Source organism: Littorina saxatilis, linkage group LG3 (assembly GCF_037325665.1).
Source record: "Littorina saxatilis isolate snail1 linkage group LG3, US_GU_Lsax_2.0, whole genome shotgun sequence".
NCBI lineage: Eukaryota > Metazoa > Mollusca > Gastropoda > Littorinimorpha > Littorinidae > Littorina > Littorina saxatilis.
The window spans coordinates 1,818,951-1,891,039 of record NC_090247.1 but is presented as its reverse complement, the minus strand read 5'-3'; the positions used below and the strand labels follow the sequence as shown (position 1 = coordinate 1,891,039).

General features: G+C 42.8%; 1 protein-coding gene and 2 long non-coding RNA genes across 3 annotated transcripts in view; 2 read left to right on the top strand and 1 right to left on the bottom strand.

The window, feature by feature from the left end:
* LOC138961375 (putative neutral sphingomyelinase) overlaps nt 1–15,012 on the top strand; it is a 17,107-nt gene extending 2,095 nt beyond the window's left edge. Inside the window, exons 3-8 of the mRNA XM_070332989.1 lie at nt 1; nt 6,699–6,882; nt 8,281–8,484; nt 9,262–9,394; nt 11,339–11,458; nt 12,705–15,012. The exon at nt 1 is cut by the window's left edge and continues 76 nt beyond it. Of these exons, the coding sequence (XP_070189090.1) occupies nt 1; nt 6,699–6,882; nt 8,281–8,484; nt 9,262–9,394; nt 11,339–11,458; nt 12,705–13,054 (992 nt within the window). The 3' untranslated portion in view covers nt 13,055–15,012. The remainder of the gene's footprint in view (nt 2–6,698; nt 6,883–8,280; nt 8,485–9,261; nt 9,395–11,338; nt 11,459–12,704) is intronic.
* A 22,984-nt stretch (nt 15,013–37,996) lies between these two features.
* On the top strand, nt 37,997–41,820 carry LOC138961376 (uncharacterized). Its single transcript, XR_011454166.1, has 3 exons — nt 37,997–38,569; nt 38,937–39,085; nt 41,055–41,820. It is a non-coding gene; the product is annotated as an uncharacterized lncRNA (long non-coding RNA).
* Nucleotides 41,821–42,832: 1,012 nt separating this feature from the next.
* On the bottom strand, nt 42,833–48,028 carry LOC138961374 (uncharacterized). Its single transcript, XR_011454165.1, has 4 exons — nt 47,616–48,028; nt 47,139–47,281; nt 45,859–45,961; nt 42,833–45,340 (listed from the first exon to the last, which is right to left on the bottom strand). It is a non-coding gene; the product is annotated as an uncharacterized lncRNA (long non-coding RNA).
* Nucleotides 48,029–72,089: the final 24,061 nt, after the last annotated feature.

Here is a 72,089-nt window from a genome sequence, read left to right as displayed (position 1 = left end):
GGTAAGAACTTGCAAACAATATGATAAGGCAATACAACAAAAAGTTTCTTATTTCCAGGGTTCATACGCTCCTTGAATCTCCTTGAATCTCCTTGAATTTTCAACCCCCCTTTTCAAGGACCTTGAATCTCCTTGAATTTGGAGAAAATGGTCATTCTTGTGTTTAACCTCCTTGAACCTCCTTGAATTCTGAAGTGCAGGCAAAAAAAAAAAAAAGTTAATATTAAAGTTTTTCAGCAATTTATATCGATTGTGTGCGTGTTGTGTGCAAGTCGTGTGTCGTCTGCCATCGTGCGAAGGGAAGTTGAAACCGATTACTTCCCCTTCATCCGGGTAGCTTTTAGCGCCATTTCTGAAGAAGCAGTGTGTCGATTCATTGTGACAGCGTTTCAAGCCATCGCCGGTCGAAAATCGTAGTCATGCCGGGTGGAAAGTGCTTTTAAAAAATTTTTAATTTAAAAAAGTAAATAAATGTTTTTGTTTTACTTTACGTTTCTGGTTTGAGCTTTGAATGCATGGTTGATGAAAGTTTTTCCACGTGTACACCTATGCAATTTGACCTCCTTGAACTCCTTGAATACTCCTTGAAAACTCCTTGAATACTCCTTGAATTTCACTGTCAGGTGTCTGTATGAACCCTGTATTTCCGATTCCCTGACTGACCCTATTTTTTCCTCCCATCCCTGGACCTTGTTTTTTTTTAACTCCGACATCCAGAGGACACAGTTCGCGCAATTTCCTGCTAATAAATAGCCACATACGCCTGTGTAAATAAAAAAGAAAACCTTCAACCACCCCCCTCCCCCTCCCCTCCCACACCCCCAGGGTTCCACATCACGCAGAATTAAGGGTATAATACCCTTTGCCCCTCCAAATCACGTACGAGATCCTCTCTGAAGAGGTATAAATACGTAACTGTTTTCTTCCAAATAGGTTAAAAAAAACGTACAAGTCAAACGCTGAAAGGGTATAGCCTTTGCTAGTTTACAAGCAACAGCACGCAGGCCGCCTGCTCTACTGAGACCACTAAAGTACACGCCGTGTTCGTGCCACTCCTCTGTCGACACTGGCATGCCGTGAAGCAGAGGTTGCCTCCCTTGTCCTCAAACTGCGCGATATCTTTAAACTGATCATCTCGATGGCACTGTTCGCTTTAGCCTATTCGCCTGCTCAAACAAATGCCTCGCAAAACGAAAGAACAAAAAAATGACATTTCATGGATACACCGATTGTCACTCATACCCTGTGAACAATCTGGAAAGGGTATAAAAACCCTTTACTTTTTTCCTGAAAGCAGACACGTTGGACGCTGAGAGTGGAATGATAAGATGGCGGCGTATGCGCGCGCATACGGATGTCGGACTGTTGATAGTCTGGCATTATGGGATGGATCACTTTCTTTTTTAGAGTGGTCTCCCTTGGTTACCAAGGGGACGCGTACAGCGTTACCAGCACTGAACTAGAGTTAATTGCTATTTGTGAGTTGGGTAAGTATATTAATTAAATGAAAATTTATTCTTAAAATTTTGAAATACACACCAATATGATAATAAGTTAATACATACCAACATGATAATAAGTGGTAACAAAATTATAACACTTGCAGGGAGAGCTATTTAAAACTTAATTAGCAGTTGCAAACAGCACTTTTAGCCTCAGAAATGATGTGTCTTATTGTGTGTTAGCAAAAAATGGATTGATTGGTAGGTTGATGTTGTTAGCCAGCCTCAGGGACACGGACGTTACCAAACTTGTTTTATGTTTGTGAGCAACATATTTTTGAACAGAGTACAGTGGAACCTCCTTTTTAAGACTCCCTCCTTTTTAAGACTCCCTCCTTTTTAAGACTCCCTCCTTTTTAAGGCTCCCTCCTTTTTAAGGCTCCCTCCTTTTTAAGACTCCCTCCTTTTTAAGACTCCCTCCTTTTTAAGACTCCCTCCTTTTTAAGACTCCCTCCTTTTTAAGGCTCCCTCCTTTTTAAGGCTCCCTCCTTTTTAAGACTCCCTCCTTTTTAAGACTCCCTCCTTTTTAAGACTCCCTCCTTTTTAAGGCCTTATTTTCTCAGATTTATGGAGGTCTTAGAAGCGGGGTTCCACTGTATGAGAAGAAAGCAAAATGTGATTGCAGAGCTAGGACATCGGCCGTTCCATCAGCCTTAAAGCAAAATGTGATTGCAGAGCTAGGACATCGGCCGTTCCATCAGCCTTAAAGCAAAATGTGATTGCAGAGCTAGGACATCGGCCGTTCCATCAGCCTTAAAGCAAAATGTGATTGCAGAGCTAGGACATAGGCCATTCCATCAGCCTAAAAGCAAAATGTGATTGCAGAGCTAGGACATAGGCCGTTCCATCAGCCTAAAAGCAAAATGTTATTGCAGAGCTAGGACATAGGCCGTTCCATCAGCCTTAAAGCAAAATGTGATTGCAGAGCTAGGACATCGGCCGTTCCATCAGCCTAAAAGCAAAATGTGATTGCAGAGCTAGGACATCGGCCGTTCCATCAGCCTTAAAGCAAAATGTGATTGCAGAGCTAGGACATAGGCCGTTCCATCAGCCTAAAAGCAAAATGTGATTGCAGAGCTAGGACATCGGCTGTTCCATCAGCCTTAAAGCAAAATGTGATTGCAGAGCTAGGACATCGGCCGTTCCATCAGCCTAAAAGCAAAATGTGATTGCAGAGCTAGGACATCGGCCGTTCCATCAGCCTTAAAGCAAAATGTGATTGCAGAGCTAGGACATCGGCCGTTCCATCAGCCTTAAAGCAAAATGTGATTGCAGAGCTAGGACATCGGCCGTTCCATCAGCCTTAAAGCAAAATGTGATTGCAGAGCTAGGACATCGGCCGTTCCATCAGCCTTAAAGCAAAATGTGATTGCAGAGCTAGGACATCGGCCGTTCCATCAGCCTAAAAGCAAAATGTGATTGCAGAGCTAGGACATCGGCCATTCCATCAGCCTTAAAGCAAAATGTGATTGCAGAGCTAGGACATAGGCCATTCCATCAGCCTTAAAGCAAAATGTGATTGCAGAGCTAGGACATCGGCCGTTCCATCAGCCTTACAGCAAAATGTGATTGCAGAGCTAGGACATCGGCCGTTCCATCAGCCTTAAAGCAAAATGTGATTGCAGAGCTAGGACATAGGCCGTTCCATCAGCCTAAAAGCAAAATGTGATTGCAGAGCTAGGACATCGGCTGTTCCATCAGCCTTAAAGCAAAATGTGATTGCAGAGCTAGGACATAGGCCTTTCCATCAGCCCAAAAGCAAAATGTGATTGCAGAGCTAGGACATCGGCCGTTCCATCAGCCTTAAAGCAAAATGTGATTGCAGAGCTAGGACATCGGCCGTTCCATCAGCCTTAAAGCAAAATGTGATTGCAGAGCTAGGACATCGGCCGTTCCATCAGCCTTAAAGCAAAATGTGATTGCAGAGCTAGGACATCGGCCGTTCCATCAGCCTTAAAGCAAAATGTGATTGCAGAGCTAGGACATCGGCCGTTCCATCAGCCTTAAAGCAAAATGTGATTGCAGAGCTAGGAGTAGGACATCGGCCATTTCATCAGCCTTAAAGCAAAATGTGATTGCAGAGCTAGGACATAGGCCGTTCCATCAGCCTTAAAGCAAAATGTGATTGCAGAGCTAGGACATCGGCCGTTCCATCAGCCTTACAGCAAAATGTGATTGCAGAGCTAGGACATCGGCCGTTCCATCAGCCTTACAGCAAAATGTGATTGCAGAGCTAGGACATAGGCCGTTCCATCAGCCTTAAAGCAAAATGTGATTGCAGAGCTAGGACATCGGCCGTTCCATCAGCCTTAAAGCAAAATGTGATTGCAGAGCTAGGACATCGGCCGTTCCATCAGCCTAAAAGCAAAATGTGATTGCAGAGCTAGGACATCGGCCGTTCCATCAGCCTTAAAGCAAAATGTGATTGCAGAGCTAGGACATCGGCCGTTCCATCAGCCTAAAAACAAAATGTGATTGCAGAGCTAGGACATAGGCCATTCCATCAGCCTTAAACAGACCTGTTTACCAGTACGATTTGGGCGTATTTTGTACGCCAAATTATTATCAGTACGCAAATACGCGACACACGCACAAAATACGCATAAGAAAAAGTCTAGAATAAGTTTTCCGGTGTTGGTGTGCTGATTACGGGATGGTACAACCGATACCGGTTTCGGTCGAAGAGAGATAACCATGACAGCGAGTCTTCAGCTGTGGAAACCTTGTTCAGTTGTTGGCACGTGCGATCGTCTGGACAATCGTGGGAAAATGAAGCGGTAAAATGTGCCAGTTTCGGATGACTGTACCAAGTCTAAACAGCAGAAGCACCAGATTTTCTTGGAGAAATATAAGAAAGAGCCAGGAATTGTGGAGTCTACTATGGGAAAAAGTCATGCACACTGCAAGTATTGTAAATCAGATTTCTCCGTTGCCCATGCTGGGAAATATGACATCGAACGACACTGTAGTTCCAAAACTCACATGGACAAGGTTGCTGCAAAGAAATCCGCTGAAAGCTGCCAAGGAATTATGAAGTTCATTCCCGCAAAGCAAATCCTGCCAGAAGAAAAGGCTGTTAGTCCGTGCTGAAGCAATGTTTTCTGAGATGATTGTAAAAACAAATGAACTTAATTGCCACTGTCAACCGCAGATGTTATTTCACAAACTTCATCTTTTCATTATCAATCTGCTTGGAAGACACTGGTTATAATGTTATAAACTGACAGGTAAATAAAATTGTTTTATCTCTGTTGTATCGGAAGGAGTTAAATTCTAAAGATGTTCAAGAGACATGCTACGACGCAACTTTTTTGAAAAATACACTCAACTTTTTGAAAAAGTACTCTTGCCTCAGGTTTAGGGTAAACAGGTCTGCTTAAAGCAAAATGTGATTGCAGAGCTAGGACATCGGCCATTCCATCAGCCTTAAAGCAAAATGTGATTGCAGAGCTAGCACATAGGCCATTCCATCAGCCTTAAAGCAAAATGTGATTGCAGAGCTAGGACATAGGCCATTCCATCAGCCTTAAAGCAAAATGTGATTGCAGAGCTAGGACATCGGCCGTTCCATCAGCCTTAAAGCAAAATGTGATTGCAGAGCTAGGACATCGGCCGTTCCATCAGCCTTAAAGCAAAATGTGATTGCAGAGCTAGGACATAGGCCGTTCCATCAGCCTAAAAGCAAAATGTGATTGCAGAGCTAGGACATAGGCCATTCCATCAGCCTTAAAGCAAAATGTGATTGCAGAGCTAGGACATCGGCCGTTCCATCAGCCTTAAAGCAAAATGTGATTGCAGAGCTAGGACATCGGCCGTTCCATCAGCCTTAAAGCAAAATGTGATTGCAGAGCTAGGAGTAGGACATCGGCCATTTCATCAGCCTTAAAGCAAAATGTGATTGCAGAGCTAGGACATAGGCCGTTCCATCAGCCTAAAAGCAAAATGTGATTGCAGAGCTAGGACATAGGCCATTCCATCAGCCTTAAAGCAAAATGTGATTGCAGAGCTAGGACATCGGCCGTTTCATCAGCCTTAAAGCAAAATGTGATTGCAGAGCTAGGAGTAGGACATCGGCCATTTCATCAGCCTTAAAGCAAAATGTGATTGCAGAGCTAGGACATAGGCCGTTCCATCAGCCTAAAAGCAAAATGTGATTGCAGAGCTAGGACATAGGCCATTCCATCAGCCTAAAAGCAAAATGTGATTGCAGAGCTAGGACATAGGCCATTCCATCAGCCTTAAAGCAAAATGTGATTGCAGAGCTAGGACATCGGCCGTTCCATCAGCCTTAAAGCAAAATGTGATTGCAGAGCTAGGACATCGGCCGTTCCATCAGCCTTAAAGCAAAATGTGATTGCAGAGCTAGGACATAGGCCGTTCCATCAGCCTAAAAGCAAAATGTGATTGCAGAGCTAGGACATCGGCCGTTCCATCAGCCTAAAAGCAAAATGTGATTGCAGAGCTAGGAGTAGGACATAGGCCATTCCATCAGCCTAAAAGCAAAATGTGATTGCAGAGCTAGGACATAGGCCGTTCCATCAGCCTAAAAGCAAAATGTGATTGCAGAGCTAGGACATCGGCCGTTCCATCAGCCTAAAAGCAAAATGTGATTGCAGAGCTAGGACATAGGCCATTCCATCAGCCTAAAAGCAAAATGTGATTGCAGAGCTAGGACATAGGCCATTCCATCAGCCTTAAAGCAAAATGTGATTGCAGAGCTAGGACATAGGCCGTTCCATCAGCCTAAAAGCAAAATGTGATTGCAGAGCTAGGACATAGGCCATTCCATCAGCCTTAAAGCAAAATGTGATTGCAGAGCTGTGTCAAATCATGATGCTCGTCTGGTTTTAGGTTAGGTTTTTTAAGATATACTTAAAACAACATTTTTGAGACCTTTTCTTACACATTTATTTACACAATTTTATTCATGTTTTTATTACTTAGTTAGTGGAAGAATCTTTTGTAATGTATGTTTAATGGTGTATGCTTTTAATTAAGCGTTGTTAACTATGAATGTAGATGTAAATGCTTGTATAACTGTGTTTTAATTTTAAATGTGTCAAGCGCAAAGAGCATAATTGTAAAGTTATGATGTTGCGCTATATAAATGCTCATTTATTATATTATTATTATTATTATTTAACCTTAAGAAGTTGAAGGGACATTAACTTTGCTGTGCTATTTTTTCTGCAACAGCGGAGCCATTGGAAGCGGGGTGTGTGTGTTTTCCAAGCTGCCAATACTGGAGACGTTCTTCCACCGCTTTCATCTGAACGGCCAAGCCTACAAAATCCAGCACGGGGACTGGTTTGGCGGCAAGGGGGTGGGGATGTGCAAACTGGAATATCAGGGGTTTAAAATAAACCTGTATGCTACACATGTGAGTTGTGATGAGCTGTTTGGTTAGTTTTTCAATAATGTGCGATTAAATTTTGACTTTTGTTATGTTGCGAGATTTGTTTCTTTTGAGTATCACATTTATTTAGTCTGATGTGACTTGCATTACTTTGTTTTGTACATTATACTGTTGATCACAAACAAATATGATAATAAATGAGCTGGGGGGGGGGTGGGGGGGCAGTTTATAAGTACAAAACCGTCAACTACAGAAAGATGAGGTTGTGTAAGTGTTTTGTTGTTTGTGTATCTTTCATCATGACAGTTTGAACTATGAAACAGGTATAGAGCTATTTGAGATATTTTATGTTTGCATGCTTAAAAGTCTGTACATTTGAAGATGATGTACTTTATACACTCCTGTCCATTACATATTTTCACATCATTTATGTTTGCATGCTAGCTTACAAGTTTGGGATTAAAGTGTCACAACTACAGTGGAGTCCAGCTATAACGAACCTGGGTATAACGAAATCCCTCTTTTAACGAACTGCCATTGATTTCCCGGCAGACAGCCTTCTATTTCTTACTTGTTACTTTCCGGCTACATCGAACCTTTTGAACTCATTTACATAACGAACCCCTCTTTTAACAAACACGTTTTCATCGCCCCAGAGCCGTTTTGTCTCAAAAAGTCACAAGGCTACAACGAACTGATGTCAATAATTGTCTCCAAAGACAAAAATACACAAACACAAGTGCACATCGCGTGATGAGCGAACTCTGAACAAACTAACAGCGGGAGGTGCACAGATCGAACCAAAACCGAAAGTTGTGGTGACGTCATGACATTTTGCGATGTACGTCAGCGAAGCTCGTGCACATGTGGTCTGTCTTGCTAAAAACAATGGCTGACGAACATGGTTTCAAAATCTGGAACTGTTTTTTTGTTTTCTCCGATCCGTGACCGAGTGACGCGATATAGAACCACGCGTTCATTTGAATCAATACTCTCCTCAGGCAGTGAAGTCTCCTAAATTGCTCAACACTGTGGACAGTCCGGAGTGCAGTTATGTCCCGTGAATGAGCGAGTCAAAGTTTTATCGTGAAAACTGACGCTTTTCGTGCACCTCCCGCTGTTAGTTTGCTAGAGCTCTCTATGGATTATATTATGAAGCTGTTGAAAACATGCAGAGATTGTACTCTCCAAGGAAAGATCGATGGGACGATCATTTGAAGGTGAGTGGGAAAACTTGTCTTGAGGCCATTTAGGGTTGAAAACTCTACAGCGAATTACTGATATAACGAACTAAAATGTATCTCCCTTGAGATTCGTTGTACCCGGACTCCACTGTATTGCATCATCCAACAGGGGAAACATCATATAACTTGAATCAACCACTTATATTCACTACCATGCAAATTCCTCTTTCTGTTGCAGATCCATGCAGAGTATGACCGGGCCAACGATGAATACTTACCCCATCGCGTGTCCCAGGCGTTCGAAATGAGTCAATTCATCCGCCTGACAGCGTCCGAGTGTGACGTCATCATTGCTGCTGGTGATTTCAACATGGAATCTTCAGACGTTGGCTATAAGCTTCTGCTGACCAACACTCCTTTACATGATGCTTGGGAGAAGAAGGTGAATTTTGAGTGTGTTGGGCTCAGTGAGGAGTCAAATAGAGAAAGCCATACTGTACAACCCCTCTATTAACTCATTGTCTCCCAGGTACGGATATATCTGTACCCTCTCATATGGCTCTATCTGACCAGGTATGGATATATCCGCTCAGACTGCTAGCTTCAGTCGCTTACTGTAACGTCGATCGAACGCCTGCATTCCAGCGTGTTGATACACAGTTACTACAATACTGAGTGACCTGCTGCAGCACAGCTGGTCTCGGCTATAAAAAAAACTTGGTCAATATAGGTGGGGTTGAAAGTGTTAAGAGTTGATTTTTGAGTGATTGCATGATGCGTGGGAGAAGATTTAAGTGATCTTTTAGTGTAGCTGTGTTTGTGATTCAGTGAAGAGGGAAGGAGGGAAAGTCACACCACATAACCTCTTTTTGGACCCCCCTTATCACTGTAGTTTTCCAGTTTTCCGTTTGTAACATCCGTACATTTACCTCCATTTTCTGTTTGTAACATCCGTACATTTACCTCCATTTTCTGTTTCCGGGGAGGGGGGGGGGGGGGGGTTGGGTAGGCAGAATTGTTCAGGATTGTTTGTGCAGACATTTCGTCAATGTTTAAATGCTGCATGTACTGATGTAGATATTTGTGTCTGTATCAGCATGTGTGTGTTTGTATGATTGTGTCACGTCGGTGTCTCTGTGTGTCTCTGTGTGAATGGACACATGCATATGCATGTCCAATCAAGCATTTTTATCATACGTAAACGCTTCTCTTTTTGCAGGTTAATTCAGTAGAATCGAACAAAGTGGGAGCAACATGTGAATGTCCATGGAACATGTTCCGAGACAAGTCACTGGCAACGATCTGTCCTGATGGAAAGCGAATCGACTATATTTTGTTTGGAGGGCAACCTGGTGAGCATTTACTTTTCCCTATGGATTCACCAGTTACAATTGTATGTGAGCATTTACTTTTCCCTATGGATTCACCAGTTACAATTGTATGTGAGCATCACTAGATGCTACAATGGAAACACCTTTAAAAAATAATTTTTAAAAATGAGTACTTCTTCTCCAGCGTTCCAGAAATTCTGGTGACGTTTGAGCTCGTTTGCCCATTTGAGTTCCCCAAACTATACTCTGAGAGCATAGTCAGCTTCACTCTGCTTTCGTTGGGTAGGCATGCTGGGTATTTTCGTGTTTCCATAACCCACCGAACTCCGACATGGATTACAGGATCTTTTCCGTGCGCACTTGGTCTTGTGCTTGCGTGTACACACGAAGGGGGTTAAGTCACTAGCAGGTCTGCACATAAGTTGACCTGGGAGATCGGAAAAATCTCCACTCTTAACCTACCAGGCAGCAGCGACCGGGATTTGAACTCACGATCTCCCGATTAGGAGGCCGACGTCTAACCACTGCCCCACTTCGCCCGTCAAGAAAATGAATACAAATTTAAGACTTTCCACCTTTAAGATCCTTCTTTTTCCGATGTTCTGTTCATTACCTCTGTAATTTCACCTTCTTTTTTTGTAAGACTCTGTCACTCTTATTTGACTTTGATTTCCACAGATGTTAAGAGGTCTCTTAAAGAGGGTATTACTGTAGTGTGAAAACTAGTTGTGGGTACACTAGATTTTCCACTTATCCTTGTTTAAATTTACGTGATACCAGGTTCATGATCTAAGAAAATTTAAAAACAACATTGTTTTGTTATTGATTGCAAAATGTTGGTACACATGGGCAGACCCAAACGATTACGATGATAAAAACTGAAATCTTTGAAACATGTGTAGGTCATCCTGAACTCAGGTCAAAAATGAGTTACTTCCCTTCGGGTCTCATTCTATCCCTGACAGGATGCCTTGGTTTTCCTTCTCTGGAGAGGAAATCGATTTTTTACAAGCAGATTCACAATCGTCGATAATGATTTTTCATGGTGTTGTGTAATTTTTAAATTACAAAGGAATTGATATGTAAGACAGTTTCAAGCGAGCTATCTTTCGCGGATGTATATATATTCTGTGCAAACAACTCTAAAGTGTCACGTGATAATCAACTTTGGCTTCGGTGTGTGCCGGTACAGACGATTTTTTTCTGTAACCAGTTGAGAGTGATGCAACCATAATATATCACAGTCTCCTTCTGACAGCAGTCTCAAAATTTCGACTTGTTTTGACTTTAGAACGATGTCTTTATCATAACTGTGAAGAACAGAACGGAGATCACTGTCGAAGTCGGCCAATCTGCAATCATTTTCGTCTCGCGAACAGTGATCTCAAATTTAGATCAGTGCTCGCAAAAAACATATGGGAGATAACTCTGTATTCTCGTTTTGATAGATTCGCGCAATAATTTAGCATGCTTTCAGAGAGAAACTGGCGATAGCCGTGGACCGATGATTATCAGAATGATGTGTAGGTATGCTGTACAAAATGTGTCAAAATTGTTTGATACAAAGACAACTCCAGCTGGAGCGCACCTTAACACAATCATTACATACCTGCAGGAAGAATCAGGAACAAATAATGTGAAATCTGAGCATAGTTTAGAGAGCTTGTGTCCCTAAAAATAAAATCTGGGATTTTTCCATTTGTGCTCAACCTCACATGGTCTGAATAACTAGTAGTACTTAACGCTTAAGGTACATACTACTACTGGTAATAATGATAATAAGGGTATTTTTATGCTGCAAATCTTATAATAGTTCTAATCACATCCCATACAGAAGAAAAATAACAAACAAAATTGACAATGACATTAGTTATAATAAATGAGGAGTGAAGAAGACTGTGATGATGATTTTCAATTTCTTTCATATTTCTTGCTGTTAATATTCTTTTATCTTCTCTATTTCAGGTACGAATGTGAGTGTGGAGAGGTGTAACATCGCGTTGGGCAAGGTACCGGATCAAGACTTCCCCTTTTCTGACCATGAAGGTGTGGCTGCCGAACTCAAGATCTCAAAAGCAGCAGCAGGTATATCTGTCGCTCTGTGAAATTGTTGTTATTCTGTCCTTTTACAACTGGTACCTTGAAACAAGCCAAACAAATCCTTGTACAAATCAGGTGTGTGTGTGTGTGTGTGTGTGTGTGTGTGTGTGTGTGTGTGTGTGTTTATAACAAGCATATTTGTGTAGAGTTTGTAGACACAGGGTCAGCAGAAAATATTCTATATTGAAAAAAGTCATTAAAGTGACCTCACATTGTTTTGTGAAAATGTAGAAGTAACAAGTGACTGCTTATTCGACAGTCAGCTACTGAAAGCAATCTTGTAAGTGCAGTGTTGTTTACAATCATACCTGGGTCGTGTCAGCTGACAGCTGCCTTAGACTTCCGGCAGCCTTTGCTTAAAGCTGGCTTGAAAATGTACAAATAAATGTTGATAGCAGTACATGCATAAAAGTAACTTTGCATCTTTTGAATTGGTATTGGTGTTAACATTTTACCGAATGTTCAGGATAAGGTATTATTGGTTTAGGGGAGATAATAGAACATATTGCAAAGCTCCCTTGTGTTATATGTTGTACGAGTTTATCTCCCTTACCTGCTCAGCGACATATGATCAGGGTACACCAGACTAGAGCCATGCGTGTCCTGAATGAGGCGCACACGCCAAAAGTATAGGTGCCACCCAAACAGGAGAGGACAAACCGCGGGGTCCCATTGGTTGAAGTCACAACGAATCTTAATTTAATTAGAAAAAAAACACAGTAAACACCAAGTTCCAAAGACTTTCGGGCCACGCCCTTCTTCAGTGAAATGAATGTAAGCAAACAATGACGTAAAATTCTTGATTAAAAAAGAAAAAAATCGTCATATAAAACGTCACAGCCAAACGTCATAAGTTTCGTTCTCTCTCTCTATCTCTATCTCTATCTCTCTCTCTCTCTCTCTCTCTCTCTCTCTATCTCTCTCTCTCTCTCTCTCTCTCTCTCTCTCTCTCTCTCTCTCTCTCTCTCTCTCAAGTTTCGTTCTCTCTCTCTATCTCTAATCTTAATTTATCGAATCCAACACTGCGGTCGGTTGGTAGAATTCAACACTGCGGTCGGTTGGTAGAATCCAACACCGCGGTCGGTTGGTAGAATCCAACACCGCGGTCGGTTGGTAACTAATTCCTGTGCACCTCAGTCCAAGAGTCCTCAAACCCTAAAACCACACTTTTTGTCCTGTCTCCTTCCCACTTGTATTGCTATGTGACATCCTTCATGACTTTACTTCACAGGTAGAGCCAGCTCGTCGCACAACCGACAGGAGGACAACGGCGTGTATCTGCAAGCAGCGTGTGACATCATACACAAGGGTGTGGCGCACACACAGGGCAGCATGGGGCGCTTTCAGCTGCAGGCGGTTGGCCTGGCGGTCGTACTTTACTGGCTTTGCTACACAAACATTGCAGGCTCGAACCCTCAACCCATTCCACTCATCATGGCGTTTGTCAAATTGGTGCTGGTGGTGGTGATTGCGGCACTGGTGTGGTTGTCTGTGGTGGTGAAGCGAGGGGAGATGCAAGGGTTGTTGGCTACTAAACTGGATTTGGTCAGGCTGATAGAGGAAAAGAAGAAAATGCAGTAGCTAGGGTGTTGATTTTGTTATATGAAGTCTTATATCGCGCGCCAGACTCGGACTCAAGGCGCAGGGATCTATTTATGCCGTGTGAGATGGAATTTTTTACACAATACATCACGCATTCACATCGACCAGCAGATCGCAGCCATTTCGGCGCATATCCTACTTTTCACGGCCTATTATTCCAAGTCACACGGGTATTTTGGTGGACATTTTTTATCTATGCCAATACAATTTTTGCCAGGAAAGACCCTTTTGTCAATCGTGGGATCTTTAACGTGCACACCCCAATGTAGTGTACACGGAGGGACCTCGGTTTTTTGTCTCATCCGAAAGACTAGCACTTGAACCCACCACATAGGTTAGGAAAGGGGGAAGAAAATTGCTAACGCCCTGACCCAGGGTCGAACTCGCAACCTCTCGCTTCCGAGCGCAAGTGCGTTACCACTCGGCCACCCAATTGTGTTTGTGCTCTTTTCTTCTACTTTCTCTTCTTTCATTTCATGATGAATTCCAGTCACTCTTCATGTCAATATCCAAGAGGCTGATAGAGGGAAAAAAAAAGATGCAGTATCTGTAATTATGATGTATTGCATAGTCTATAGTTATTGTTCTTCTTTTAATGAGGACCTCTCTTCTCCATTCAGTCTCCTTAACTTTCCAACTGGCTGATAAAAAAAATGAACAAAATACAAAACCTGCGGTTGCGGAGAATTGCATATCCTCTTTTTCATTCATTATTGTTTTCCCCCTTCTCCACTCGTCATTCTTCATGGCAAAATCCAGCAAATTGATAGTGGGAAAGAAATAAAATAACGTAATATCAGCAGACATGTTTGTATGTCTTTTTCTTCATTTTCTTCTTCTTCTTTCCTTCTTTCTGTCGATCATTCTATCTTTGCCTTATTTTTTCTTTCTTTCTTCCCTGTCTTACATTCCACTGTCAGGCGTATGCCAAGGAGGGCTGCTATGGATTAGGCTTATTATAGAGGGAGTCGCATTTATCTCATGTCAAGACAATGGGACGTGAGCTTGGATTTTTGTTTTTGGTGTGTGTTTTTTGGTGACTGTTATTTATTTGCTTGTAAATTTGCGCTGCTTATATTGTTTGTTGTGCTTTCTTTCTTCTTTTTTTGCTTTGTTTTGTTTGTGTGTGTGTGTGTGTGTGTTTGTGTGTGTGTGTTTGTGTGTGTGTGTGTGTGTGTGTGTTTTAATGTTGTTTTGATCTAATCCTGAATGTAAGTCAATGTGAACATCAACAATCAACATGAAGAAGTGAAATTCTGACAATCAATTGTGGTTTCGATCCTTTTCAATGTGGTCATTGGATTCTTGTCGCATTTGTCTCCAGTTTTAAGAGCCTAAGGTAGGAAATTGTCAGCGAAAAAGAATTCCTTATTTGCATCATATCTGTTTCGACTGTCTGTGAATCAGGAACAAAGCATTGGTTCTTCCATTTTGGCAACATTGTTGAGAAATCTATACTTCTTTCACATTTCCTGTGTAATTTTAATTTGTTGATCTGCTGGGATCTACGAAACAAAGGGACATAAGCCCTTTTTCCCGCACCACGCCAAATACAAACTGCCCGAGCTCCCATATGCAGATCCCTGAAGTACCCGCTATACACACTATGCTATACACACTATGCTATACACACTATGCTACCAATGATGCATATCTAGCCGTTTCCGTCTACTGGCTTCCATCAATGTTTGAGCAATATTAATTTTGGAAAACTCGCAGTATGCATATAGTTTCTTTGCTACAATGTTTTCAAGATTTAGAATTAATAGAGTTATACTGCCCATACCATAAATGAGTTAGTGCTCTAAATATAGCCAACGTGTGCTTTGGATTTGGTGATATTGTTGAACATGTAGGCCATATTTACAGCGCTTACCTCCCTTGGTTTTGTAGGTCTTTTCATGAGTGATCTGCCTTAAGCTGTAATGATTCTCTTATTGATGTGATGTTTTGGATTCTGTATTTTATTCATATATGTATAGGTTACAACACGAGTGGTTTTTTATATGGCTTGTATTTCAGTCAAGACCCAGCGGATGAATATCATCGGGAGACACGAGCCTCTGGCGAGTGGCTCTCGATTGATATTCCCGCTGGGTCTTGACTGAAATACAAGCCATATAAAAAACCACGAGTGTTGTAATCTGTATATCCCATTCTACCATCAAACACAAAGTGTAGACTACTAGCGGCACTGTTGCGATCTGTGCAGGGTAAAACTGTTGCCAGCGAGACTTAGCCCTTTTGCAACCTTAAACTAAGTGACCGTCGCTGAAAAAATAAAACGAATGAGTGCATCGATAAGTACGCGGTAACACTACTTTCAGACCATTTAAAAGCTTTAAGTAAAGGTTCATAAGTTGCAAGAAAGTAATGAAGTCGAATAGAAATTAATTTAGTTGAAGCGCACAATTCTTTTGTTTTGCGTTTCAGGTCGGCAGAACGGGCGAAACGGGTTTGGGACCCATTTGGCTTACTCGATTCAGAATCGATTCCACGTTGTTTTTCTCGAACGTGTGTAATTAGGCTTATTGACAGAGAAGCAAATTTTAGGGAACAAATATGTAGGTTTAGATTTAACCATTTGCTCCCTATTTGAAATGTATCTACGTGATAAACTTTTGCGAGTGTGTTTGCATGGATGAACTTAAACTGGTATGGGAGTGAGGAAAACGCGACCGACACGTCTGTCACCGCCGATTGATTGCATTTTGAAGGAATATGACTGGATTACGGAAAAATATGTGGACTTACTGCAGAGCCAGACAAAAGAGTAGACTTGCTCGCAAAACACGTGAAACAGCCGATGTTTGATAGCTGAAGGCGCACACCAAAACACACTTCCGACAGATTCTCAAAAGTCGTCTGCTAACGATGCAAGGGGAGGGTACTCGTGTTTTTGTTTTGGTTCGCTAGCATCTGGTTATCTTGTAAGTTGAATGTTCGTTTTTTTCGACCTGCATTGCTTTCATAATGAAAGAAACTTTTGCTTATTGCATCTCATACATCAGATCAGTTCTGAGATTCATTTTTGCGTGCAACTGATATGGTTTTCTGAGCCGTGCAATACGATTTTAGAACTTCATACAAATGTGTCACATTGTTCGGCGCGAGGTCAAAGGTCGGGAGGAAAGTAGTCCTTTGCCCAAATCGGAATCTGCACTATCATATATTTTTTGGAGTCCATGATGTATTTATTGAGCTATAAAAATACAACATATATACCCATACTGAAGTAACAGAGACAAAGAAGGGAGGTCATGGGATATATATATATATATCCTTTTCAATGTGAAACGGCTGAATTTTCTGTGAAATCAAGGTTATGAGGGTTTCTTTTCTGTCTGTTGTTGTTTCAATGATGAATATTTTCGTCGCGATATAACCTTCGTGGTTGAAAACGACGTTAAACACCAAATAAAGAAAGAAAGAAAGATGAATATTTCTGTGAAATCAGGTGGATGAGTATGTATCCTTTCTGTTGTTGTTTCAATGATGAATATTTCTGTGAAATCAGATACAAACTATAATGTTAACATTTCTGTAACTGTGTTAGTGATTATAATATGTTTTCTTAACTTGTCTCATTAACTTGGTTAGATACGTTTTCTGAACTGGAATTTGTGATGTGCATAAATACACTGCTGTATTGAACAAAGTATCTGTTTAATGTTCCCAGTGTGTTAATCATTTTGCTATAATCATGATGCAAAACACTCATAGATGTTATTATTTGTTTCTGTGTGGTTTTTATAACCATTATTTTACAAATATATATATTCTAGGGTTGTTGGGTTTTTTCATATTGCCAGCGTTAACTTGTGTTAGAATGTCTGCAAACATCTAGTGATAGTATTGTACAAATAAGGGGAAATGCAATGGTTCACATTCAGTGGAGTCAGGGCTTGTGTGCAAAATGTTCAATAGTAAAGAAGGTGATGGGAAACTCGCCACAAATGTTCAAAATGCCTGCACAGAGTATTTTTTGGTTGAATTAATTATGACAGATTTATAAAGCTGTCCCATGAAATTAATTCACCCCCAAAATGTCACTGTGTGCTGCCAGGCCGTAGAGTGTGGGTATGTGTGCAGCTTGAAGGATGCTCTTTCCCCATTCATGTAAAAGCTACCCATTCATGTAAAAGCTACCCAGTTAATGAAAAAGCTACCCTTTCTTCTTTTCTTCTTCTTCTGCGTTCGTGGGCTGAAACTCCCACGTACACTCGTGTTTTTTGCATGAGTGGAATTTTACGTGTATGACCGTTTTTTACCCCGCCATTTAGGCAGCTGTTTTCGGAGGAAGCATGCTGGGTATTTTCGTGTTTCTATAACCCACCGAACTCTGACATGGATTACAGGATCTTTTTCATGCGCACTTGGTCTTGTGCTTGCGTGTACACACGGGGGTGTTCGGACACCGAGGAGAGTCTGCACACAAAGTTGACTCTGAGAAATAAATCTCTCGCCGAACGTGGGGACGAACTCACGCTGACAGCGGCCAACTGGATACAAATCCAGCGCGCTACCGACTGAGCTACATCCCCGCCCCAAAAGCTACTCAATTAATGAAAAAGCTACCCAATTAATGTAAAAGCTACCCAATTAATGTAAAAGCTACCCAATCAATGTAAAAGCTACCCAATGAATGTGAAAGCTACCCAATTAATGGAAAAGCTACCCAATTAATGTAAAAGCTACCCAATCAATGTAAAAGCTACCCAATTAATGTAAAAGCTACCCAATTAATGTAAAAGCTACCCAATTAATGTAAAAGCTACCCAATTCATGTAAAAGCTACCCAATTCATGTAAAAGCTACCCAATTCATGTAAAAGCTACCCAATGAATGTGAAAGCTACCCAATTCATGTAAAAGCTACCCAATTCATGTAAAAACTACCCAATTAATGTAAAAGCTACCCAATTCATGTAAAAGCTACCCAATTAATGTAAAAGCAACCCAATTCATGTAAAAGCTACCCAATTAATGTAAAAGCTACCCAATTAATGGAAAAGCTACCCAATTAATGTAAAAGCTACCCAATTAATGGAAAAGCTACCCAATTAATGGAAAAGCTACCCAATTAATGTAAAAGCTACCCAATTAATGGAAAAGCTACCCAATTAATGTGAAAGCTACCCAATTAATGTAAAAGCTACCCAATTAATGTAAAAGCTACCCAATTACAATGGAAAAGCTACCCAATTAATGTAAAAGCTACACAATGAATGTGAAAGCTACCCAATTAATGTGAAAGCTACCCAATTCATGTAAAAGCTACCCAATGAATGTGAAAGCTACCCAATTAATGCGAATGCTACCCAGTTAATGAAAAAGCTACCCAATTCATGTAAAAGCTACCCAATTCATGTAAAAGCTACCCAATTAATGTAAAAGCTACCCAATTAATGGAAAAGCTACCCAATTAATGGAAAAGCTACCCAATTCATGTAAAAGCTACCCAATGAATGTGAAAGCTACCCAATCAATGTAAAAGCTACCCAATTAATGTAAAAGCTACCCAATTAAAAGCTACCCAATTAATGTAAAAGCTACCCAATCAATGTAAAAGCTACCCAATCAATGTAAAAGCTACCCAATTAATGTGAAAGCTACCCAATGAATGTGAAAGCTACCCAATTAATGTAAAAGCTACCCAATCAATGTAAAAGCTACCCAATTAATGTGAAAGCTACCCAATGAATGTGAAAGCTACCCAATTAATGTAAAAGCTACCCAATCCATGTAAAAGCTACCCAATTAATGTAAAAGCTACCCAATCAATGTAAAAGCTACCCAATCAATGTAAAAGCTACCCAATTAATGTAAAAGCTACCCAATTAATGTAAAAGCTACCCAATTAATGTAAAAGCTACCCAATTAATGGAAAAGCTACCCAATCAATGTAAAAGCTACCCAATTAATGTAAAAGCTACCCAATTCATGTAAAAGCTACCCAATTAATGTAAAAGCTACCCAATTAATGGAAAAGCTACCCAATTCATGTAAAAGCTACCCAATGAATGTGAAAGCTACCCAATTCATGTAAAAGCTACCCAATCAATGTAAAAGCTACCCAATTCATGTAAAAGCTACCCAATTCATGTAAAAGCTACCCAATCAATGTGAAAGCTACCCACAGGGTTCATACAGGTCATGGAAAATCTGGAAAGACATGGAATTTGATTTTTAATTTTCCAGGCCTGGAAAGTCATGGAATTTCAATTCAAGTCATGGAAAGTCATGGAATTTAACAAAAATATAAAAAAATAAAAAATTAACCTTTAGCACGCCAGCGACGATTTTCGTTGCCCAGCCATCTTCCCCCCCCCCCCCCCCCCCTCTTTGCCAGCCAGCAGCGATTTGCGTCGCCAACCTAAGGCTTGTTCGTATGACCAACTTCTCGTTCGTATTTGCATACAAGAATAACGGTATTTTTAACGGCACTTGACCCAAAGCGAGGCTCACTTCCTTCCGTTATCTCGCCGTGTCGTCTGCGCTGCATTTGAGTCGGTTTCGTCGAAGTTTTCTGCTTTTGTTTTTGCATCGATAAAGTACTTTAGCGCTTCGACAAGCAAGATGGAGGATGATGAGTTTGAAACTTTCTTTCGAGTTGTTTCTTGACAACAAAAAGTATGCGGAATTGGAACGAATTACCAAGGAAGATCTTCGCAATGAACTGTGTATTGCGGTGAAAAAAATGACAGTTCGTCAAGTCACAATGACGGTTACGAAACGGAATTTACGAAAGTGCAGATGGATACAAACAGTGGCTGGTCCAGTTTAGTGAAATGACAGGACCAGCAAACATTACCGATAATCTGACTGCGTAGCAAATGCTTGACTTGCTTGTCGAAGAGACACTGCGTAGAAACTGACTCAAATTCAGTGCAAAGCAAGCCAGTGTCAAAACTGGCAGTGACAAGACGTAAAAAGTTTGCCTGTTCAGAAATGGCGACCTGTGGATCTAGTCATGGAAAATGTTATTGAGGCTCATGGAAAGTCATGGAAAAGTCATGGAATTTTGTTTCTAAAAACCAAAGGGGACCCTGTACCCAATAATGTGAAAGCTACCCAATTAATGCGAAAGCCTGCGTTTGGGGTTGCATGTATTCAACTGTTACAACATTTAGTACATTTAAAACCAGGCAGTTTCGTAAATTAATGGTAATTTGAGAAAGAGAGAGAGAGAGAGAGAGAGAGAGAGAGAGAGAGAGAGAGAGAGGAGAGAGAGAGAGGGTAAATGTAAATAAAAATGTTGTAAAACAATTGTCCATGATCTGTTTACTGTCCATTGAGTGTGAAGCTGAGAGAAAGAGTGAGACTGAAGGAAAACAATAATAACTTAATAAGAATTAAAATGATAATAAAAATAATAAAAATTTAAATTTATAAAAAAACTTCCCATTAAAAAAAAAAAAACGCACGCACATGTGTGATTAACAATGTCTGATCTCCTAAAAAGATAAAGAAAGAAAAAAAAAAAAACTGTTACAACAGAGCAACCAGTTCAGGTGATCGTTGGTAGGTTAGGCACTTCATCACCATTTTTGACTCACATGCGAAGCAAAAGTGAGTCTATGTACTCACCCGAGTCGTCCGTCCGTCCGTCCGTCCGTCCGTCCGGAAAACTTTAACGTTGAATATTTCTTGGACACTATTCAGTCTATCAGTACCAAATTTGGCAAGATGGTGTATGATGACAAGGCCCCAAAAAACATACATAGGATCTTGACCTTGCTTCAAGGTCAAGGTCGCAGGGGCCATAAATGTTGACTAAAAAACAGCTATTTTTCCCATTTTCTCTGAAGTTTTTGAGATTCAATACCTCACCTATATATGATATGTAGGGCAAAGTAAGCCCCATCTTTTGATACCAGTTTGGTTTACCTTGCTTCAAGGTCAAGGTCACAGGAGCTCTTCAAAGTTGGATTGTATACATATTTTGAAGTGACCTTGACCCTGAACTATGGAAGATAACTGTTTCAAACTTAAAAATTATGTGGGGCACATGTTATGCTTTCATCATGAGACACATTTGGTCACATATGATCAAGGTCAAGGTCACTTTGACCCTTATGAAATGTGACCAAAATAAGGTAGTGAACCACTAAAAGTGACCATATCTCATGGTAGAAAGAGCCAATAAGCACCATTGTACTTCCTATGTCTTGAATTAACAGCTTTGTGTTGCATGACCTTGGATGACCTTGACCTTGATGTATTTTGGTAGGAAAAATGTGTAAAGCAGTTCTTAGTGTATGATGTCATTGCTATGTAAAGGTCAAGGTCAAGCATGTGAGTCGTATGGGCTTTGCCCTTCTTGTTGTTGGTAGTTTAAATGATGCAATACTTGAAGTAAATCTCTCTTTGTTTGTATCTGTGTGTGCATGTTTCGTGGTTTATAACTAAGAAAATGGACCAGCTGGGTTTATGATACTGCTGTGGAACATTTCATCAGTTCTATTTGGTCTGTGATAAAATGTATGTGCTGATAAAATGGGGAATTGCAATAGTTTGTTGTTCGGTCTTCTTATTTGCAGTAATATCTCTCTCACGTAACGTTTTTCTGTTTGTTTCCGTGTGTCTGTCTGCCTGTCTCTCTCCCCCCCCCTCCCCCACACACACAGACACATACCCATTTAAAGCTTGCATGGATGCGCTGTGATGCTTTTTACAGCAAAACTGAAAGGTAGACTCTTTTTAAAATTCTATCAAACCTTTGCATCTATAAAATTATGGTCAGATTCTTTTCCTTTGATTAAAAATAATGCAGAAAGGATCCAAAAACACTAGGCGCACATGCAATAATTGATTTATACATAAAACTGCTGCTGAACACACATTAGTAAATTATACATCGAAAATGAGCCAGTAAATAGACAGGCACGGTGCACCCACACATCCACATTTTACACCTTCCCGAAATAACTGCGTAATTTCGAAAACGCATGTATCAAGAAAAGCTTTTAGAGCACACTCAATATTTGCGAACGTTTTTAGGGGCACCATGCCAAGACAAAAGATAAAACCACAGGGGATCATTATAAGTGACGGATTTAGTTCATGAATGTGTTCAGAGTGAGAAATTTAAACATACATTATGAAATGTCTCTCTACCCCCACACCCCCCGGGTGCCTTTTCTCTTTATATCCCCCTCCCTCTCTTGGAAATAGATGCATGCAGGTGAAACTACTCAAAACTGGGCCACTCAAGAGCGCTAAAGGAAAGATAATAATAGGGGGAAATTGCTAAATTGGATTTACACTTTTCAGTTTTCTCAAACGAACAAACAAAAATACCGAGAAGCTTATTTAAATTTACATGCTGCTTCAACTTCCAGCCAATCACACTCGCGTGTACTCAAAATTTAACAACAACCTCTTTCGTACCACTCGATTCTATCATCCAAACGAATTTGTGCAAACTCGAACTTCTCCAGTTGCAGACGACAGTTGGCTTGCCGACACAGGTTTAGCCGTTTGTTGATGAAAACGCTGAAAAAGAAGAGAAGCAAACTTGAAACTGCAAGCAATCTCTGAAAATAACAAAGTTTTGGATCCGAAGGTGTGGTCTGTGGAAAACTGTTGTCGTAGTAACGTCAAGGTAGGTTGTTTGAACAAGCGATGAAGGGGCACATAACTGGAACAAGCGATGAAGGGGCACATAACTGGGCTTTCCCGTGCACTCTGTAAAGGTTTTTGTGCCGGCAATTTTGTTTGTTTGTAAAACTTCGGTTAGGTTTAGGGCCTGTATATTCTTGCTGTAATGTCAGTCTACTATAACAACCAGCATGTAACTCAATATTTGACAGTGGCGAGAATATATTCAGCTGCGAAAGCGAGAAAGTCTACTAATTTAAAGTGACAACCAGTTTGCTATTTTGAATGAGACTGCAAGACTCGGTTCTGCTCTACGTTTTGCAATGAATTTCGGAAAGGTATCTGATATGATAAAATAAAAACAATAACAATTTTTAAAAAAACACGGAAGAACTCTGTCTCCACTCTTTTTCGGAATGAATACAAACTCGTTAAAGGTCCCCGCGACATTCCTTTCTGCACCCCCCCCCCCCTCCCCACCAGATGTTTACGTTTACAATTCTGCCCCGTTTCTTATAGCTATTTGTTTCTCTGCAGCATTGATGTGAGGGCAACTGACGCACAGTTTCTGTGTTTATCTCCTTCCTTGCTTCTTTCATTGTTGGGATGTGGCGTGTGCAATTATGGTCAGCAGTTGTGGGCGTTTAACACGATAAAGAAGCATTAATCCCTCCCTCGATTTTGAACTCAGATTTCTTGGATTACCTTTTTTTACGAGTCAGTGCCTGCCGTCGGAAGACGAATTGATGCTGACAGTTATTTTGTCTTCTGTGTCTATTGTTCCAGCTTTTGTGAGAAAGTTAAAGCAAGCTCCTCCTACCCTCCCCACCCCCACCCCCATCCCATCCCCCTCTTCCTCAGTCAAAACGGCTTAGAGAGATTATACATGCCAGGGCCGAAGAGTCCTGCCAATTCAGTGGGGCGGGAGGGGTACAGCTGTATATTGAGAACTGAGTATGAAGCCTTTACCTTCTTTCGTGTGCAACCCACAATGAAACCCATCAACGATCCGTCTGTAGGTGTAATGTGCATTAATGGCATCTTTCCACCTGGGCACTTAACACAATTCATCTTCGCGGCCTGGCTACTGTCTATACGGAGCGGGGTTTTTGTTGTTGAATGATAGTCACCAATTACTGAGGTGAATCAAAAACGATCTATGCATGCCCGAATTTCAATATTGCCGCGGAACTGTTAACCCTTGTGCGTGTGTGTGTGTGTGTCAGTGCCCAGTGTGTCACGTGTGTGTGTGTGTGTGTGTCACGTGTGTGGGTGGGTGTGTGTGTGTGTGAGAGAGAAAATAGAGGGAGAGAGACAGACAGACAGACAGACAAACAGACAGAGCGAGAGAGAGAGAGAGATGTTTTAACAATTCAGTACTGACATTCAAACGAACCGGCAGTACTCACGCAGGCACGCACCCGCACTCACACACAAACACACGTCTCCCTCTCTTTTTTGCTCTCTCTTCTGGCAACAGTAGAACGTCGCCGATAATGTGACACCTTACCTCAAATTCGTTTAACAAGAGAGAGAGAGAGTGAGAGAGAAAGAGAGAGCGGAGAGAGAGAGAGAGAGATAGAAAAAGAGTGAGAGAAAGAGAGAGAGAAGACAGACAGACTGACAAACACTGAGACAAGACCAGGCAGCCCAACGTGAAAAGTAGAAATTTGAAAAACACATTTATTTTCTTCCTTAAAATTTGTCACACTGATGTTTTATAAGTGCCAATGCATGAAATAAAGAAATGCTTAATGGAAAAGACGTGTAGTTGAAGGGTTTCAGATACAGTCTTCTCAAAGATTGGGGATGCAAGAAATCGTGATGTAAAAAACTAAACAAAAACACACAAACAAAAACACACACACACACACAAACAGAAAAACATACACACAAAAACAAACAAGACTGGTTAATTTATGGAACACTCAATCATTGACAAAACGCAACTTTTACTATAGTTTCAATGTAGTGGCCTTTACAGTGGACGAACAGACACATCTTAATCATCATCAGAAAATGTGAACATTGCTCAGTTATACGTTGCTTCTTCGGTCTCCAGATTGTTCCTCGAATCCGGACGGACGCGGGTCAACTGTATGTGCAGACCCAGAGACGGTAGCCATGTCCTACCCTCGTGTCACCACAGTGGCACGTAAAAGACCTCGGTCATTCTGCCAAAAGTGCAGATTGCTGATACCACCTAAATACGCATACACTTGTGTATCTCATCAAAAGCCATAAAACTCGAATTGTCATATAACCCATATCTAGTCCTTTAAGAGGCGAAATATTTAGCCTGTAGGACATGAAGCATTCTCTATTTGAATGTTTAAGTTCTATTATGACCAATAGTTAGGCTATATCGAGACAGTTAGAGGTAGTATGCAATGTGGGTATCAATCCTTGCAGTTGTGCAAAAAAGAAGAAAAAGGGATGGGGGGAGGGGGTGGATGTGTGGATGGGTGTGTACGTGTGGTTGGCTCCATGCAGTCCGCTGACACCTGTAACTGAAGTCGACACGGGGAAACTCTACCTGTCACACGTTCGAATCAAACCCGAAAGTGAGTAATATCGCAGTGCGGTGCATTCCCTAACCAGTTAACCAACATTTCGCAGATTTCAACGAACAGAAGGTATTGTATTCAACACGTGATAACACCACCTTTTTTCATTTCCCCGCAGTAGGGTGCATTCCCTAACCAGTTAATAATAACAATAATAATAACTGGACATTTTTAAATGCCTAACCTATGGCTCCAGGCCCTTTACAAAAAAAACATTATACAGAGTAGAACAATTACTACTGGTGTATATGCCGTGGCGTAGCAGCTTGTGCAATGCCGGCCGGAGCCTTCATAGTGCTCCTGGCAGGTGTAACCACGCCGGACAGGTCTGAGGTGAATGGGGCCAGACAAAGTATACACCCTGGCCCTCCAGGTTGGGGGTTGTGCAAAGGGCTAACAACTCATCCATGGAAAAAAAAAGTACTCGTTACAGAAACGTCAACAAGAGATACAAGGAACATTTCGGCCCTTGGAGAAAAGACAGCTGGAGAGATTGGCCCAGGATCGGAGTGCCTGGCGAGCTCTTGTTGGCGGCCTATGCCCCGGACGGGGTCAAAGGCATAAGTAAGTAAGTAAAGAACAATTAAATGTACAACCTACATAAAAAAATTAACCATACGGACAAAAATCTCCACATGTACTGTTCACACAATATTAATATATGCTATACACACTATACCCAGCGAACAGTTTCAACAATCATGCCAACTTTGTGGGAGAGGAGTACGTGCACAAATGGAATGGAAAAGACATTATAGTTTAACCAACATTTCGCAGATTTCAACAAACAGAAGGTATTGCATTCAACACGTGGTAACACCGTCTTTGTTCATTTCCCCGCAGTACGGTGTATTCCCCAACCAGTTAACCAACATTTCGCAGATTTCAACGAACAGAAGGTAATGCATTCAACAAGTGATAAGACCGTCTTTGCTAATGCCCCTTTTATCTTCGTACCTTTTGACACCTGTTTAACTCTGCACTACTTTTCTGGGTGAACTTAAGCTTTTCAAGTTATTGAATTAAGATCAATTAAACGTTAATTGAAAGAGAACTGAAAAGACACCAATTAACGGATATTTACTTCCGGAACATGATGCCAGTTTTAACAATTGTTGACCAACTTTTCTAACCTTGCAAAAGAAAATAGTTTTGTTTTGTCTAAATTGATTGCGAATTACTTTGTTGGAAGGAATGTGTCCCTGAACCGGATTTTCTTCGAATAATCACACACCAAAACAACAAGAAAAACAATAACAAAATGCCTCGAACCACCCCCATCCCCCCACCCCCACCCCCACCCCGACCCCCCCCCACCCCCCAAAAAAATTAGAAAACAAATTACATGTACTAATTCTCAAAATGCCACATTAATCTGTAATAGTTTGTATAGGATAACCAGGTCGTCGCTAAGAAATCACGTTTTGTTGCACCACAAGAGATAAGTACCATCGTTAATTTCAAGAGGCATCAATTTACACGAATTAACCGCTAACACTTCCGGTGCACGATCCCAGTTCGTAACAACTGCTGACTTACCTGTCTTTCCTTGAACAAAAAATGAAATTATGTAAATTGAGTGCGATTCACTTTGTTGTCAGGAATGTGCAAGTGATTATTGGATGCGACAAGTTGGACGGATCGTCTTTTCTCCTGGCCAGATCCAAGACAAAAAGAAAGACAAAAGTCAAAAGAAAATAGTTTTCATGCTTTACATTCACACTAATCTGCGCCACTTTGTGAGAAAGAAATGGTGCATCCTAAATGACAGTTTTCGTGCACGATAAGAAAAAAAAACCCACCATTGTTACAGAGAAGAAGGCACCAATTAGCAGATATTTACCTCTTCTACTCCTGGTACAAAAATGCCAGTGTTCAACATTTGTTGCTCTACTTTTTCCCCTTGCAATCGGAAGAGAGCTCGTCTAAATTGACTGCTAATTACAGTGTTGAAAGGAATGTGTCCCTGAATCGTATGCGCTACGAATGACGTACGCCCTCACGAACGCACGTGCACACACACACACAAACACACACACACGAACGCACGCACACACACATACACACATACACTCACACACACACACACACACACACACGCACGCGCGCGCGCGCGCACTCACTCACACACACACACACACACACACACACACACACACACACACACACACACACACACACACACACACACACACACACATATTTTCTCTGACGAACAAACAATTTCAGATGGACTGTATCATGTTCAAATTTGAATAATTGGGTATATTTAGGTGTTTTTACATTTAGTCAAGTTTTGACTAAATGTTTTAACATAGAGGGGGAATCGAGACGAGGGTCGCGGTGTGTGTGTGTGTGTGTGTGTGTGTGTGTGTCTGTGTGTCTGTGCGCGTGTGTGTGCGTGTGTGTAGAGCGATTCAGACCAAACTACTAGACCGATCTTTATGAAATTTGACATGAGAGTTTCTGGGAATGATATCCATGGACCTGTTTTTCTTTTTTTCGATAGATACCTTTGATGACGTCATATCCGGCTTTTTGTAAAAGTTGAGGCGGCACTGTCACACCCTCATTTTTCAATCAAATTGATTGAAATTTTGGCCAAGCAATCTTCGACGAAGGCCGGACTTCGGTATTGCATTTCAGCTTGGTGGCTTAAAAATTAATTAATGACTTTGGTCATTAAAAATCTGAAAATTGTAAAAAAAAAAAATAATAATTATAAAACGATCCAAATTTACGTTCATCTTATTCTTCATCATTTTCTGATTCCAAAAACATATAAATATGTTATATTTGGATTAAAAACAAGCTCAATGTTAGGAAACGCTACCGTTGCTGAGCTTTGGTTCAGTTTTGTGTGTTGCATGTAGTTGACTTATTTTTACTTTGTGGGAAAGTACCGATATTATATTTTGTAAACACAATATTTATGCTTGGACGAGAATGCAGGTGAACTTTCTAGTCCTGTCAAAACAAGTTGTTTACCATGCTGTTCTTAGTGTGAGTTCGTGGCGTTCGTTCGGATTAAGTGCGTCGGCCCTTTTGATGTACGTCACAGAGAATGTCGCTAGTTTAGTCCATGCACGGCTCGTATAATGTAGTTGTATCATGTTCGGTCTGGAATATTCTCGAGATTGAGTATTTACTATATATGCCAGCGCGATTTGAATGTTAAGAGGCTTCTATTTGAGTTCTGCTACGATGTGCAGTTGTATGTATTGAATGCTGAATAAATCCTCGAACTCAATTTGACGAGTTGTTTTCTGCTGCTGCGAAGACGGGCGACGTAGAATAAAAGAACACAACTATACGACGTTTGAGAACTTGTGGCAATCTCAAGTGTCGTGTAACAATTGGGGGCCAAGCCAAGGATCTACGTTTAACGCCAAGGGTTTTCCAGTAACAAAGACAGTCAAGACAGTCACAGGAGGTAGCCATCAATCGGGTGTATCCTGAGGGATCAGTATTGAGACTACGGAACCGTGGATTCGGTGTGACTGGTGAAGAGTTTGGTAATCGCCGCAGCTCGGTACGGTGAGCGACGCCGGAGTGTATCGGGATTACAGAGGTTAGCTGCCGTTTGGACGAGACGGACTTCGTCGCGGAGCTAGTGCATTAATACTACGAAATACGACTGGGGTACGTCGTGTACGTATCGTGAGCAGAGTGCGCCGTCACGTTAGACGAGGAGGGTGGCAGCCTGCGTCTACGAAGGTGAACAGCGACGAGAGAAGCATCGGAGGTGCAGTAGAGACTGTGTTCTTTTAGAAGACTACATTCGTCTACGTTCGTGGCTGTGAAATAATACAGACGAACGCACCGGAAAAGACCAGAATGGCTGAGTTCTGGGCAAAAGGAGTTGAACTGGGACTGAAAGGCAAGCAGCTGACGGAGTTCGTCGAGTCCCAGACACGACTGCAAGCGCAGCGTGAAGAAAGACAAGCGCAGCGTGAAGAAAGACAAGCGCAGCGTGAGCGTGAAGAAAGACAAGCGCAGCGTGAGCGAGAAGAAAAAGAAAGACAAGCGCAGCGTGAGCGTGAAGAAAGACAAGCGCAGCGTGAGCGTGAAGAAAGAGAAGCACGGCGTGAAGAAAGGCAAATAGAGCTGAAACGCTTAGAGCTCCAAATAAAAATGGAGATGAAGCGCTTAGAGCTTCAGACAGAAATGGTGCGTGTTCAAAATGAGCACGAGGCACCACGCCAAAGAGATAACCAGCAGCAAATGTTACACAGGGCACCGAAACTTCCAGCATTCGCTGACGGGAAGGACCAGATCGACTGCTACCTTGCAAGATTCGAGAGGTTCGCTGAGAGTGCTAGATGGCAGCGCGACGACTGGGCGATTCTACTCAGCGCACATTTGACTGGGGCAGCACTTGAGGTCTACGCTAGACTCTCAAATGATGACGCCAGAGACTATGATGTACTGAAGGAAGCTCTGTTGCGTTGCTACAACTTCACTGAAAGGGGCTACCGTCAACGCTTCCGCGAATGCCAGCCATTGTCTGGAGAGACACCGAGCCAGTTTGTGGAGCGCCTGTCGTCATACCTGCAGAAGTGGGTGGAGTTATCAGGTGAAGAGCAGTCATACGAGAGTCTGCGGGACTTGATCGTGAAGGAGCAGTTCCTTAATGCCTGCCCGAAGGACCTGGCGACCCGCTTGGAAGAGCAAAAACTGCGGGGTTTGAAGGACATTACTGATGCTGCTGAGCGTTATCTCATTGCTCATGGAAGGACCCTGGGGACGTCAAAGTCATCGAAACCTTTCCAGAAGAGCGGGAACCAGGGAAACCAACCTCCCAAGGGACAAACTGAGTCCGCACCATCATCCAATGAAGGGCAGAACATAACGTGTTTCCATTGCAATGCCAAGGGCCACCGAGTCGCCAACTGTCCCCAAAAGAAAAATAACGGACATGTCAATGACAAAGCGCAAGAACATCGACGGAGATATTACGACAACAAGAGGCAAACGAGTGGCTCGAACCAACAAGTATGTGCGAGCAGCGTCATACTTCCAAGGGCTGCCGAGCAAGTGGCTACACCATCGGACGTGGAAGAATGTATATCTGATGGCCAGCTTCTACTCGCCAATGGCAGGTCAATCTCTGTCGTCGCCAGCGCAGCTGTGTCAGTGTCGAACATGCCCGTGTCGAAGGGATTTGTTGAGAAGCAGGAAGTGACTGTTCTCAGAGATTCGGGCTGCAATGGGGTCATCGTCAAAGAGGATCTGGTGCCAACAGAGAAGTTCACTGGTGACTTCAAGTGGACGCTCATGGCTGACAGCAAATGCGTGAAGGCACCAGTGGTAAAAATCCAGATCGATACTCCATACTTCACCGGAGAAGTTGAGGCCGTCTGCCTGAAGAAGCCCTTGTACGATCTACTAATTGGGAACATTGGGGGTGCGAGACGTCCTGATGACCCTGATGTCGAATGGAGAATGGGCTCAGCTCAGCCTGCTGCTGAGGAGGAAGACCCACTGCCATTCGCGAATGAAGATATCAGCGAACTGTTACGAGATGACAGAGCAACTGTGCATCGCCGCGACCAGCCGCAGGTTGTAAGCGCTGTGACGACCAGAGCCCAGGCGAAAAAGGACAAAACAACTACGCCACTCAGGGTCACCAACAGTTCTGCAACTGCTGTCGTGGACAGGGATCGGCTGATTCAGCTACAGGAAGCTGATTTGACCTTGACAAAGTACAGGAGTCGTCCTGTCAAGGAGATGACTAAGGGCGAAGGCACTGTGCAATTTGAAGTGAAGGCCAAGATTCTGTACAGAGTGTTCCAGCACGCGAGAGTCAACGGTGGGAAGCCATTACGTCAAGTTCTGGTGCCTCAACCACTTAGGCGCCAGGTGATGGAGGTGGCCCACGACTCTATTATGGGAGGTCACCTGGGTGTCAAGAAGACATCGGACAGAATCCAGGCTGCGTTTTACTGGCCAGGACTGCATGCAGATGTGACTCGATTCTGCCGATCGTGCGATATTTGCCAGAAAACCATACCTCGAGGAAGGGTCCCGAAAGTGCCGTTGCAGAAGATGCCTTTGATCGACCGACCTTTCAAGAGGGTGGCCATTGACCTCATCGGCGAGATCAAACCGCCAAGTGAAGCGGGTCATCGTTGGGTACTGACCCTGGTAGACTATGCAACCAGGTACCCAGAAGCCGTGCCTCTGAAAAAAATTGACACCGAGACTGTTGCCGAGGCACTTGTGGACATTTTCAGCAGAATTGGGGTTCCTGAAGAGATCCTCACAGACCTGGGGACACAGTTTGTCTCTGAATGCATGGAAGAGGTCAACAGGCTGCTGAGCATTCGTCACTTGACTACGACACCTTATCACCCGATGTGCAATGGGCTGGTCGAAAAATTCAATGCGACGCTGAAGTCCACGCTGAAGAAACTATGCAGTGAGCAGCCAAGGCAGTGGCATCGCTACATCAATGCCTTGCTATTTGCATACAGGGAGGTGCCACAAGAGTCCACTGGATTCTCCCCGTTCGAGCTGATGTACGGGCGGACCGTGAGAGGCCCGATGCAGATACTAAAGGAATTGTGGACGAAAGATGTGGACACACCTGAAGTGAAGAACAGTTACCAGTACGTGTTCGAGTTGCGAGAGAAACTGGAGGAGACTCTCGAGATTGCGAGAGAAAACTTGAGAAAGTCTCAGGATAGCGGAAAGCACTACTACGACCGCAAAGCCGTAAACAGGAAGTTTACACCAGGTAACAAAGTGCTGATACTGCTTCCCACTGATCACAACAAACTACTGATGCAGTGGAAAGGCCCATACGAGGTTGAGGCCGTGGTAGGGATCAACGACTACAAGGTGAATGTCGGCAAGAAGTCCAAGATCTACCACGCTAACCTCCTGAAACTGTATGTGGAGAGACCTCCGGAAGCAGTACAGGTCGCAGCAAGTGCGGAAGAACCAGCCGAACAAGACGAGTTCGACGGTGAGGAACTACTGGAGTTGGGAGACCTCCACAAGAAAGAGGGAGTGGATGACGTCAAGCTAGGACCTGACCTGACAGAAGATCAGCAGAAGGAGCTGCATGATTTTATGGGCGACTTCACCCATAGGTTCTCTGATGTTCCAGGCTCTACGTCCTTGGTCGAACATGAAGTCCACCTCACATCTGACGTTCCTGTTCGCTCAAAACCATACCCTATCCCGTTTCAGGCTCGGGAATCCTTGAAGAAGGACATCGACAACATGTTGAAGATGGGGGTCATCCGTGAGTCATCATCCCCTTACTCATCTCCCGTTGTTGTTGTCAAGAAGAAAGACGGTACAAACAGGGTATGCATTGACTTCAGGAAAGTGAATAAGATCACCGTGTTTGACCCTGAACCGATGCCGACGGCGGCTGATCTGTTCCGACGGTTGACTGGCAGTAAGATCTTCTCAAAGATCGATCTCAGCAAGGGATATTGGCAGATTCCTGTGCGCGAAGAGGACATACCAAAGACCGCTTTTGCAACTCCAGACGGAACGTATGAGTGCCTGCGGATGCCTTTTGGCATGGTGAACAGTGGTGCTACCCTTACGAGGGGAATGCGAAAAATGCTCAAAGGAATGAAGAATGTTGTGTACTACTGGGATGATCTGCTAGTCCACACGGAGACCTTTGCGGAGCATCTAGAGACTTTGAGGGAATTGTTTTCCCGCCTGACAAAAGCTAATCTGACCGTGAGACCCAGCAAGTGCATTTTGGGGACCGACAACGTTGACTTCATAGGTCATTCACTGAAGGAAGGTCAAAAGGGGCTTTTGTTGGAAAACGTCACCAAGATCCTCAATGCGCCACGTCCTGAAACCAAGAAGCAGGTGCGATCCTTCCTTGGATTGGCTGGGTACTACAGAGAGTTCATTCCAAACTTCGCCGCCATAACGGCGCCTTTGTCGGACATGACCCGAAAAGGATGCCCCAACCGAATACTCTGGGGACCAGCTCAGGAGAAGGCATACCAGACCGTGCGCGACCTGATGTCACGAGACCCGGTGCTACGCCTTCCTGATACTGCCAAAGAGTTCATCTTGCGTACAGACGCATCGGACGAAGGGATCGGCGCCATGCTGATGCAAGAGCATGGAGGTAAACCGTTTCCGGTCAGCTATGCCAGCAAGAAGCTGTCAGGAGCCGAGAAGAACTACTCGACCATGGAGAAAGAGTGTTTAGCCATCGTGTGGGGAATCAAGAAATTTGAACTCTACCTCCAAGGGGTGAAATTCGTGCTTCAGACTGATCACAAACCCCTCACCTACCTGAACTCTGCAAAGTTTGTGAATAATCGTATCATGAGGTGGGTGATGTACTTGCAGAACTTTGATATGCGAGTGGAATCGATCAAAGGTTCAGACAATGTTGGAGCAGATTTTCTCAGCCGAGTATGTGATTAAAACTGTGTTCATTCTCCAACAGACTAATGTACATACCTGGATTTCAATCTGTTATGTATACATAACATGTGTACAGGTAGCGTTTCAATGATTGAAAGAAATTAGGTAAATTTCTTCTGGTGTTGGGGGTAATGTTAGGAAACGCTACCGTTGCTGAGCTTTGGTTCAGTTTTGTGTGTTGCATGTAGTTGACTTATTTTTACTTTGTGGGAAAGTACCGATATTATATTTTGTAAACACAATATTTATGCTTGGACGAGAATGCAGGTGAACTTTCTAGTCCTGTCAAAACAAGTTGTTTACCATGCTGTTCTTAGTGTGAGTTCGTGGCGTTCGTTCGGATTAAGTGCGTCGGCCCTTTTGATCTACGTCACAAAGAATGTCGCTAGTTTAGTCCATGCACGGCTCGTATGGTGTAGTTGTATCGTGTTCGGTCTGGAATATTCTCGAGATTGAGTATTTACTATATATGCCAGCGCGATTTGAATGTTAAGAGGCTTCTATTTGAGTTCTGCTACGACGTGCAGTTGTATGTATTGAATGCTGAATAAATCCTCGAACTCAATTTGACGAGTTGTTTTCTGCTGCTGCGAAGACGGGCGACGTAGAATAAAAGAACACAACTATACGACGTTTGAGAACTTGTGGCAATCTCAAGTGTCGTGTAACACTATGAAAATTAAAAATATAAAAATTATGATCAAAATTAAATTTTTGAAATCAATTTAAAAACACTTTCATCTTATTCCTTGTCGGTTCCTGATTCCAAAAACATATAGATATGATATGTTTGGATTAAAAACACGCTCAGAAAGTTAAAACGAAGAGAGGTACAGAAAAGCGTGCTATCTTTCTCAGCGCAACTACTATCAATCAATCAATCAATATGAGGCTTATATCGCGCGTATTCCGTGAGTACAGTTCTAAGCGCAGGGATTTTTTATTTTTTTATTTTTTAGTTTATGCAATTTATATTGCGCACATATTCAAGGCGCAGGGATTTATTTATGCCGTGTGAGATGGAAATTTTTTACACAATACAACACGCATTCACATCGGCCAGCAGATCGCAGCCATTTCGGCGCATATCCTACTTTTCACGGCCTATTATTCCAAGTCACACGGGTATTTTGGTGGACATTTTTATCTATGCCTATACAATTTTGCCAGGAAAGACCCTTTTGTCAATCGTGGGATCTTTAACGTGCACACCCCAATGTAGTGTACACGAGCGGTGGACTGACTGCCACGAGCGGTGGACTGACGATGCTACGAGTATACGGTCTTGCTGAAAAATTGCATTGCGTTCTGTTTCATTCTGTGAGTTCGACAGCTTGACTAAATGTTGTATTTTCGCCTTACGCGACTTGTTTTGTTTGTGTGTGTATGTTTTTTTGGTTTTTTTTACAACTTTGTTTGAATGGCAACAGATATGGTGCATCATTTATCTTGTAGCTCCATACCCGAAAGGTGTTACTGTTAGTTTATAAATACAGTGCAAAAAGTGTAAACATGATATGGCCATCTTCCTTGGCTTTTGGTGTTATGCCATTCCGACTGATTTAGAAGCTGCCAACCGCGTTAGAGGTCATAAATGAGAGGTGTGAGCTTTTACACAGGAAATGAGGTGTTTGTACCTCGCGTTTTTTAAGGTTTTCTCACATTTTTAATCAATAAAAAAAGAAAAATCTTATGCTTTCAGTCAATGTTAGTTTAGTCTTTCTGACCTACTAGATCATGTGTCATTTTTTTTTAAATTAAAAAAAAAGGAACCAGGGAAGGGATACCTAGATTTGTGGATTTGCTTGGTAGCGGTAAAATCAACACGCTTAACACTCAAAAAAAATATATATAATACTTTAAAGAAACAATTTTGTCTGCGCTATAAAAATAATTTAGACAAAAAAGTCGTAAAAAAATTCATTTCCAGGATACAACTAGAAACGAATAAGAATTGGCGGGTAACACGCGACACAAGGTGAAGTCTTTCTTTCTTTATTTGGTGTTTAACGTCGTTTTCAATCGTTCAAGGTTATATCGCGACGGGGAAAGGGGGGGGGGGGGGGGGGGGGGGATGGGATAGAGCCACTTGTTAATTGTTTCTTGTTCACAAAAGCACTAATCAAAAAATTGCTCCAGGGGCTTGCAACGTAGTACAATATATGACCTTACTGGGAGAATGCAAGTTTCCAGTACAAAGGATTTAACATTTCTTACATACTGCTTGACTAAAATCTTTACAAACATTGACTATATTCTATACAAGAAACACTTAACAAGGGTAAAAGGAGAAACAGAATCCGTTAGTCGCCTCTTACGACATGCTGGGGAGCATCGGATAAATTCTTCCCCCTAACCCGCGGGGGGTACAAGGTGAAGTGCGACAGAAGAAAACGAAAGGAGAAAAGTTGGGGAAGGGGGTAAGAAAAGGGGAAACTCTCAAAAGAACGGCAGGAAAGCGAATAAGTGCAAGATATTAGGGACGAGACAAAATCAGCCCCAAGAAGAAAGGAGCATGCCGAGTGGTTGTGTGTGTGTGTGTGTATGTGTGTGTGTGTGGGTGTGTGTATGTGTGTGTGTGTGTGTGTGTGTGTGTGTGTGTATGTGTGTGTGTGTGTGTGTGTGACAGAGAGAGATAGACAAACAGAGGACTCAAACAAAGAGAAGACTGTGAGAGAGAGAGAGAGAGAGAGAGAGAGAGAGAGAGACACACACACACACACACACACACACACACACACACACACACACACACACACACACACACACACACACACAAACACACTGTTACACGACACTTGAGATTGCCACAAGTTCTCAAACGTCGTATATATAGTTGTGTTCTTTTATTCTACGCCGCCCGTCTTCGCAGCAGCCGCGCAGAAAACAACTCGTCAAATTGAGTTCGAGGATTTATTTAGCATTCCATACATACAACTGCACATCGTAGCAGAACTCAAAGTAGAAGCTTTTTTACATACAAATCGTGCAGGCCTATATAGTAAATACTCAATCTCGAGAATATTCCAGACCGAACATGATGCAACTAAAATTAGATGAACTGCCCATGGACTAAAATAGTGACGTTCTCTGTGACGTACATCAAAAGCGCCGACGCACTTAATCCGAGCGAACGCCATGAACCCACGACTCAAAACAACGTGGTAAACAACTTGTTTTGACAGGACTAGAAAGTTCACCTGCATTCTCGTCCAAACATAAATATTGTGTTTACAAAATATAATATCGGTACTTTCCCACAAAGTACAAATAAGTCAACTACATGCAACACACAAAACTGAACCAAAGTTCAGCAACGGCACCGTTTCCTAACACACACACACACACACACACACACGTACACACACATATATATAAATATTACATCAATAGCTATTCACTTAGCACCCAGCCGTGTTTCCGATCACATTTTTTTCCAACCTCACTCTCTCGGACAGAAAACACCACATAATTTATCTTATCGAAGGAATGATTATTGACATAGTCAGACAATCCATTCACCACTTGCTGTCAACATGATTTCAGTCATAACCTCGAGCCTATTGCGGCCTCACCGCAAGCATAGTTATTAATTCTGATGATGATTGATTCTGTTGACAAAGGCTTTTCGCTCAATAGCTCAACGACTGTTAGCGACCAGGTCATGATATACAGTAGCAACAACAACAACAACAAAACAAGTCGCAAAAATGTTATCAAAACATTAAGGCAATCTGTCGGCCTGAAACTAAAACATCAACACCAAAAACTCGCCGGGATCTGACTAATGTAGTCAGGGTGGGATACCCGAAACCCGAGGCGGTTCGCCGTGGTCACCGCATAACATGCAAACGTAAGGATCAGTTTTCGTTTATTTTCAGCTTATTGATTTTAAGAATAAACATGACATATCTATATATTTTTTGGTTCAGGAGATGATAAAGAAAATCTGATATTATAAATTTCAATGTTAAATAGAACTTTTGGAATTTTAATGAACACATTAATTCACCAATGTTTAAGCTTTCAAGCTGAAATGCAATCCCATAGTCCGGACTGTGTCTAAGATGTTATGACCAAAATTTCAATACATATAATAAAGAAATGATGTGGTGACAGTACCGCCTCAACTTTAAAAAAAAAGTCGGATGTGACGTCATCAACGACACTTAAAACGGTTGGAATATCATCTGCAGGAATTAACATGGAAAGTTTCAGGAAGATCTGTTCAAAAGTGTTCCTGTGTTATCCCCGTTCTGACCCCTTCCTGGAAGTGTCCCCCATTTGATGTCACTACTGTGTCTTCCGGGAGACTGTCTGGGACACCAACATGTATCCTTGGCATTCGATGTCATTAATCCAACAAATAAGCCCACAAATTTGTGGGGCACATTTCCAGTTTGTGGACCACAAAAATAAGCCCACAAATTTGTGGGGCACATTTCCAGTTTGTGGACCACAAAATGAAGGCCAAAACAAAATGTGGGGCACAAAATGTGCGCCATAAAAATAAAGGCAAATAAAAGTAGTCCTTAAATAAAATATGAAGCAAGTTTTTGTGGACCATAAAATTCGATTGATCACTTTCCCGAGAAGTCGGTTTTAAGACACAATAAAACGCTCTTCCTCAGTGGAGTACATGAATAGTAGTGTTGACGAAAAAACATGGCGGCCGTCGTTCGTGAATCTAATATTAGGCAGTTCAACACGTCCACCAGAGAAATATATCGACAAAGAAGTTGAAACACTGACTGCCCTTCTGAAGGAATGCAATCGGGATGTGAATGGTACAGCTGATTTTGGACACGGTCTGCCTTGAATGGGGAGGTTGGCGATGAATCGCACTGTACACTACAGGACATTTTCCTCTCACTGATTTTCAATCATCGGTTTGGATCAACCAGCAGGTAAGTTATTGTTTTTAAAATCCAAGACATGACCATTGCAAACGTGGCCTTTGTAGAACTGAGCAAGATTTATCTGTTTTGTATTCATGTGTGTGTTAGTGTTACTGAGTAACTGGGTGTGACTGTGAGTCACTGAGTGTGTTTTTGTTGTGTTCTTTTTTTTTACTCAAGTTTATAAAATGCTTGACATCTTTAATCTGCATGCACAGAATCAAATGCTGCTGTATCAGTGTATGAACTATGTTTGTAAAAGAATAAACAAAACAATTACTGAATTAGTGAGTGATTTGGCTCTGATAGTGAAGTTGAAATAGTACTTATTTCATTTTCAAGACATGTTATGTTAATATTGTTCTGGTTTTTTCAGGCCTCCCGAGAAACCAGACATGATGTGCATCATTCATACAGCTCCTGTCTTCCAGTTCCAACAGTTTACCTTTAAACATGGATACATGTACTGGAGAGGTATCAGGATGACTTGGCGTGGTGCTTTACATTACAGACTACCCCTGAAGAGTAAGTTACACATTTCTTTACCACTTACAGCTTTTGCTTGTCAAATATAGTAACATTAGGTATTGGTGATGGACTGGGTGGCCGAGTGGTAACGCACTTGCGAGAGGTTGCGAGTTCGACCCTGGGTCAGGGCGTTAGCAATTTTCTCCCACCTTTTCTAACCTAGGTGGTGGGTTCAAGTGCTAGTCTTTCGGATGAGACGAAAAACCGAGGTCCCTTCGTGTACACTACATTGGGGTGTGCACGTTAAAGATCCCACGATTGACAAAAGGGTCTTTCCTGGCAAAATTGTATAGGCATAGATAAAAATGTCCACCAAAATACCCGTGTGACTTGGAATAATAGGCCGTGAAAAGTAGGATATGCGCCGAAATGGCTGCGATCTGCTGGCCGATGTGAATGCGTGATGTATTGTTTAAAAAAAATTCCATCTCACACGGCATAAATAAATCCCTGCGCCTTGAATATGTGCGCGATATAAATTGCATAAATAAAAAAAAAATCCCTGCGCTTAGAACTGTACCCACGGAATACGCGCGATATAAGCCTCATATTGATTGATTGATTGTAGTCTGAAGCTATAAACATGTACTGATGTAGATAATTCAGCAGTCTTTTGTTCTTTGTAAATTGTATTACAAGTACTTTGTAGATCTATGAAATTATTCATATATTTGAAGATGCATAGTAATACTGTGCATGGTAATTGGTATGATGTACTTTGTATATAAGGCCTAAAAAAAAAATAGGTGTGGTTACGGTAACCCGACCTACCCTATTTTTAGGGGCCGACCCAATAACTTTTTATTACATAAATTTGTACCCAAAAAATGAAAACAAGAAAGCGAGTGCAGAAAACGCAATGAAAGCGAAAGCGCTCGAGTCGTCATGCAGACGACAGACGATGCAGGGGAAATTACTAAAAAGGCCCAACAGACGCTTGCCATGACAAAAATGGCGGCATCTTCTTCGGTTGCGATTGCTACACGCTTGGTTGCTCTGCTATTAAGAAAAAAAAGTATTAAAAAAAAGTGATTGCCTAACTTCCTACCCTATTTATTTTGGCTATGTTACCTTAACCACACCTGTGGTTTTTTTGCCTAATGGTACAAATATCTTTATTTTCTCTCTGCTTCCCATCTTAAAGTTTGTTGCAACCCTATACTCATAAAGTGCATTATACTGTTTGTATGAACATTGAACTATTGCGATGCAAGAAAAAAAACCCAGGAAATAGCTAGAATGAAAGATTTACTCATTACTGGAATTATTTTAAAAACAGTCAGTCCTTTCCTTGGCTCACAATCACAGATCTGGCCATTTTTTTAATTATTATTTTTTACATGGAATAAGAGTTACAATGTAAATTGTATGTAATACCGCCTGTGTATTTGGATACCTACTTCTACATTCAACACCCTGACTGCCCCTGCGCAGAGTTAGAATTTTCTGAATGAATTCACATCACATTTCTCAACAAAACTGTAAGGTGTCAACGCTAAATATGTGTGTGGGATGAGGGCTCATGCTGAATTTAAAAAATAGTAACTTTCCATCATATTCCAGAAAAGCTGCTCACATCAGCAGCATAACAAGATATCATGTTGTTAGAAAGGTAACTTTGTGAGGAAGTCTTTTTAATTTTAATGATGAAAGATTATCTTTTTAATTTTAATGATGAAAGTATAAATAATTATATCCATGAAATAAATGGTTTTCACAGGAAGGAATGATGGCACCTGTAATAGTACAGAACAATGTTTACAGTTTAGTTCATAGTTGTCACTGTCAGTATCACCCACACTATTCTCCATCCCACTGATCTTGTGAAGAACAAGTAATACCTCCTACCTACCTTCCCGCACCCCCACCCCCAACACACACCCTCTTCTCGATACCCAAAACATATCCCCATCAGCGCACAGCAAAGTCTGGATGTGCTCAGTAATACATTTTCTTTATTTTCCAGGAAGTGAGGTGCCGAGATATGACGTGCAGGCAGCTTGCAGAGTGGTGCCTGGCTTTGCTGAGGATGATGATCAGATTCAGTCCATTCTGTGCTGACAGAGCTACCAGAACTGCTTTAATATAGTCCATCTGAAGATGCTTACACTTACAGAGGTTTTCTGTTGCCTTAGTGGTGAAATGAACATGTAACACATTAACAATAACATTCTACACAAATAATGTGTGGTGCGGTGTGGATCAAGGGTACATTTTGACTTATGTAAGTTGTCAATTCAGCTAAATACAGGTAGTGTTGGTATGCAGATATTTTCTTTCAGCAAACAACGGTTTGTTTGTTTTTACTACATAAAGTGGTATTATCTTTTATGTTGTTTGAGTGCTTTAAGTTAAGCTGCTCACAGGCAGTATTTTACACACAGGCTTAGCTTTGGGAGATGTGTGTGTATGTTTCAGTCAATGCGTGTTCATGTATAGACTTTGTTTGCAATATTAGAATTTAGATCTTTTAACTGCATTATGCACATGAAATGTGTTAACCCATGACTTTTTCTTCCTTTGAATCCTAGTCAGTACTTTATCTTGTTTAACATTTTCATTGATTCTGTTTTTGGGTCGTTCTGGTGCATCCTGGATGGTTCAATTCATTCTTATGTTGTGCTGAAATGTTGCTTTTGTAATACAGTCTGCCAAGATTGTGTCTTTCACTTGGATGTAGTGAACTTATTTTTTAAATGCCTGCTCTGCCTCATTAAAACACTTCGCCTCACTGTGTCAGACCTTCATCAGGCTTTTTGCATGGGATAAGAAAATCCTTCCACTTGGTCACATAGTAAAAGTCAGCACCCTGACTTCTTAGTGTGGTGATGTCTTTTCTTATTAATTTATTTCCCCCAAAAGGCATAAGTGTTTTAAACAAAATTATGTCTTACAGCTACAGTGGAACCCCCTTTTAAGACCTCCAGAAATCTAAGAAAATCAGGTCTTAAAAAGGAGGGGGTCTTAAAATGGAGGTAAATTTACAGAGGTTATGAACAGAAAGTCTGAGAAAACAAGGTCTTAACATGGAGGGGGTCTTAAAAGGGGGGTTCCACTGTATGACTATTGGGGATTATGTGTTTGTAAAGATAGAGCTGAGAATCCTACACAGAATTCTGTGCATAGAAGGCGGCCTGAATCTTGACCCACACTGCTGGCATGACCTTCATATCTGCATTCAACGCTTTACTTTTACCCTGGTAACTTTAATAATAATAATAATAATAATGGACATTTATTAATCGCCGTTTCTCACAAGAGCTCATGGCGATTTACATATTAATTTACATATTAATTTCTACTTTGCGGTTGCTCTCTCTGGATTGAGCATTTTTTATTTCAACCAAGGGGAAAAATTAAATGCCTCTGTAGAGATTCGAACCTAGGACCTAGATTTTCAGGCAGATGTCCTAACCACTACGGTAGTTTTTTCTATTGTAAGATGGATATATATATGTCTAGCGGATGCAGCTACATGTACAAATGTGCCAAATTAGAACTTGCATTCTCAGCCTATAATCTTTGGCCATTCATGCGAGTCGAGTACTAAATATTGTGAATGCATGTGAGACTGCCTTGTTTTACTTTTGTGAAATGTGTGAACTCACTTTGTTTACATCTTTGTGTTAATAAATGCAGTTTATCAGTTACCTCTGTTTGTTTCTTCTGCAAGTATGTCAAATTGCCCACACACACCCTCATGCGCACACACACACACACAAAATCAGATCTCAAGTGTAAGTATTCTTTTTGCAGTTTTATTTTAATGCCCATAATCAGTCAAACAAATATATCATCACACTTCGTCACTTGCACCTAAGCTTAAAAGTAGCAGTCCTGCATACATATGTAATGTGTAAATGTTTCAGGTCACCATCTGTCCTGGCTTGAACATGCAATAAGAACACCTCTACACAAACACATGTACAGTCCCTGAAAGGCATATTTTTCTATGAATTAATCGATTTTCCGCAGACAGCAGCCAGGTAGTGGATCTTTAGTATATGTCCAAGCAGACGGTTGATCTTAGTACAACACATCAAGGAAATATTTTTTAAAAACAGATCCAACATCTAATCTTCCAAAGTTCATAATCAATAAAGAAGAAAGGTATGTTACTGGAACCCTTTATTTATGATTTAAGGCAATGTGCGGCAGTAAAATTACCAAACTTAAACTTGAAGAATACACTCAAGGAATAACTTAGTTTTCTGGGTAGTTATTGAAGTGACTTATTAAAATGAATGAAAACATTGTGGATGGATATTGACGGCTGTTGCGATGAAAACTGGCATTTACAGCGTCAAATGGGATTTCTAGAAAACGGCAGAAATTCATAATATTTGGCACAAGGATACACATGTATTATATCTACAATCATATAGAACGTGTTTGTTTTTTTAAACAACTACAGTTGAATTTAAATTAATTATTGTAATGAATCTTTCTTTCTTTCTTTATTTGGTGTTTAACGTCGTTTTCAACCATTCAAGGTTATATCGCGACGGGGAAAGGGGGGAGATGGGATAGGGGAAAGGGGGGAGATGGGATAGAGCCACTTGTTAATTGTTTCTTGTTCACAAAAGCACCAATCAAAAAATTGTTCCAGGGGCTTGCAACGTAGTACAATATATGACCTTACTGGGAGAATGCAAGTTTCCAGTACAAAGGACTTAACATTTCTTACATACTGCTTGACTAAAATCTTTACAAACATTGACTATATTCTATACAAGAAACACTTAACAAGGGTAAAAGGAGAAACAGAACCGTTAGTCGCCTCTTACGACATGCTGGGTAGCATCGGGTAAATTCTTTCTCGTCCCAACCAATATGGGACTCCCCCTAACCCGCGGGGGGTATTGTAATGAATATGCAGTGAGAAATTCGTTCATTCTTATGACAAAAGATATTAAAATTCAACTGTAGTCTGTTGTAAAAAAATCGTTCTATATGATTGTTGATATGATACATGTGCATCTTTGTGCCAAATATTAGGAATTTCTGATGTATTATGTCGCTGTTAAACTGTTTCCTAGAAATCCAATGTAACGACTGTTTCCATAGCAACGGCACTCTATGTCGATCAGTATTCACAATCCTCCGAAAGCGGCGTATGGCTGCCTAAATGGCGGGGTAAAAACGGTCATACAGGTAAAAATCCACTCGTACAAAAACATGAGTGTACGTGGGAGTTTCAGCCCACAAACACAGAAGAAGAAGAAGAAGTATTCACAATTGTTCTATTTATTTTTATGTCACTTCCCAGAAAACCAGGTTATTCCATGTATTCTCCAAATTCAATTTTACTGCCGCACATTTAATGTAAGATTTACTGTACTTTGACCGAGCAATTTTTGTAAGTGGACAGGCCTTGGTTTTATTTCGGTGGCATAATTCAATGCGCTTCGTCAAAATGTCTTGAACTGAAACCAAAAGCAGATGCAAGACTTATGGTCAGTTGGAGTTGTCTCCCGTACTCCTAACTATGTGCTGCAGACAGGTGTGCCCAAACAGCCCATATCACAAACGGTTTGGAATTCCCGAAAACACAAGATCCGCACTGCACAACTTCAGTGCACAAATACGCGAGAGTGCTCGGTCGCTTTTTGAAAATGTGTATCTTGAGAGAAAAATATAGAATAGTGCGCTGTCCGAAGGAATAGAGTTCTTATAGGACAATGACAGCGCTCAGTTCAAAACGATAGGACATGATCACATCTGACCGCCATGCGGCTATGTGAATCAGACATCTGAGCCTTTCAATCCGTCTATGTCGGACGCCTGACGACATCCCCGAGGCTTTTAAATGAAATAAGACCATACGGGCACTAATAGTTGCATACCAAAAATGAACTGCCTCAAGGCTCTCTATGCAGAGTGGTATCTTTTTAAAGAATACATTCAGGTACAGCTTCTTCGAAAGAAAAAATAAATTCACCGCAACCACCAAAACATCTACCTCACAACAGAAAGCAGTCAAAGTGTTGATTTTTGGTCTGTGACCAAGTGGAGGGATGGTCTTATCCCATGTTAAAGGTGAGGACAACTTTTTAAATGAGGCGTAGTGGGCCTTTAAAACATTGACACAAATTTACAATAACAACAAGTTGTAATGCTCAGTACAACCAATACTGAGTGGACATTTACTGCCGCTGTTGCTGTAGTTTCCCCATCGATCACAGCTGGACCTGGATAGCACTGCTTTTCATCCACATTCACTGGCCAGGTCTTCGTCATCTTCTGTCCCTACTGACAAATGAATGACAAAGGAACTGATCTTAAATCCAAACACAATGACAAGAACAAGTTTTAAGTATGAGTAAGGAGTAAATTGTGTTTGTAACTGACACACACACACACTAAACCCACATAAATGCCAAGAGCGTAAACATTCTAATTCCCTGGTAGACAAGTTCCAATGCCTACTTTTTAACATATATGAAATATAGAAGACACATTCCCTGTCAGCGCTTGCTATCAAATTCAAAAAGCAAAGCAAAGGTCTGTAACATCAATCTGCAGGGCTAGAAAAATCTGCAGGTATTATTACTATTAATGTCTGGCAGCTCTCCTGACTGGCCAGGGAAAATCAAACACACACACACACACACACACACACACACACACACACACACACACACACACACACACACACACACACACTTCGGTTCTCACACACAAACACACACCAACAGTCAGAATGTAACCAGAACTTGAGACTGAGAGGGAGGATAAAACACAATATGATCATGTAGCAGAACTCTTACCTGAATTGCCATTAGCATGAAATATTTCCCATTTGAGTCTTGACAGCCTCCCGATCATGAAGGAATCAATCTGCTTCTTCCACTGTGCCGGATCGATGCCAACCTGTAATATATAATATTGGCTGAAGTAACATTCCTCTGAGCAACAAATTTAAAACAGTTAGTTGACAGGACAAGTAGTACTAGGAGCTACATGCAGTATGATATTTAGCTATGTGGAGGAACAACAAACACACTGTCCACAGAACCAGATGAATTTACACACTGCACCCTCCCCCATAAAACAACAACAACAAAAAACAACAACAGACGACCAAACCAACATTAACGCTTGATTCTTATGATACTGTGGGACAGTGGCATTGATATCTTTCTAGAATATAAAATTTTATAAGTCCTTTTACATTTAGTGAAGTTTTGACTGAATCAGTGAACTGAATCTGTTCACATAGACTGACAGACATACAATGTAGACAAGTTGATGTGTGCATATATATATATATATATATACATGCATATTACATAACATGTATATATGTATGTATAACATGTATGCATGTGTGTAGAGCACAAAGGAAAAAAATAATAGAACTTGACACACAGTTTCACTGAGAATGAGATATATCCTGACAGTGAGTGAGTGACTGTTTACAGCAATACCAGGGGCGGACCTAGTTGTGGATAAGGGGGGGGGGTTCCAAATTGGAGCAGGGGTCCAGGGGCCGCTCAGGTCTCGGTGGGGTCCATGGGCAAAGCCCTGGTGGGGGGTCTGGGGGGCTTTGCCCCCCAGATGCTGAAGGAATTTTATTTTTTTAGGTCAATCGGAGGCCTCTCGTGGAAGATAACAAGGTAAAAAAAAAACGGATGGGGGGTGGGGGGGGGTTCCGGGCACCCAGGAACCCCCCCCTAGGTCCGCCCCTGAATACATTCATTGTACTTTAGGTACACACTGAAAGTCATGCGCTTCTAGTATTAGAAATGATTCTAATACTGGAGGAACTGCATGATCATCATACTGGTGAAATAAAGCTAAGAGGTTCGAGCAGTTCTGTGGTTTGGACTCTTAGGTGTTCATTATTTTATTATTATCCCTGAACATGAATTATAAAAATAAAATGAAAACACTCTTCCAGTCTTGCTCACAGTCACACACACACCTCCATATGAGTTATTCTGACCAGAACTTGAGAATGTAAGGGAGGGGAAGGAAAAAACACACTGTACATCATAACACTGACAGTTGTACATAATAAAAACCTCTTCGCCTTACTCAGTCTTACCTGATTTGCGGCAGTGGCATCAAATATTTTACTTCTGTCAGTGACAGCCTCAAGATCATGCAGCAATCGGTTGGCTTTTTCAGCTGAGAGGAGACCTTGAAGTTGAACATACTAGCTCTAGCTCTCTTCTGATTGATGCCAACCTGCAAGTAAAATAATTGGGAACGGCCGATGAGAAGGTTACCTATTTGAGTATTTCAAGTTAGACTCAATCTTTAAAAACAAAAAGAATTTATAAAATATTATGATCATGCAAAAGAGGTTGCAAAAACGTGGTAGTGGTAATCTTCTTCTTCAAATTAATGAGAAAATCCCTGTACAGGGCAACTACGTGTTGGTTCAGTGAACGATACCTTGCGCCTGTGGACTGACAATCAGTGACACTGACAGTGACTCGAGTGAGTCGAAATGACACCTGTTGCAATACATACTACCATAAACCCACTCTCAGTTATGAAACGAAACATGGAAACTTACCTCTGGTTAATATGCAAAGGTTCGCCCGTCCCAATTCTCTCGCATTAGCAAACACCATTGCCATTGGAGATTCTGTCCAAACAGATCGCCTTCGACCGCCATTAACTAAAAACCGAAACGCAGTAGGTCTGAAAACCACGCTCAACGTCCAAAATAAGGAGGAAAAAAAAGAGCCCAAAACATTTTTTTGGCCAAAAACACTGTTTAAGCCCCACAAATATTTGTCCTTATTTTTTATGAAGCTTAATTTGTGCCCCTTATTTTATGCTCCACAAATACAGTTTGTGGCCCACAAAACCAAAATGTGCCCCACAAAAATAAGCCCAAAAATTTGTGAGGCACATTTCGCGTTTGTGGCCCACAAAAATAAGCCCAAAACGTGTGGGATTACTGACATCGAATGCCAAGGATAAACATGTCCCCCATTTGATGTCACTACTGTGTCTTCCGGGAGACTGTCTGGGACACCAACATGTCCCCCATTTGATGTCACTACTGTGTCTTCCGGGAGACTGTCTGGGACACCAACATGTCCCCCATTTGATGTCACTACTGTGTCTTCCGGGAGACTGTCTGGGACACCAACATGTCCCCCAGAGGGACACTTGGAATGTCCCCTACGTGATGCATTTGTCCCACACCCCAATTGAAAACGTCCTCTTGCAAAACGTCACCCACCTTTCTTCGACCGAGAAAGACCTTAAAAAAAAGTCTGATGATGTTTTTGGAGCAAACTTAAACCATACCCCCCCCCCCCCCCGCCCCATCCCTCTTGTGCGTGTGTGTGTGTGTGTGTGTGAGAGAGAGAGAGAGAGAGAGAGAGAGAGAGAGAGAGAGAGACAGAGAGAGAGAGAGAGAGAGAGAGAGAGAGAGAGAGAGAGAGAGGGCGGGTGGGGTGTAGGCGGTTTGTTAATTTGTGTAAAGACTTGTGGCCGAGGTCTTGTCGGCTAAGTAGCGGCTTTACGCATATGCGCAGAGCCTACGGACACCGTAAGAGGAAAACGTGGTGGGCAGGACGCGAGCGTAGCGAAACTTGCGCCGCTACGTTCACCGTAAAGTTACGACAGCTCCCCCCCCCCCCCTCCCTTCCCACTGTCGTAAACCTTTGCGCAGCACGCGTGTGGCGAAAAAACATGGCGGGCAGCACGTTATTTTTTCTGATGCTTTTGCGGCGGAACTTCAGCTTCTTTTTTTCTAGCAAGGTATGGATTTCAACTTCACTAAAATGTCCGCCGCGGTGCTTTGGAGCTCCAGCTTCGACAACGTGATAAAGAACAAATCGAATACTATATTACGTAATCAAACACAACATCATGACGTAAAGTACACAAAAAGAAAGAATTGTATTCCTACATACGTGAGAGAGACACCGGCCGTGAGATAATAATCGTTCAAATCACACGTGTGTATATCATGTAAATGAGGTCATGTCAAGCAAGTCTGGCAGGGACCTGTTTTTCCACTGCTTATGATGCCAAAGTCACCGAGACAAACGTCATTATAGAAACAAAAATTGCGCTCGCTAATTACCCTCGATAAATCTTTAGAACTAACACGTCACGCCACACTTTCAGAGTGACGTTTCTTTGCTTTGACGTAATAGATTGCACGAGGCTTAGAAGCTGCCTGGACTGCAAGAAATGTTCAGTAAAATACACGTAAGTACAGTATGTAGGATAAACAGAATACTAAATGGCTTGCTGTGTCGTACCAGATTTACACTCGTTGCTTTTTCAAATAGTGAACAGCTCGCTTTCGCTCGCAGTTCAATATTTAAAAAAAAACCTCGTGTAAATCTGGTACGACACAGCAAGCCATGTAGTATTCTCTATCTCCGTATCGCCGAGACTAATAGACTTCCTTGAGGCTTTTGACGTCACTAGTTAGACGCGACTTCACGGGATATACCCCTTCACTAAAAATAGTACAACTTTGCGCACAGCGTTAGCTCCTTACGTATTTCGTTACTCCGCAAACGACTAAGCAAGCGTCGTGACCACCAAGTTACGCATTTGCGGAGCTACGGAATACGTAGGCTTTACGTGTTCGTAACTCCATGCGTAACCTAACTTATTTGCGCTACCGACAAGACCTCGGCCACAGGAGAGAGGAAGAGAGGGAGAAAATCAAAGTAATAGCCTACATTCACTTGTCCATTGTCTGGCCCTTGATCACGTCACCGTGTACGTTTTACGTCATGATCGCGGCAAAATGGCATTACGAGAAGGTGGGTTGGGCATACACAAAAGCTTTTCTGTCATTCACTTGTTGCAACAATGGAAAGATGATTTCTCACAGTTCATTGCATGTCTTCTCTGCTTACCAGATATCTCCATACTTCGGCACATCTCTGCACTTGTAAACTTTGAAAATGTGACGCATTGGGCTATTTCTGTACGAACTATGTTAAACTTTTGTTTTCTTCTCTTGTTTTTTTTTTTTACCCAGTTCAGACCTCTGGGTCTCAATAAAAGTTGTGAAGTCATCTAACATGTTCCAATACTCCCGATTTAACTTTTCAACGAAGGGAAATCAAGGAGCCAAGAACTTTGAATGAAGTTGTTATGTTATTTTTGTTTTTTTTAGAAACTCTCTCTCTTTCTCTCGTTCTGTCTCTCCCCCTCTCCCACCCGCTCTCTCTCTCTCTGTCTCTCTGTGTCTGTCTCTCTCTGTCTCTTTGTCTCTTTGTCTCTCTCTCTCTCTCAAACACACACGCACACACACACACACACACACACACACACACACGCTACTTTTCATTTGAGGAATGACACCCTATAGTGTGACCATCCATAAATGTGCGATCAAGCTTACATGTTTGATGAAGCTAAAAATATAAATGTGTACAATCACAGAGTCTTGTTTGGTTGTTAGTAAATCGGTTGAATTCATTAAAGACCTTCTCTGAAGTACAAACGGTGACTGGATTTAGATATCAAATGAAATTGCATTAATGCGCATGCACACAAACACGCACGTATGAGATCACACACATACTCACACACACGCACACGCACACGCTCGCGCGTGCACAAACGACATTACAGGAAGAGAGAACGAGAGAGAGTGAGAGAGCGAGAGAGGAGAGAGAGAAAGAGAGATGCATGGAGAGAAAAAAATTCTGCCTAAAAGTGTAAGACAAGTGCATGCAAACCGCCCCCCCCCCCCCCCCCCCCCCTTTTCACCCTTGTGCACCCTACACAAACTCAAATCGAACAAGGTGGGCGGACCTCGAAGCCATCCATCGTTGAGGACATGAGGACATGTGTAATTAATTCGTGTTGCAAACGAGACAACGCCTTTGTGTTCTGTTCAGCTTCTCGGTGCTTCCTCACACTCTCTCTATTGCCGTGGTCGCCACCCCTCTGAGAGCAAACTGAGGAAGGTGGCTGATCTTCGCTCGGATTTCCTTCTCCTTCGCACTTCACTTTCAATGAAGATTGCATTTTCTCGGCGATGAGCGGACAAGGGTCGATAGTTTAAACATCCGAGAAGGGCGGCAATCACTGTCTCGTGTCACGCTGCCTGCTTACTTCCCCTTCCTCTTTTAGCCCCGTAGAGGAGCGATGTCACGTGAGAACCTTGCCGGCAGAAAATGGTGTGACGCGTTGGGTGGGTCTGTTTTCAATACATACTGGGAGTATGAGTATCGAACATCGTATAGATTATCTCTTCAGTTTCTCCCCCGCCTTGTCAAATACCCACTGGAATTATCGGTTGTCTCTTTCCTTTCATTTGGCTGCGTCAGCCCACGCTATCCGATATGCACGATGTAATGCGCTAGGTCGATTTAATGTTTGTAAATTTAGTCTTCATCCCGCTCAAATTATGTGACCCTTTGGTGAGACGTTAATTGCAAACGAAATCTGTGGTGAAATATCAAATGGCGCTTGGCATAATGTTCTTTTGGCTATTGATCGTGTCTCCGCACGTTGTCGACGATCTGTGCAAATGAAATTGTATCAAACATTCATCATTCAGAAATGATTGAACACAAATTGAAATTTATAGCAATATATTTTTGCATGACAAACGCCTTCTCCACCTTCACATACACAGCTCACTCAAGACACCATAAACCATCCATACATTCTTCACACACACAGCTCACTCAAGACACCATAAACCATCCATACATTCTTCACATACATACACAGCTCACTCAAGACACCATAAACCATCCATACATTCTTCACACACACACACAGCTCACTCAAGACACCATAAACCATCCATACATTCTTCACATACACAGCTCACTCAAGACACCATAAACCATCCATACATTCTTCACACACACAGCTCACTCAAGACACCACTGATAAACCATCCATACATTCTTCACATACACAGCTCACTCAATACACCATAAACCATCCATACATTCTTCACATACACAGCTCACTCAAGACACCATAAACCATCCATACATTCTTCACATACATACACAGCTCACTCAAGACACCATAAACCATCCATACATTCTTAACATACACAGCTCACTCAAGACACCATAAACCATCCATACATTCTTCACATACACAGCTCACTCAACACACCATAAACCATCCATGCACAGAGGAAGTGATCAGCAGTCAAAAGTCACGTGACTGCTGAGAACAAAGGGGAACTAGCTTCAATCATTTCTGATGATTATTACTATCATGCGAACGACTGACATCCCCGTAAGAATTACCTCCGATCACAGCTTTCAGGGCAGTCCGCTTTAGTTAATAAAACGCCTTTTTCTGTTGGAAGGTACGCTCATCGGAGATGACTATTCAATGCTGATGTGATCGCGTCACTCAGTGTGAAAACACGCCACTCGCAAGCGATTGGCCTACAATGTCACGTGTAGCAAGCGATTGGCCTACAATGTCACGTGTAGCAAGCGATTGGCCTACAATGTCACGTGTAGCAAGCGATTGGCCTACAATGTCACGTGTAGCAAGCGATTGGCCTACAATGTCACGTGTAGCAAGCGATTGGCCTACAATGTCACGTGTCGCTTGCCTCAGTGTTTCCCCTCTTCCACTACCCATTTAAACCTGACGTCATTTCCGGAATTCGTCTATTGGCGGGATTGTCTTATCTTATGTTAAACAAAACTTTGGTAGTAATGAAATTGTGAACTATTTTCACAGGTAGGAATGTGCCTTTAACCTTTGGCCTTGTTTAAGCTTAAATCTGAACTCAGCAAGAAAATGTATGCGACGTTTTGTGTGCCCCAACTTAAGCCTTCACCCCCGGGTTTGTTTGTGTATGGGTTGTTGTTGTTTTTGTAATGTTTTCTTTTTTAATTTTTGGTTTACGTGTGATTTATCACTGGTGTAAATGAACTAAACATGTAAACATGATCGACGTTGTTTTGATGATTGCTGAACTCTGCGTGACCGCATTGTTTTTTTAGGCGCTCTGTGACAATCATGCACAAACACAGCGCTTTTTGTTGGGGTACACCTCAAAATCGACACAAGAGCATCCCGTTATGCGATCGACACCTGCATCAGAAAGAATGGCGTAACACAACAAATACGGCCCCGTGTCACCAATCCTCAGCAAGACCGCTTCATTAGGGTGCAGCATCTGCGTAATCGATTCCACCCGGCTACTGTTACTGCCAGAACCATCCCAGGACTTCGCCGCATCTGCCCCCGTGTCGTCAGGAACCGTCTGAAGGAACATGGCATTCGACCTTGGCGAGGCAGGTCTCGAACGTTACCGTTGTTTTGCTGGTACCTTCTTCGCCACAAGGCAACTGATTGCCTGGTCACTCCGAATCTCCTAGCAACATCAGTATAAGTCATCCCTCCTCTCAACATCCCTATTGCGACGAGTCTATCGTTCACACACGTTCGTGGCATGGTGAAAGAGAAAGACAGAGTGGACAGTTTTGGGCAAAGAGAAAGAAACATTTTAGTGAGTTGTTCTCACTCACAAACAAACGGACAAACCAAAGGCAGTACTTTCATGCAATATTCGTGGATCAGCAGCAGACCTTTTGCAGGTTTCAAGTACGGGTAGACGTGCCCCGAGAGTCAAAGAGTGCAGGCCTACCTGTTTACAGCACACACAGCGTGCACTGGCTGTCGGCAGCGTCGGCAAGCTCAGGCGTCAGTCTAGTAAACTCCAAAATGACACCATGCGTCTTTGAGGACCAATTGTGAAAAAACTAAGCAACCGAGAACATTCCGGTTTTTTTCCTCTTCTCAGGAATTGATGGTTCTATGATCGTATCACCCCGCTCTCCTGCAACTTTTTCCGATTTTGAGATATTAAATTTTAAAACATGTCAAGTTATTTTATTCCGTGAGTATACAATTTAAAAATACTTTTTTATTATTATTTAAAGACTTTATTAGATATCATATTTTGTATGTAAAGGATGTTATGAATGAAAACGGTGTTATTATTTCATTTAACGAGTTATAAGTCGAAAAGTGGGTTATAAACCATCCAGACAGTTTGAATATAATGCATTATGCACAGCACTGAAATCAAGATTGATAAATACATTACCTTACCAATATTTTTCAGGTTTGAAGCTTCTTCAATCCGGGCGCTTCGCCGGACTGAGGGACGTTTGGAGCAACACGCAAGTACAGTATGAAGTAAGAACAGAATACTACATGGCTTCCTGTTTGATACCAGTTTTACACTCGTTGTGTTTTCAAATATTGAAAAGCTTGCTTTCGCTCGCAGTTCAATATTTAACACAAGTCGTGTAAAACTGGTATCACATAGGAAGCCATGTAGTATTCTCTATATACCAGAAAAGAAGGGGACGTAAGCGGTCTAAGTAAGTGTTGCGACTCATGTTGTCATCGGTGCTGTTCCGGAAATGACCTGCGCTTTGTTGGAATTCCAACAATGGCCGCCATTTTAAAGAGTTCCAACTTTGCGCTACGCGATTCTAGAAATGTACCGCGCGCATAGTGAGAACTCTACTCTTTCTTAGAATGCGATGTAAAATGATACAAGTCATGTTGGCCTATAGTGATCCTTGCGTGTTAAAATGATCAATAGTTTTTAAAAAGCAGATGCATCGTATTACGCACCAAACCAACCGAATTTAAAAACAAACAAGAAAACAACTTTCAATTTGATAACTTAGCGGGCTGGACCAACACTGATCACCGACACATCCATCCCATTCGATCAAACCGAACCAATTTGACGTCATTTTAAACGTTTCATATCTCAAATTTACAACAACAAAAATACAACAACAATGTTCCGATAGAACTTCTCACTGGTTACTATCGATTGTAATGATTTTTACTCAGTCTTACTTGGTTATATATTACACTCACACAGTCTCTCTGGACTGCAGAGACAACATTACTTCCCTTTACTGAGTGTAGGCTCTTGTCACTGCATGGTCATCGGGGCTCTTGAACCGTAATGTGCAAGTATGTGCGCTTTTGATGTAATTGATTGTTGCAAAATGTTGATTCAAATTAAAGATTAGTTCAGCCTGTTGTAACAAAGTAACTCTATTCTGTAAAAAAATTATTGCGTTCAAAATAGATCGAGACAACAGCAGCTAGCTAGCTGCATGCGCTGATTGTCAGAGCATTGTTACACCTTCTTCTTCTTCTTCTGCGTTCGTGGGCTGAAACTCCCACGTACACTCGTGTTTTTTGCACGAGTGGAATTTTACGTGTATGACCGTTTTTTACCCCGCCATTTAGGCAGCCATACGCCGTTTTCGGAGGAAGCATGCTGGGTATTTTCGTGTTTTTATAACCCACCGAACTCTGACATGGATTACAGGGTCTTTTTCGTGCGCACTTGGTCTTGTGCTTGCGTGTACACACGGGGGTGTTCGGACACCGAGGAGAGTCTGCACACAAAGTTGACTCTGAGAAATAAATCTCTCGCCGAACGTGGGGACGAACTCACGCTGACAGCGGCCAACTGGATACAAATCCAGCGCGCTACCGACTGAGCTACATCCCCGCCCGTTGTTACACCGATTAATCGAACTCTGCCCAGGATTCTCACTTTGCATCTAACATATATACGACTAATAATTAAGGTTGCAGAATCTTCAGGATAACCACAAAGAATATTTTACTTTGTCTTAGAAATTCAGTGTGCCATGGGATTGAAGACTGCCCCAACATAATTCTTGTGTTACTGTACTCCCAGTACTATGTGAAGTACAAGTGCACGCAATTAGGACAGTTGGCTAAAATGTGCCGCTGCATCAGTAGCCGCTCTGACCACAACTGCACTGTGTTTATTGTTTCAGTGATACGCGTGGGTTGGTGAACTGGGACTGGAGCCAATTCAAGTGTGAAACGTAGTGATGAGTGTGCATGAACACGGTGGGCAAAAGGCCGCACGTACCTGATTCAATTAGTCCATTTAACACATTGCATCGTCTCGGACCGCTCAGTCCAAGACAACATGGAGGCACTGAGTTATAAATAACCCAGATGATGGAGCCCTGCAGTGATAAGTAGGCCACAGTTGGGTAACAGCAGTTCAGCTGTACTGCTCCGGCTTGTTTTCCGATTCGGTGCTTTCTTCGTGTGTGTTAACTGACAGGATTGCTGAGGTGTGCCAAATGTCCGAATCTCTTCATGTTTCGTGTGTGTGTTCACAAACAGGAGTGTTATGATATCCGAATGATGGAAGATCGTACCAAGTCTGCAACCTTGTGGTCATCGTTCCAATGCTGGTTTTAAATACCCATCTGCAAAAAGGGAACATTCGCTTTAAATTCGAAAAGATTTCTTGAAAATCTGACGTCGACAAAAAGCTATGTTTTGTAATGCAACACCATAACTGAATTCGCCGGATTTCAGCTGCTGGAGGCAGCAGCGCGTCAAAACCTCTGCTGCATGCCGTCTCAGTGCTGCTGCCTAATTTTTCTCTCGCTCCCTGGCTCCGTCCTTTCCCCGCCGAACCGTTGACTCGTCTGGTCGTGCTTCGGAAGACGAGTGCTTCGGTCGGCTGCTAGGCGAACCAGTGACTGGAAAAGGATCCCAGGAATACCCGAGAACAACGGGAAAGACGTCAAGAGGTCAGGTGACTCGGTGTTACCTGTGACGTCATCAACGCCGGGTTGAAGTGTGACGTTAGCGGAGACGTCGCAAGGATCCTTTTTTACGTTACTCCGGAACGGTTCAGCCTACCAGAGTTGAAAGTGAGTAATTGGTCATTGTACGCTGTTTTGTTGTTGTTTTTGTGTGGATTTTGTTTTTGTTTTCTCTCTCTCTCCCTCTCCCCTCTAGAATGTAGAATGTATTGTTCGTGTGTTCTTTCCTTCGCTCATTCGTTGTTTCTGTGTGTGTGTTATTTTCTGTTCTTTCTTTGAGATTATTCGTTGTTTGTTTGTCTTTCTCTCTTTCTCTCTCTCTCTTTCACTCTATCTCTCTCTCTTTCTCTCTCTCTCTCTCTCTCTCTCTATCCCCCTCTCTCTCTCTATCTCTCTCTCTTTCTCTCTCTCTCTCTTTCTCTCTCTCTCTGTATCTCTCTTTATCTCTCTCTATCTCTCTCTCTATCTCTCTCTATCCCTCTCTCTCTCTCTATCTCTCTCTCTTTCTGTCTCTCTATCTCTCTCTATCTCTCTTTCTCTCTCTCTCTTTCTCTCTCTCTTTCTGTCTCTCTATCTCTCTCTATACCTCTCTCTCTATATATCTATATATACGACTTGTGTCTGTGTGTTCGCGATGCACGCGCAAGGTTCTCGATGGATCTGTTTCACATTTGGTGGCCATATTCAGGTACACCCCGGACACAACCTGCTCGATGAGATATTTCAACACGTGGTCTCAGCGCGCAGCGCTGAACCGATTTTGGTTTTTCTCTGGATCCATTCCCAGTAACTCTTCCTTATCTTCTCCAGTGTTTTCAGCGTTTATCTCCCTTCCTTCGTGTGGCGTCAATCCATATTCCCGTTACTACGTTACTATGTTTAGAATGTCACTGCACTGTCCAGAACGCTTTCCTTGCACCCGTAAGTTGTCCTTACTGTAAAAGTGAAAAGGTCGAATCAATTTATAGCCACGCGAAAAATACACTGTCATCTATCTCTATATATTTATAGATATAGATATACATATATATATACGGCTTCTCTCAAATAACTAACACTCTTGTCTGTGCCTTTGTTCTTTCTAAACTTGACTACTGCAACTCTCTTCTCTCTGGCTGACTTCTGTACCTCCTGCATAAACTACAAAAAGTCCAAAACTCGGCAGCACGCCTCATTCTGAAAGCACGAAAACGAGATCACGCAACACCACTTCTTCACACACTGCACTGGTTACCTATTCAAGCCCGCATTGACTACAAACTGTCCACCCTCTGCTTTAACTTCTTTTCTGGCTCGTCTCCTGCTTACTTCTCTGAACTCCTCACCGTCTATTCTCCAGCAAGACAACTCCGTGCCTCTTCTGACTGTCGCATCCTCACCATACCACACACCAAAACCAAAACATACGGACAACGCACTTTTACTTTCTGCGCACCCACACAATGGAATTCTCTCCCCTTTCACATCCGCCACTCTCAGTCACCCCAAGCATTCAAACGAGCACTTAAAACGCACCTCTTCAAGAAATACAACCCCTGATTTTGTTTTCTCAGTCCATCAGTAGGCTACATGTAGTGTATTTGTTGTTTTAGTGATAATGTGATAATGTATATAAACATCTAGGGCTGTTTTTCAGTATTGTTGATAACATGTTCTGTTTGATTAAGGGTATTCAGCTGGTATTTCCTTGTTTACACTACCTATTTTATTCATGTTTTTATTACTTAGTTAGTGGAAGAATCTGTTGTAATGTATGTTTGATGGTGTATGCTTTTAATTAAGCGTTGCTGACTATGAATGTAGATGTAAATGCTTGTATAACTGTGTTTTAATTTTAAATGTGTCAAGCGCAAAGAGCATAATTGTAAAGTTATGATGTTGCACTATATAAATGCTCATTTATTATTATATTATTATTCTGTGTGTGTTTGTGTGTGTGTGTGTGTGGGCAACACCTGTGGGTTGTAGAGTTCAGTTTGTGATGTGGTCTGGCGACTTTGGTGTGTCTGTATGTTCAGGCCTTCCTTCGAGAAGCCATAACAGATATTCTCAATCCTGTTTGAGTGGACTTCGCCTTCAAAGGTGATTGTGGTGTTTCGGCACTCGGTTACATTTGGCGTCGTCGACAGCGATGGGACTCGACATGAAATGTTCAGGCCACTGAATCATTTTCGTGCTGTTCCCATTCCACCTGGGAGGGACCTAAGCTTGGCGGGTCCATGGTTCGGAACTTTGGGCACAAAGTTCATTCAAAGGGGCTCGAGTGTGACAGGGAGACTACCGTCGCCCTTCACAGCAGACTCTGCAGAGTTGTTCGCCTTAGAAGTTGTGAGCTTTCCTTGCATGTACCCGTAAGTTGTCCTCACTGTAAAAGTGCAAAGGTCGAATCTATTTATCGAAAAATCCACTGTCATCTATCTCTACACATTTATATATATAGATAGATATATACGGCTTCTGTGTGTGTGTGTGTGTGTGTGTGTGTGTGTGTGTGTGTGTGTGTGTGTGTGTGTGTGTGTGTGTGTGTGTGTGTGTGTGTGTGTGTGTGTGTGTGTGTGTGTGTGGAGGCAACACCTGTGGATTGTAGAGTTCTGTTTGTGATGGGGTCTGGTGGCTTTTGTCTGTCTGTATGTTTTGGCATTTGAGAAGCCATAACAGGGCTTAGAAATAAGCTCTAAAATTCTCAGTCCCGTTTGACAGGACTTCGCCTTCACTGAAAGGTGATTGTGGTGAACCGCCACGCTGTCTGTCTCTGTCTCGCGATTCACCCCGGCGAAGCCGGGTATTCCTCTAGTGTATCTCTTTCTCTCTCTCTTTCTCTCTCTCTCTATCTCTCTCCCCCATCCTCTCTCTATCTCTCTCCCCATCCCCTCTCTCTCTCTCTCTCTCTCTCTCTCTCTCTCTCTCAGTCTACTCTCTCTCTCTCTCTCTCTTATCAAGCAGCTGGCAAAATATAACTGTACTCTCTGATTATATTGAAAAAACATGATTATATATAATTCATGAAGGATTTTTTACAAACACATATTTCTCTGTTATATATAATTTTCAAGCATTGCTAAAGAATCCTAATGCATCTTAAAATGTCTTATTGGTTGCTTGACATGTTAATTATGGTAAATATGTCATTTGTACTATAGTTAAACTTATCTTTTATTTCTTCTTGTTTGTTACCCCTCAATGGGCGAGGGCCGGATGAAAACAAGCATGTATACATTGCTTATTCTGTCACCCTCGTAAAATAAATTTCAATTCAATTCAATTCAATTCAATTCAATTCTCTCTCTCTCTCTCTCTCTCTCTCTCTCTCTCTCTCTCTCTCTCTCTCTCTCTCTCTCTCTCTCTCTCTCTCTCTCTCTCTCTCTCTCTCTCTCTCTCTCTCTCTCTCTCTCTCTCAGTTGTGACATATTTGTGTTTCTGATGTCATATTATTGAGTTTCATTCTGTTTTTCTAGTGCACATGACGTAATTGTGTCGTTGTCTTTATCTGTGTACTGTACCCTGTCACGCAATGTGCCAGTTGTGTCATGCACAGCTGTTGCACTCTAACTAAGATATAGTTCAGTACGACCATCAGTTACATGAACCAGTGTGACGAGTGATTAGCTTATGTGCTGGCAGTGCATCAGTGTGGACACAACAACAGTTGTCAGTGGAACTACAATCATATAGTTAAAGGAACTACAATCACATAGTTAAAGGAACTACAATCATATAGTTAAAGGAACACTCCTTCCGCTGAACCAGTTTGACTCACCATCTCAGATCTGCTTCGTTGACATAGGGATCAGACCGTTCCTTCACTTCATCTCCATAAATAAACAGCCTCGGTACTCTCTATGCTCGGTGCTCTCTATGCTGGGTGCTCTCTATGCTCGGTGCTCTCTATGCTCGGTGCTCTCTATGCTCAGTGCTCTCTATGCTCGGTGCTCTCTATGCTCGGTGCTCTCTATGCTCGGTGCTCTCTGTGCTCGGTGCTCTCTATGCTCAGTGCTCTCTATGCTCAGTGCTGTCTATGCTAGGTGCTCTCTATGCTCGGTGCTCTCTGTGCTCGGTGCTCTCTGTGCTCGGTGCTCTCTATGCTCGGTGCTCTCTATGCTCGGTGCTCTCTATGCTCAGTGCTCTCTGTGCTCAGTGCTCTCTATGCTCGGTGCTCTCTATGCTTGGTGCTCTCTATGCTCGGTGCTCTCTATGCTCAGTGCTCTCTGTGCTCGGTGCTCTCTATGCTCAGTGCTCTCTGTGCTCGGTGCTCTCTATGCTCGGTGCTCTCTATGCTCGGTGCTCTCTGTGCTCGGTGCTCTCTATGCTCGGTGCTCTCTATGCTCAGTGCTCTCTATGCTCGGTGGTCTCTATGCTCAGTGCTCTCTATGCTCGGTGGTCTCTATGCTCAGTGCTCTCTATGCTCGGTGGTCTCTATGCTCAGTGCTCTCTATGCTCGGTGCGCTCTATGCTCAGTGCTCTCTATGCTCGGTGGTCTCTATGCTCAGTGCTCTCTATGCTCGGTGGTCTCTATGCTCAGTGCTCTCTATGCTCGGTGCTCTCTATGCTCAGTGCTCTCTATGCTCAGTGCTCTCTATGCTCAGTGCTCTCTATGCTCAGTGCTCTCTATGCTCGGTGGTCTCTATGCTCAGTGCTCTCTATGCTCAGTGCTCTCTATGCTCGGTGGTCTCTATGCTCAGTGCTCTCTATGCTCGGTGGTCTCTATGCTCGGTGCTCTCTATGCTCGGTGCTCTCTATGCTCGGTGCTCTCTATGCTCAGTGCTCTCTATGCTCGGTGCTCTCTGTGCTCTCTATGCTCGGTGCTCTCTATGCTCAGTGCTCTCTGTGCTCGGTGCTCTCTGTGCTCGGTGCTCTCTATGCTCGGTGCTCTCTGTGCTCGGTGCTCTCTGTGCTCAGTGCTCTGTATGCTCGGTGCTCTCTATGCTCAGCGCTCTCTATGCTCGGTGCTCTATATGCTAGGTGCTCTCTATGCTCGGTGCTCTCTATGCTCGGTGCTCTCTGTGCTCTCTGTGCTCGGTGCTCTCTATGCTCGGTGCTCTCTATGCTGGGTGCTCTCTGTGCTCGGTGCTCTCTATGCTCGGTGCTCTCTGTGCTCAGTGCTCTCTATGCTCAGTGCTCTCTATGCTCGGTGCTCTCTATGCTCGGTGCTCTCTATGCTCGGTGCTCTCTATGCTCGGTGCTCTCTGTGCTCAGTGCTCTCTGTGCTCGGTGCTCTCTATGCTCAGTGCTCTCTGTGCTCGGTGCTCTCTATGCTCGGTGCTCTCTATGCTCGGTGCTCTCTATGCTCAGTGCTCTCTATGCTCGGTGCTCTCTATGCTCGGTGCTCTCTATGCTCGGTGCTCTCTATGCTCGGTGCTCTCTATGCTCGGTGCTCTCTATGTTCGGTGCTCTATATGCTAGGTGCTCTCTATGCTCAGTGCTCTCTATGCTCAGTGCTCTCTATGCTAGGTGCTCTCTATGCTCGGTGCTCTCTATGCTCGGTGCTCTCTATGCTCGGTGCTCTCTATGCTCGGTGCTCTCTGTGCTCGGTGCTCTCTATGCTCGGTGCTCTCTATGCTCGGTGCTCTCTATGCTCGGTGCTCTCTGTGCTAGGTGCTCTCTATGCTCGGTGCTCTCTGTGCTCGGTGCTCTCTGTGCTCAGTGCTCTCTATGCTCGGTGCTCTCTATGCTCGGTGCTCTCTATGCTCGGTGCTCTCTGTGCTCTCTATGCTCGGTGCTCTCTATGCTCAGTGCTCTCTATGCTCGGTGCTCTCTGTGCTCGGTGCTCTCTGTGCTCGGTGCTCTCTATGCTCGGTGCTCTCTGTGCTCTCTATGCTCGGTGCTCTCTATGCTCAGTGCTCTCTATGCTCGGTGCTCTCTATGCTCGGTGCTCTCTATGCTCGGTGCTCCCTGTGCTCAGTGCTCTCTGTGCTAGGTGCTCTCTATGCTCGGTGCTCTCTGTGCTCAGTGCTCTCTATGCTCAGCGCTCTCTGTGCTCGGTGCTCTCTATGCTCAGTGCTCTCTATGCTCGGTGCTCTCTGTGCTCGGTGCTCTCTGTGCTCAGTGCTCTCTATGCTCGGTGCTCTCTATGCTCAGTGCTCTCTGTGCTCAGTGCTCTCTATGCTCAGTGTTCTCTGTGCTCAGTGCTCTCTATGCTCGGTGCTCTCTGTGCTCGGTGCTCTCTATGCTCAGTGCTCTCTATGCTCGGTGCTCTCTATGCTCGGTGCTCTCTATGCACGGTGCTCTCTATGCTCAGTGCTCTCTATGCTCGGTGCTCTCTATGCTCGGTGCTCTCTATGCTCGGTGCTCTCTATGCTCGGTGCTCTCTATGCTCGGTACTCTCTATGCTCAGTGCTCTCTATGCTCAGTGCTCTCTGTGCTCGGTGCTCTCTATGCTCGGTGCTCTCTATGCTCGGTTCTCTCTTTGCTCGGTGCTCTCTGTGCTCGGTGCTCTCTATGCTCGGTTCTCTCTTTGCTCGGTGCTCTCTGTGCTCTGTGCTCTGTATGCTCGGTGCTCTCTGTGCTAGGTGCTCTCTATGCTCAGTGCTCTCTGTGCTCGGTGCTCTCTATGCTCGGTGCTCTCTATGCTCGGTTCTCTCTTTGCTCGGTGCTCTCTATGCTCGGTGCTCTCTATGCTCGGTGCTCTCTATGCTCGGTGCTCTCTATGCTCGGTGCTCTCTATGCTCGGTGCTCTCTGTGCTCGGTTCTCTCTTTGCTCGGTGCTCTCTGTGCTCGGTGCTCTCTATGCTCGGTGCTCTCTGTGCTCAGTGCTCTCTATGCTCAGTGCTCTCTATGCTCGGTGCTCTCTATGCTCGGTGCTCTCTGTGCTCAGTGCTCTCTATGCTCGGTGCTCTCTGTGCTCAGTGCTCTCTATGCTCAGTGCTCTCTATGCTCAGTGCTCTCTATGCTCAGTGCTCTCTATGCTCGGTGCTCTCTATGCTCGGTGGTCTCTATGCTCGGTGCTCTCTATGCTCGGTGCTCTCTACGCTCGGTGCTCTCTATGCTCGGTGGTCTCTGTGCTCGGTGCTCTCTATGCTCGGTGGTCTCTGTGCTCAGTGCTCTCTGCTCTCTATGCTCGGTGTTCTCTATGCTCGGTGCTCTCTATGCTCGGTGCTCTCTATGCTCGGTGCTCTCTATGCTCGGTGCTCGGTGCTCTCTATGCTCGGTGCTCTCTATGCTCGGTGCTCTCTATGCTCGGTGCTCTTTATGCTCAGTGCTCACTGTGCTCAGTGCTCTCTATGCTCGGTGCTCTCTGTGCTCGGTGCTCTCTATGCTCGGTGCTCTCTATGCTCAGTGCTCTCTATGCTCAGTGCTCTCTGTGCTCGGTGCTCTCTGTGCTCGGTGCTCTCTATGCTCGGTGCTCTCTATGCTCGGTGCTCCCTGTGCTCAGTGCTCTCTATGCTCGGTGCTCTCTATGCTCGGTGCTCTCTATGCTCGGTGCTCTCTATGCTGGGTGCTCTCTATGCTCGGTGCTCTCTATGCTCGGTGCTCTCTATGCTCGGTGCTCTCTATGCTCAGTGCTCTCTGTGCTCAGTGCTCTCTATGCTCGGTGCTCTCTATGCTCAGTGCTCTCTATGCTCGGTGCTCTCTATGCTCGGTGCTCTCTGTGCTCAGTGCTCTCTGTGCTCAGTGCTCTCTATGCTCGGTGCTCTCTATGCTCGGTGGTCTCTATGCTCGGTGGTCTCTATGCTCAGTGCTCTCTATGCTCAGTGCTCTCTATGCTCGGTGGTCTCTATGCTCAGTGCTCTCTATGCTCGGTGGTCTCTATGCTCAGTGCTCTCTATGCTCGGTGGTCTCTATGCTCAGTGCTCTCTATGCTCGGTGCTCTCTATGCTCAGTGCTCTCTATGCTCGGTGGTCTCTATGCTCAGTGCTCTCTATGCTCAGTGCTCTATATGCTCGGTGGTCTCTATGCTCAGTGCTCTCTATGCTCAGTGCTCTCTATGCTCGGTGGTCTCTATTCTCAGTGCTCTCTATGCTCAGTGCTCTCTATGCTCGGTGGTCTTTATGCTCAGTGCTCTCTATGCTCGGTGCTCTCTATGCTTGGTGCTCTCTATGCTCGGTGCTCTCTATGCTCAGTGCTCTCTATGCTCGGTGCTCTCTATGCTCGGTGCTCTCTGTGCTCAGTGCTCTCTATGCTCAGTGCTCTATATGCTCGGTGGTCTCTATGCTCAGTGCTCTCTATGCTCGCTCAGTGCTCTCTATGCTCAGTGCTCTCTATGCTCGGTGGTCTCTATTCTCAGTGCTCTCTATGCTCAGTGCTGTCTATGCTAGGTGCTCTCTATGCTCGGTGCTCTCTATGCTCAGTGCTCTCTATGCTAGGTGCTCTCTATGCTCGGTGCTCTCTATGCTCGGTGCTCTCTATGCTCAGTGGCATTGTTCGGTGATTGTTTTGGTTTTGGTAATCCTTGCTGCATTCTTGTGCGTCATAGTTTTGGGAGTTTGTTCCTGGTTTTACATACGATCCACCAGCGATCGCTAAAATCTCAAGGCGAGTGTTTTTAGTACAGACGCAGGGTCAATCGCGTGTTGCAAGGTCACATTTCTGTAACGGTTCACTTTACTTTACATTAGTGTAGTTAAAAAGCCACTTAGCAGTCTAGAATATATTTGGTTTGATAAAAAAAAAACTTGACAAACGTCAGCGGTGGGCAAATTAAACAGGGATATATCTCTCTCTGTCTTTGTCTGTGTGTGTGTGTCTGCCTGTATATCTGTCTGTCTGTCTGTCTGTGTCTCTGTCTCAATCTGTGTGTGTGTGTGTTTACTCAAGAAAGCACACACACAAACACGCGCGCGCACGCACGCACACGCACGTACGCACACACACACACACACACACACACACCAACGCACATACACACATACACAAACGCACACACACACCCACAAAATCAAACACACACACACATACACACATGCACACACACACACGCTCACAAAATCAAAATCAAACACACCCATACACGCACGCGCGCGCACACACATCCGTACACCCACGCACAAAAGCAAACAAACACACAGACACACTAACACACACGCGCACACAAACACAAACACAAACACACACACACATGGTGCACGAGCTAAACACACACGTCATTCCCTCCATCGCACTGGAAGAGGTCACGGCAGTCACGCGTATAGCTCAAAAATGCACTTTCGTCTGGAGTATTTCTGGGCTTTGTTGTTGTTGTTGTTGTTGTTGTTGTTGTTGTTCTTCTTCTTCTTCTTCTTCTTCTTCTTCTTCTTCTTCTTCTTCTTCTTCTTCTTCTTCTTCTTCTTCTTCTTCTTCTTTTTTATTTTTTTTTTAACCTCAGTTGCATGCAGGTTTGCTACTACAATTATTTTTTGCCTTTTTTGTGTGTGTGTGTGTGTGTGTGGCTTGGAGCAAACCTTCTTCATAGGTCTTTTCTTTTCTCAGTCAAATGTGTACATTTTTAAATCAACAAACTTTATCAGTAAACTAATATGTTTAAATAAATAAATAAATAAAAATAATCATAACATAAATGTATTCCTAATGTTCAGCTCAGTTTCCAATAATACACCCAAATCTAACTTTTTCCCATATTTAAATTTTCCAATGGTCATTTTGGTAATTAAAATACAATAATTCACAAAATAAATATAATCATTTTTCAAACTTTCCCTAAAATAACCCAAAAATACATTTTCTTCATTCAAAATAATGGCAACATGTATTTTCTTAAAAACAAAATCTTTACATATTTTCCAACCCTTCATCACCTCTTGGCAACTAAAAACAAGTCGCGTAAGGCGAAAATACAACATTTAGTCAGGTAGCTGTCGAACTCACAGAATGAAACTGAACGCAATGCCATTTTTCAGCAAGACCGTATACTCGTAGCATCGTCAGTCCACCGCTCATGGCAAAGGCAGTGAAATTGACAAGAAGAGCGGGGTAGTAGTTGCGCTAAGAAGGATAGCACGCTTTTCTGTACCTCTCTTTGTTTTAACTTTCTGAGCGTGTTTTTAATCCAAACATATCATCATATCTATATGTTTTTGGAATCAGGAACCGACAAGGAATAAGATGAAAGTGTTTTTAAATTGATTTCGACAATTTAATTTTGATAATAATATTTATATATTTAATTTTCAGAGCTTGTTTTTAATCCGAATATAACATATTTATATGTTTTTGGAATCAGCAAATGATGGAGAATAAGATAAACGTAAATTTGGATCGTTTTATAAATTTTTAATTTTTTTTACAATTTTCCGATTTTTAATGACCAAAGTCATTAATTAATTTTTAAGCCACCAAGCTGAAATGCAATACCGAAGTCCGGGCTTCGTCGAAGATTACTTGACCAAAATTTCAACCAATTTGGTTTAAAAATGAGGGCGTGACAGTGCCGCCTCAACTTTCACGAAAAGCCGGATATGACGTCATCAAAGACATTTATCAAAAAAATGAAAAAAACGTTCGGGGATTTCATACCCAGGAACTCTCATGTCAAATTTCATAAAGATCGGTCCAGTAGTTTAGTCTGAATCGCTCTACACACACACACAGACACACGCACACACGCACATACACCACGACCCTCGTTTCGATTCCCCCTCGATGTTAAAATATTTAGTCAAAACTTGACTAAATATAAAGAAATGTTCAAGGGTGTTTAATTCATTACAAAATTCACACTTATTCGATGTTCGTAATCCCATTTTGTTCAATAAAATATTGGTTGGATATATTCTATGTAATAATTTTCAGTGCAGCAGACGTAATCTTTCTTCTTTTGTGCTGTTAACAGCCTATAACCAGTTTCTCTTATCCAAATCTACATTATGTTTTCGTTTCCAAAAATCACAGGCACTCGGAATCTGGACATCAGATCAACCAAACATGCTCTAATAAACTTTGCTGTTATATTAGGCTACCACCATTAACAATGAAATCCTGCAATGTAAAATATTGATATGGTAATGTGTCTGTACGTCTGGATTTAAGTGCTGTGCATAATGCATTGTATTCAAACTGTCTGGATGGTTTATAACCCACTTTTTGACATAAATCTTCAAAAGAAATAATAATACCATTTTCATTCATAACATCCTTTACAAATGAGATATTATGTTTTATAAAATCTTTAAAAAATAGGCATTCAGGTGTCGCTGCTACGTCATCGCCCTGATACGTTAATTGCGATAATAATCACCTGGAGGTGAGCCGGCTAAAGGGCTGCCTGTTGGGAAGGGGCGCGGCGTGGTGGCGTTGTGTGGAAACGGCTTGACATCTGACACACTGAACTCATTCACAGCATCTGAGCCTTCCCTACCTCGACGGGAGAGGTCTCAGGAACTATACTTTGGTTTAAAGGCACAGTCCTTGCCGCGTAAACGATTCGACTCACCATATCAAATATATCCTGGCTTTTAAGTAGTCAACGTATTGCTACAACACACGGACTGGCGGACTGGGCGAGGAGGTCTTAAGAACTATACTTTGGTTTAAAGGCACAGTCCTTGCCGCGTAAACTAATCGACTCACTATATCCAATGTAGCCAGGCGTGTACATGGGCTCAGACCACATCCCTCCACTTGGTACATGGGCTAAGACCACATCCCTCCACTTGGTACATGGGCTAAGACCACATCCCTCCACTTGGTACATGGGCTAAGACCACATCCCTCCACTTGGTACATGGGCTAAGACCACATGATCCCTCCACTTGGTACATGGGCTAAGACCACATCCCTCCACTTGGTACATGGGCTAAGACCACATCCCTCCACTTGGTACATGGGCTAAGGCCACATCCCTCCACTTGGTACATTGGCTAAGACCACAGCCCTCCACTTGGTACATGGGCTAAGACCACATGATCCCTCCACTTGGTACATGGGCTAAGACCACATCCCTCCACTTGGTACATGGGCTAAGACCACATCCCTCCACTTGGTACATGGGCTAAGACCACATCCCTCCACTTGGTACATGGGCTAAGACCACATCCCTCCACTTGGTACATGGGCTCAGACCACAGCCCTCCACTTGGTACATGGGCTCAGACCACAGCCCTCCACTTGCACAAACATTCTGAAATCATAAAAGAACTCTTTTTTCATCAAGACAAGATCAGTACAACTCGAAGTTTTGAAAGTTTAAAAAAAAGATAGCCCGCAAGTAGGGCAGGGAGTCAAGAAAAATGCCTATCTTACCAGGCCGTGTTAGATGACCTGCGATGTGAGCTCAGTGATCCGGCACCTGGGGGAGTGGAGGAACTGAAGTGGATTGCTTCAGCTTCCGGTTGAAACGGCGGCCGAACGGGGAAAATGATAACTGTTTCTTCTGTGCAGTTTTGTCAATAATCGTTTCCTGTCGGTTTTTATGCTGGTGCCCGAGTTTACCGTTGCGGTCGACTCGGTGTGATGAATCTAATTTTAATTCAGTCACAGTGTGCGTTTCGCTGAAACATAGTCTGCACGTGGATATGGTTTACTGCTGTGCGAAGGTACTTTCAGTTGCCGATTCAGCAGAAATACCTGATACGCCTATTTTTGTCCTATTTTTTCCTGAAGGCATACATTTGTTAGACTTTATTTTTGGCTCACGTAAGTGTAGCCTATGCGATCGTAACTTTGTCTGTCTGTGCGTGCGTGTGTGTGTGCGTGTGTGTGTGTGTGTGTGTGTTTGTGCGTGTGTATGTCTGTGGTAGAAACTTTAACATTTGAAGACGTCATATTACATTGACGTCACATTATGACGTACGAGGGTTAGACGTCACGCGATGGAATTACTGAAAGTCTCGGTGATTGTTATTTTGAGCGGGCCGAGACTATTTGGCAGTCGTGTGTGTGTGTGTGTGTGTGTGTGTGTGTGTGTGTGTGTGTGTGTGTGTGTGTGTGTGTGTGTGTGTGTGTGTGTGTGTGTGTGTGCGTGTGTGTGTGTGTGTGTGTGTGTGTGTGTACTGTGTGTGTGTATGTGTGACGGAGTGATTGAGTTTGTGTTACTGTTTGTCGATTTCTTACGTGAGCCTTGAAGGCTTCGCCTCTTGTTTAATAATATTTACAATTGTTCTTGTTGTTGTTTTATTTCCACCCTACACTCATCTGTAAGAGAAAAAAAAGTCAACAGTAAAAAAACAAGTCGCGTAAGGCGAAATTACTACATTTAGTCAAGCTGTGGAACTCACAGAATGAAACTGAACGCACTGCATTTTTTCACAATGACCGTAGTCCGCCGCTCGTGCAAAAGACAGTGAAATTGACGAGCCTGTTTAGCGCGGTAGTGGTTGCGCTGTGCTGCATATGACGCTTTTCTGTACCTCTCTTCGTTTTAACTTTCTGAGCGTGTTTTTAATCCAAACATATCATATCTATATGTTTTTGGAATCAGGAACCGACAAGGAATAAGATGAAATTGTTTTTAAATCGATTTCGGAAATTTTATTTTAATCATAATTTTTATATATTTATTTTTCAGAGCTTGTTTTTAATCCGAATATAACATATTTATATGTTTTTTGAATCAGAAAATGATAAATAAGATGAACGTAATTTTGGATCGTTTTATAAAAAAATAATTTTAATTACAATGTTCAGATTTTTAATGACCAAAGTCATCAATTAATTTTTAAGCCTCCAAGCTGAAATGCAATACCAAAGTCCGGACTTCGTCGAAGATTGCTTGGCCAAAATTTCAATCAATTTGATTGAAAAATAAGGGTGTGACATTGCCGCCTCAACTTTTACAAAAAGCCGGATATGACGTCATCAAAGACATTTATCCAAAATATGAAGAAAAAAACATCTGGTGATATCATACCCAGGAACTCTCATGTAAAATTTCATAAAGATCGGTCCAGTAGTTTACTCTGAATCGCTCTACACACACACACAGACACACATACACCACGACCCTCGTCTCGATTCCTCCTCTATGTTAAAACATTTAGTCAAAAGTTGACTCAATGTAAAAAGTAGAGAGAAGGCGGAGTGAAAAGAAGACAATGAAAATAACAACTACTCTTGAAGGGAGCGGGGGACACATAGAAATAAGTTACATAATACTCGGCCTGTCTGGCCCACAGGGAGAGAGAGGGGGACACATAGAAATAAGTTACATAATACTCGGCCTGTCTGGCCCACAGGGAGAGAGCGGGGGACACATATAGATAAGTTACATAATACTCGGCCTGTCTGGCCCACAGGGAGAGAGCGGGGGACACATATAGATAAGTTACATAATACTCGGCCTGTCTGGCCCACAGGGAGAGGGAGGGGGACACATAGAAATAAGTTACATAATACCCGGCCTATCTGGCCCACAGGGAGAGGGAGGGGGACACATATAAATAAGTTACATAATACTCGGCCTGTCTGGCCCACAGGGAGAGAGCGGGGGACACATATAAGTAAGTTACATAATACTCGGCCTATCTGGCCCACAGGGAGAGAGAGGGGGACACATAGAAATAAGTTACATAATACTCGGCCTATCTGGCCCACAGGGAGAGAGAGGGGGACACATAGAAATAAGTTACATAATACTCGGCCTATCTGGCCCACAGGGAGAGAGAGGGGGACACATAGAAATAAGTTACATAATACTCGGCCTATCTGGCCCACAGGGAGAGAGGGGAGCGAGAGAGAGAGAGAGAGAGAGAGAAATGGGAGCGAGAAAAAGAGACAGAGACAGAGAAAGAGACAGATCAAATTAAATCAAATCAAATCAAATTTTATTTGTCGAGGATTGTGGCATAAGCAATACAACGAGCTTTTTTTCAACCAGCCCTCGCCCAGAGAGGGGACAAATCTAATCACATATTTACACGGATATTCACGTAGAAAAAAAGGTAGAGAAAAAGAACAACATATGAATAGTTACATATTACATACTATACACAAATATATGTAACGTAGTGAAAACAATGCTGAATACACATGCATGAGTCAATGTGTTATTACAGCTGGACGAGAGACAGAGAGAGAGAGAGAGAGAGAGAGAGAGAGAGAGAGAGAGAGAGAGAGAGAGAGAGAGAGAGAGAGAGAGAGAGAGAGAGAGAGGGAGAGAGGGAGAGAGAGAGAGAGAGGGAGAGAGAGAGAGAGAGAGAGAAAGAGAGAGAGGGGGGGGGGGCGAGAGAGAGATATGGGAGCGAGAGAGACAGAGAGAGAGAGAGGGAGATCAGCAACAACAGTCGTATTCTAGGTGCACAACGTGATCAAAACAAGGCCATGGTCATTGACATTGTCCAAACAAGGTCGCTTCCGAGCCAAAAAGAGAACATCCCAAAGCAGCAATTATGCGACTCGTACTCTGGGACGCAGCCCCTTCAAGATGATTACCTGCCTATAGACCTATACTGTTCAAAAAAAGAAACGCATAGCTTGTAATATTTGGTTAATTTAGTTATATGGCTACAAGGATATCCACCAAACTGCAGAAAATGTACATCTGGTTGTCGACCTTTCGT